Source organism: Diadema antillarum, unplaced genomic scaffold (genome assembly GCF_040938485.1).
Source record: "Diadema antillarum isolate AM-2024a unplaced genomic scaffold, OU_Dant_1.0 seq00001365_RagTag, whole genome shotgun sequence".
Classification (NCBI taxonomy): Eukaryota; Metazoa; Echinodermata; class Echinoidea; order Diadematoida; family Diadematidae; genus Diadema; species Diadema antillarum.
This window is the reverse complement of record NW_027272127.1, coordinates 748,491-812,367: the sequence shown is the minus strand read 5'-3', so window position 1 is coordinate 812,367 and position 63,877 is coordinate 748,491. Positions and strand designations below refer to the sequence as shown.

Below are 63,877 nucleotides of genomic sequence, written 5' to 3'. Positions count from 1 at the left end.
TAAACAAGTGGGACTGTCTCACGTCGATAAAACGCGCAAAAACATGCATCAAATTGCACCATTTGCAAAATCAAAATGCAAAAAGTTCTTATCGTGGGAGGGGGACACCCCCATCCACACCCTCCCCTCACACACCCTCCTCTCCCTCCTCGCTCGCTAAGCTCGCTCGGCTTCAGTCGCGTTCATGATAATTATTCAGTGAAAAGAATTAATACTAGAAGTGTATTTAAATTATACCATTTTATAGGTAATTGTTCAATAATAATCTACACTAAAATATACTGCTACCTTAAACAAGTGGGACTGTTTCACGTCGATAAAACGCGCAAAAACATGCATCAAATTGCACCATTTACAACATAAAAATGCAAAAAGTTCTTACCGTGGGAGGCGGGACACCCCCTCCCACACCCTCCCCTCCCCCCTCGCTCGCTCCACTCGCTCGGGTTCAGTCGCGTTCATGATATTCAGTGAAAAGAATTAATACAAGATGTTTATCTAAATTATACCATTTTATAGGCAATTTGTTCAATAATAATCTACATCAAAATAAACTGCTACCTTAAACAAGTGGGACTGTTTCACGTCGATAAAACGCGCAAAAATATGCATCAAATTGCACCATTTACAACATCAAAATGCAAAAAGTTCCTACGAGGAAGGGGGGGACACCCCCTCCCACCCCCCCCCCCCTCGCTCGCTCCTCTCGCTCGGGTTCAGTCGCGTTCATGATATTCAGTGGAAAGAATTAATACAAGATGTTTATCTAAATTATACCATTTTATAGGCAAATTGTTCAATAATAATCTACATCAAAATAAACTGCTACCTTAAACAAGTGGGACTGTTTCACGTCGATAAAACGCGCAAAAACATGCATCAAATTGCATCCCCCTCCCACACCCTCCCCTCCCCCCTCGCTCGCTCCAATCGCTCGGGTTCAGTCGCGTTCATGATATTCAGTGAAAAGAATTAAAGATGTTTATCTAAATTATGCCATTTTATAGGCACATTGTTCAATAATAGTCTACATCAAAATAAACTGCTACCTTAAACAAGTGGGACTGTTTCACGTCGATAAAACGCGCAAAAACATGCATCAAATTGCACCATTTACAACATCAAAACGCAAAAAGTTCTTACCGTGGGAGGGGGGACACCCCCCTCCCACACCCTCCCCCCCCCCCCCCCCCCCCCCTCGCTCGCTCCGCTCGCTCGGGCTCGGTCGCTTCGCTCCCTCGCAGACTAACCGCCCCCCCCCCCTAAGATGAAATCCTGGCTACGCCGCTGTAGATTACTGCAGTATGGAGGGAAGAGAGATGATGAATGGAAGTTGTGGCACGGCCATGCGTGCATGCTGAGCATGCACACCGAACCCCCCGTGCATCATCGATCATACCAAAGATGATACTGCTGCAGTGTTGCCAGATGGTGATTTCGGGAACCAAAAAGGGTGAAATTTGGTGATTTTTGAAGTTGTTTGGTGACAAAATTTTAGCCTGGTAACCAAATCAAAATTTGGTGATTTTTGGTAACTTTTTGGTGATTTTTAGACCCATGAAAAATAATCACACTAATTGAAAAGGAAAATGCATTTTGCCCAAAGTTTTCCCCTCATTTCCTGCAGAAACATAACATGTGCCCCCCCCCCCTTTTTTTTTTTTTTTGGTCACAGCGACACACACAAACACTCATAGTCAAATATCCATACACATCGTACACATTTTGCACTTAGTGCGTGTGACTACGGTGCGCCGAAAATTGCACCGAGACTGGCGCAGTGTTTGATAAAGGTTTATTGATATAATTTTGTCTTGAAATTGAAGCTTTACCTACGCTTTTCCAAATTTGGTGATTTTTGATGGCTTTTGGTGATTTTTTACAAGCCTTTTGGTGATTTTGCTCTGTTGGGACCTGGCAACGCTGTACTGCTGTGGTTGAGCTTGATGGTGCTATGGCGACACGACAGACGTCTGCTCTTTTGACCGTAGAGTCTTGTGCGAATTTGAAGGTACACAGAAAACGGTAGGTTCACAAATATTATGAAATATGAATTAGCAACACATTTAGCTATATGTGATATTATACTGAGATATTGTTGTCGCTTTATTCGGTAAATGAAAAACAATTCTCTTGCTAGTTTCGAGAGTCGTTCGAATACGAGAGTGATGATAGAAATCGTTCATTGCTCAGTCCCAGGTATTAAAACATGTGATGTGTTTTATTCAACGTAAATTTACACTCACTTCTTTCTAGACTTTTTGCTCTTTACTAGTCTTAGTGCCTTTCGGGGGCAATTCTGGGTTTCAGGGTTGCCCAGGATTGTCTTCTTTCGATTATTCAGAGGAAACGGAGGTAGCTTTAAGTATATAGCTATAAATTTAGATTGCTTGTGACGAAGTTACTTAACGTAAATTTTCAACATTTAAAATTTATTACAAGAATACTAAAGTGTACAACCATTAATGTTATTTCATCAACTTCACACAATGATCACATCATCAATAGGGCGGTGGCGCCAAGCGCTTAATCAAAGGGGATTACACCAATTAATACCACAAAATTAATAAATTGACATAACACTACTATCTACTACATTGATTACTACTAATACTAGTATCAGTAGTACCGGTAACAGATATTTGTAAGTTCTGCATCAAAGAATGTTCTACAGAAAACTACATGGGTTCAGATTGCATTGCTGAAGTGTGCAGGCTCAGGGAAATCAAAGAATTTGCCTCCCTCTCATCACTTGTGCCCCAAGCTGGGAAAAGATATTCACATGCAGTGGCCTCTAAAGTTATGTAATGTGATGAATGTGGTGGAAAGGTCAAAGGCCTAAAGGTTGAGGATGTATTGCGTTTGGATCTGTACTGGTACTGTAGAATCAATCACTCGATCAGGGCATGCGTATATTTGGACAGCTTTCTTTGTAGTTGAAATAGGTCAGCCCTATTACCTTGATGCGGGCCCTTGAAGCAGCTTGTACATGAAGCTATACTGGGATGAACTCGAGCTGTGTGTCATTGCAGCCAGCATGATACTTTGGCTCATCTCCTGCCGACGATGCAGCAAATTTTATGGGTTATAGTGCAAGTCATGCTTTGTGAATTTTTCTAATACAAAAAAAGCTCTAGTACTTGTTCTACTCTTCTTCTCCAGATCCAGATGCCTATGAAGAATTGTTCAATGCATGTCAGCTGTCCTCATGAATCTTTGAAGACACCTCACCATTTAAAATGAAGCCAGTAGCAGACAGCCCGTGTGTCTTCTCAGTAAAGCTGGGTCGTGCTTCTTTCAGTGTCCCTGGGGAAATATACCTCACACTGAGCATCTCAAGTTTGTTGAATAGGAGTTTGTTGAATGAAGTCATCGTCCAGTCAGGAGACTCAGAGGAAGAAGTGAAGAACCACACATTCACCACAGAAACTGTCAGTGTATCTCCCTCAAGAGTGGAAGAAGTCTACCATTTCAGAGATGCCGTAATTACATTTTATCTTCCTAAAGGTATGTGTGAAGCATTGTAATTAATAGAATCTGTATGCTGCAATTTAAAAAAAGCTAACGAGTACAACTGCATTTGATGTAAAAAAAAAAAAAAAAAAAAAAAAAAATCTGGTTTGTGTGCACAGAGGGTATTGCATAAAAATCAATGATTATGAACAATACCTTCCTATCTGCATATAATATGTAAATAGATGCCTCTGGTAATGCACACAAAAAAATACATATACAGTATATATTTAGTGCATTCATCATTATGTTAGCTTTATGTTCCAGATGACTTTAAAGTTATGGTGTATGTTGTTATAACATTGCTACTGACTTGTCATATTCTCCTTTCTTTGTATTTCTTCTATCATTTGATGACACACACAAAATTTAGTTTCTTTGTATGAGATGCATGTAATGATCATCATTATTATCAGTAGTACTACTATTGCTTTTACTTCAACTACTATTATCATTATCATTTTTGTCATCATCACTGTCTTTACATCATCGTCATTGCAATAATTTGTTGCAGGTTTATGCCAGGAGGAAAAGGGAAAGGAAGTTACTCTCAATGTGAAGGCCCATGACAAGTCAAAGAGTGCTGTGATAGGAGAGTCCACCTTCCTGGTGTATCCCAGAACATCGGGGGACTCCAGCCTTCCTGCTCCCAGCGATGAAGTGTATTCACAGTTGGGTGAACTTCTTCTTGTGAAGCAGCTGACGGAAGAATCCATAGCACTGCTTGTTGGGAAGGTCAAGTATGAGGTAAGCTTGAGGGAAAACATATCTTCTCATTTTGGCCATTGATGGAGCTACCCTCTCACTGCATAACAGTGATGATGATGATAATATATCCTTTTATAAACTGCAGACGTAATACTGTATACGGCATATATTTAGCAAGTCTAATTTTTCGCAAATCTGGACTTCCCAACGATTTCGCGAGGGGTTAAATCTGCAATCATGGAGTACAGTACTGGATAGAGATATGTATGCATGCACGTCACATTCATGTCGAGATAAGAGTCTATATTTTTGTGTGTCTTAAAATTCGTGAAAATAAAAACCTTGCGAAACATTCGCAATACAGTATTCGTCTACACATCAAGAGCTTCTAATAAGCTTAAACAATGATTAACAGTCAAATGGAAACCATACTTCTGTCTCATGATTGAAATGGAATTACAAATTAGAATGTTTTTCATATTTTTATAATATACTTGTCCAAAGCATTTAACACCATTTGCTGACTAAAGGCTTGTCAGAGTGCTCAGAGGTTTGACATTCATTCTTTCACTTTCACTGTTTTCCTGTACAGCTTCTTTGGAGGAAGTTGTAGTGAATGTGTACGACCGCAGATTTCTTGCTATCAATCTGATCCAAAGTTGATGTTTTCAAAGCATGTCAGTGATTTACCTCTTCTGCTATTTCAGGCAAGTCTTCGGCAGCAGAATGTCCCTTCTCCAGATCCATCCACCCCTACTCCAGTACCCTCACCAAACATTGTTCCCACACCCTCTCCCGAGCCACAACCAGAGCCCGAGGTGGAGCCTCAACCTGACCTGGAGCCGGAACCGGAGCCAGAGCCAGAGCCAAAGCCCAAAGAACCCACCCCACCCCCTCCACCACCTCCACCGGTGGTAAGTATTGTTCATTCATATCATGATTTCATTTGCCCAGATTCAAGTGTAGTTCTTGTCTCTCCAACTAACAGGCTGCTGAACCATGACTTTGGATTATGAAGGGTGATTATCTGGACTGATGTAACTTTGAATGCATGCTTCTGTCACAGTAACTAGTGTCAAAATTTTCTGCAGACACCATCCAAATTTCATACTCTACAATGATGAGTTTCATCATACATTCTTAAGTAATTTTGTAGGCTTTGGTGAAATAAGAAACTCAACTTTAAAATATTTATTCGTTTCTCTTAACTCAGTCAAAGAAAAAAGTGGAGGAATACTGGAAATATCTAAGCCAATAAGTGTTCATTTTCTATCATCTTATTTCTACCTTCTGGTTTGACAATTTAAGTTTCGAGTATACATTTCCCTTTCCATATTTTCATTTTCTCTGTACTTCAATTGGTTTTCCAATTTCCCCATTAATAAAACATTTTTAATGTCACTTACTCAATTACCCTGAACCCTCTCACATTACATCATCACAATGCTGTGGTTGCAGGTGGAGGTGCCCAAGAAGAGAGAACGGAGTGGTCCCTCTGGACTGGTAGCCCGTCCCAAGCAAGAAGAGATAGAAGTCATTGTCCATGCTGCCAGTGGACTCGCCCCTCTCCCCAACCACTCAGCACCAAGGCCTTACGTTCTAGGGTAAGTAGTATGAGGCACTCGGAGGATGAGAAGAAATGTATACCCTGCACAGCTGTTCAGAGGCATTTCTGATCGTGAGTGCATTGTTGTAAGAAGGCACCTTGCAACAGTTCGCCAAGTTCTATGTCACATGTTGTACGGAAAGGAAGAAAATAGGATTCCACCTGAGGTGATTTAAGACTGAAAGGTTCATCTTATAAGAGTTGCTGCAAATGCTATCTGCATAAACAAAAGCACTTCCAGCCTTGCATCCTTTCACCTCAGAGCCTAAATCACAACTTGTCCCCATCCAGTAAAGATAGAAACCGTATCAGGGCAATTACCCCCTGAAGGCAATTACTCTCTGGCTAAATACTGGTTAGTGATAAGGTTAGAATAAAGATTAGGTTTAGGGTTAGAGTTTGGGTTAGGGTTAGGTTTAGGTTCATGATTTAGGGTTAGGGTCAGGGGAAGGGTCTGGGGTAATTGCCTAATGGGTAATTGCCCTGGACCCATAGAAACTTGACTAAAGACCTTCAAATCATCATGTCAATGCAGGGTCAGTGAACACCTTTACTTGCTCCCACTTGCACAAATTAATCACATGCATATGCTGTGACCATCATTATGTTTACAATTTATTATGATAATATGCTTGAGCAGTGGACACTTTCATGTGAATGATTTAGTTAGTGCTTGGCCAATGTCAGTAAAATTGATTTGTTTACGATAATTTGAAAGTATTTCTGAACATTTAATGATATTCCTACAAAAGTTTTGCATGTTTGTTGCTTCTGTGATAGCTCAGTCTACGGCAAAATTATTACAATTGTTCAGCACCCATATTCCATGTTTACACTACTCATGGTCTTGTTGGTAGTTTTTGTGCTTGTATTTGATCCATGTGATGCATCAATTCACACAACATTTACCGATTTGTAATTTTTGAATGATAACTGTAGGTGAATTGAGTTTCAGTTTCAACTCCTTCTGTTTTGTTTGTATTATTTTGTCAAATGTTTGTTCTTAGTACAACATAATACTAGCTGGAATATGGTAATGCGCTTTGTGATGACTTTCCTTCGAATGGAATAAGAGCTTTCTTTTGTTCTGTGCCTAACTTATAAATGGGAATTGTATGTCATCCTTTCATTGTTCCTGACCTTTGACCTGACAGAAAGATACACGTGCCAGGGAAGCAGAAGGCGACCCCATCCAACAAGGAAGCATGGCAGAGCACTCATTCCACATTGAACTTCACCACAAGTCCTCTGTGGGAGGATGTCATCTACCCTAGAATGGGACCAGTGACCGGTGACAAGCCGGAGAAGGATGCTGGTAGGTTCTCCAGAGAACTCTGGTCTTTCTTAGCTCATTCTGGATTGGGTCATTTCATGTATACTGTTTATGCCTCCGCCATGATCGAAGTATTCCCAGACGCATTATGTTTGTTTGTTTTTTCTTAATTTTTCTTTGTTGAGGTAAAAAAAAAAGAAGTAATGAAACTGAGGTAGGGTAGAGATAAATATGAATCCATTTGTGTATTCGTATAGGGGAAAAAAATAGATATTTGTGTGTATGTTTGTATGTTTGTGTGCATGTATGTATGTTTGTATGTTTGTGTGCATGTATGTATGTGAGGGTGCATATGTGAACGTACACACAACTTAGTAATACACATACTTACATTGTAAACACACACAAGTATGCTGTCACTAGCACCAATGTATGGCCTTTTTTTTTCCTCCCACCCAGTGCTTCAACTGAAGATTGTTGACAAGCCATCAAAGTTTGAAATGTGTAACTTTGACCTTCCAGTCTCCATCCTGCAGCCTTTCCACCAGTACCATCTTGACCTGGTGCAGGTAGGCAACAACAACAACAAAATGAGAGTGTTACACAATGCAGTAAATGGTTGTGATTTTTTTTTTCCATAGAGCATCTGTAACCATTCTTCTAAGCTTTCATCCCTTCCTTTGTCATATGCCCCATTGTTGTATGCCATTTGCCATAAAATGATGATCCACGCATTGTTTTGTTTGCTCCTCCTGGTTTATCCTGCTGGCATAATCACATCATGTAACTTTTTGTTTGTCATGAGGGGATGTTAATTGTATTCCATGTATGTGTACTTGAACAAAGATTACTGGTAATTGATTTGGTTTTAGGTCAAAAGGCCAAAAGTTAAGGTCACTAAGCCAAGGTTAAAGGCCAGAAGTTCGCTTTTTGGCAATGATTCAAGAAGTAGGCACCTATGTGCAAGCAAACTTGCTGCGAGAAGGAAATAATAAGGACATTTACCCTATTTTAACTGGGCTATTTGAGACCAAGTTTTTACTGGGGGGGGGGTCAACTTCAGATCTCGGCCGCCGATGGCGTGATCGCCGCAAAATTTTGCCTGAAGATAGAGCCGGATGTCAACTACAAGATTACATGGTGATACAATAGAAAAATATTGGCTTTCTATTTTTAGTAAATTAATTATGCAAATTTACGCATGAAATCATATTTTCACCTATAACTCCATTAAAGTGACTGAAGGATCGCTAAATTTTTGTGTCAGAGTTCCTCAAGACACATCAAACAATTTTCTTGTAAAAAAATAGCAAAATCAAAATCAGTTTCTTTTGTTTTTTACTGTTTTGTTAATTTCTTATGTATTTTACTGTTTTTTCGGCCTTTTGTTTTTTATTGTTTTTTGCCAAAATTTGTTGCAGGCACTTTTTCAAGCTTAACTACATTAGAATTGATCAATTTCAATGGTTAAAAGTTGAAATAATCTAATTTATATCAATTTAACAAAAAAACACAATTTGCATTGGATTTGCACACGATATCATGAATTTGAGCTGTTTTCGGGTTGACATGCATATGCAAAACATTCCGTAATTTCAGAACAGTGTACCTGGACGTCGCAAATTTGGTCTCAAAATATGCGAGAGACTTCAATGAAAAAAGTCTTGAAACGACGCGGCAAAATCTTTGCGCATTGCGGAATCGTGGCGCGAAATGTCGAGGAGGGGGGTCAATTTGACCCCCCCAGTTGGAATAGGTTTAAAGATATATCACATTTCATGCGGCAAAGTCTATTGGTTGTTAGAGTTGCAACCGGGAGTTCTTAAGAATAGTGTCTGCCTATGTAGATGAAAGCAGATTATAAATAAGTGTTTTATGCTTTCTTATTTTTGATCTGCATCTTTCAATTTTCCTCCTTTCTCTGATTGCATGAAGACAACTCAGTCATCGCCAAATGGACTTCATCTCTTTGCATCTGTGTACCGCAAACTAAGCTCTCTGCCGGATCATGGCGATTTCTCTTTTTCTGGCCTGGAGGTCAGACTAGTGTCCCTGGACAAGCCATTGGCTAGCCACATTGGCTCAGTCATGGCCGTTGCCAAGATTGTACCAGACTACCAGAACTACAGGTGAGCCTTGACTTCAAACTCTTCCAGTCACTTCGTAAAGTTCTTTGGTAAATGAATTTTAGAGAGCTCTTTAACCTGGTGAGGATGGACTGATTTTGCTACAACATGCATTTCCCATAGACACTTGCCCAAGTATACTCGGGACTCGTCCTCAAAGGGTAATCACTACAAGGCTGATTAAATATGAGTGCAGTCATTTCTACACCTGGACTACTAGGTATTTGTTATTTTCATGTGTATGCTGCAATATGCTGTACAAACAAGGATATTTGCTGAATTCATAGCACTCTAAATTTGATTTCACAATATCTCCAAAGAAGACAGATTATTTTACTGGAGACAAAGTCAATATCATGGAAATGAAAAACAACAACCAGAAACCTTTTTCTTTCTTTTTTTCTGTGATATTGAATTTGCATACATTTGCTACAAACACTGAACCTGTAAAGATACATAGTTGGAATATAATCATATCATATGACTTCAAGTCTATTACAAAGTATCAATGATGATTTAGAAATGTGCATTCGTCATTCGCCACATTTCAAAAGTAGGTGCTGTATGATATCAACCATGGACAGAATTGTCCGTGGTTTCCATAGACCCTTGAAAAAAAATTGACCTTTGACCTTTCCATCTGGGCGTGGCCCTCTTTTTTCTTAGGGATGCGTTCAGAGACCACACTGAGATGCTCAGTCTCCAGCCCTTAGCCGTGGAGTGCCCCGTTCCCCATATCTCTTCCTTCCTGACGTCCAGAAGGGGAAAACATCAGGGCTATGCACAGGTGAGAGAACAAGATATATCTTTAAAGTAGGCCCGCATAAAGAATCGCCCTCTCTCGGACAACTCAGGGCAGGCACCAGACACGGAGCGAGTCGATCTGGAAAAGGCTATGAATGTGACGTCACCGTATCGAGCCTGCACGCGCACGCTGCAGCTAGCTAGCTGCATGCATGTGATATGCATTGCTAGACTGTAGATCTATGTTTTTCTGCTCGCGATCGCCTCATCGTCAGGAAACTCGGAAGTTTAGTAAAATCAAATCTGTCACTGTAAAGTTCTGATTTAAAACTACGGGATTTTCAAAGTAATATAACATTTCCGTGGAAATTCAAGCTTTTTGATATCAGTAAGTCATTATTTTACCGGTGTACAATCGTCAGCGATATTTCGTTTGTGGGAACATTATACCTATTCACCTGGATGATGTTTTCTGTTTATATGAAATGCAATCAATAAAGATCACAAGAAAATGAATCTTTGATATTTCTTTTGTGTGATTTTATTTCATTTCTGTGTAAGCCTTTGCTTACACACGGCCATCTCTATTCCGCTATTCAAATATTGTTATCGGCCCTTTTGCACCAACAGAAAATATGTGCTAACTTTAGCAAAACGAACTAGAAAGGTTCTACACATGTCAATTTACTGATGAAATCTCACACGAAGTACTGCAAAAACTGTTATTTAGTAAGATTGCAATATGGAGCTGAAATAAACATGTTAAACAATATTTATTAATTTTTAAAAGGAATCTCTTCAAAAGCTTTTTATTTAGATCAAATTTGTGGGGAATATTCCAGATATGCAAAATGAAATTGGCATCATTGTCCGAACATGCTGCCCATAGAAAACTGTGTGTAAAAAAAGTAACGTTGCACTAACTATGCATTGATGATGAGCGATAGTTAATGGTTCGACATCACAGTTCAAACTATCTAACGAAGATGAGGACTGAGTGATTCTTAAAATATAAATCCAAAAAATAGTCAACGGCAATCACGGTTTACGCCTAGTTAGAAGAAAACGGCACTCAGTACATATAGACTCTAGACTAGAACTAGGACTAGGACTAGTGAGCAGTCAAGGACCGAGAAGATTCTACTCGCCGCTCCGTCGACAGCTGTACGTGCACAGCGCTAATAATAGGCACAGCGTAAACGTTTCGTATGCAATACATACCCCGAATGGCCCTAGCCCTGCTGCCAGAACTTGAAGAAAGTCCAGACGAAAGTCCAGACTCCAAGGTCTAGCGTTGCCGCTAGAGGCCCTTGTGCTGCAGGCCCTGTTGTTTCTGTGCTGAATTTTGCAGGTAAGGTATCTGCTTTATGGATTTTCAATGTTTTTGTGGTCGAGATAAATCTCATGGTGGTCGTATTAACACCAAGGTCGTTTTAACATTCAAACAAATAGTTACAGGGAAAAAATCAGTATCATTAATATGTCTCATGCATTTTTGTGTGAATTTCTTACATATTTCCTTGTACGTTTTGACCTTTTGTTTACTATATTTTTTTTTTTTTGGGGGGGGTGGGGTATTATTGGTTTAAATTTCTTACAATACTGTACTATTTCTTTTGGCTATGCAATTAAGGCCTGTATGCGTACGTTAAAAAATCAAGGGGTATTAATTGGTAAATCCAAATCAAAAATGCATTTTGAGGCCAGATATCTTGATTCAACAACAAAACTACCTTTGCTAATTTCCCCATTTTGGCATAGTCTAAAAAGTTAGGCCCTAGCTCAGACAAAGTCATGCTAATTTAATTGCTAACAGTTAGGCCCTTGCTCTCATTCCAAACTCAAAATCTCACAATCGAACTTCTTGAATCTTGTTCTAGTTCTATTGAACTGAAACTGAAAGGTCTCTATACTCTGATACTTTCCCAAATTCATGTTGATGGCCTGTGGCTGGGCTAATACATACTCACATTTCACATTATTCAATTTGATATGAAATCTGCCACAAATGGTGCTAAAACTTACCAATTTTGAACATTAGCTGGGTCAAGTCTACTGCGGAGATCGATTTCACCCGCGCCTTCGTCGCCATCTCTCTCACGCTCCACTACCCGGCCAGCCACGGCGGGATTGCGAGGAAGAGGCTCATTTTGATACGGTACAGGCTGGCGTTCAACTGCACCTGCACTGCCTGATGATCCTTCGACGTCACTTTCATCTTCGTCGTACTCGCCTTTTCTCCCCATGGTCGTTATCTTAAGAGTCCGAATCATCAAACGAATCCTCTGAATCTGGATCACATTCCAAAATGAGGTCCTCGATATCCAAGTCAGAGGTACCTTCTGCCATTTTCAACAAGAAAGTCTAGTCGGCTTCGCATCCTACACGTATTAGCTTGGCTTTGTATACAGCTAGCTATACGCTAGCTAGCGCTAGCTCGCTCTCGCTCTCTCGCATAAGATCGAGGCCTCATCACGGTGACGTCATCTCCCCGCTGAGAGTACAAACGAGCTGTTCTCTGGCTTTATTAAAACTAGTTATTCGTTTTATTAAGAAGGGCCTATCATTGGTAAGCGTTTCTAGGTGAATTCGAAACATGGTTAGGTGGAATCTATGGTACTTCCTCGTTATAATGAGGTATATATGACCCTGGTTTATGCATAATTTAGATTTCTGTGCGGGCCTACTTTAAACATGAAATGCATTTTGTCTATGACATATAGTATTTTTTTTTTGTGTGTGTGTGTAGTTTAATAGTCATATCTTTGATGACTCTAGGCAAGATCTTGTTTGAACATCATAAGTCGATACAGATGGACCAAGTTTTACATGTAGTTGATCGTGCAATAGATACTGACATGCAAGGTATCTGGAGTATTTCCCAGAGGATCCGTTGAGCCTACAGTGTTTTGCATGAGCATACAATTTCCTCTACCAAGAGGCAAGCACACTGTCTCTTGGGTTACGTAGATTTGATGCATTGGTAGAGTCAGGACCCAAGTCATTGAGGGTCTCTGCTTCACTTTACACAAGGACCTGGGAGAAAACTCAATGAAATAGGCAGCTAAGTACAAACCTGAAATGGACAACAAATTTTGACCCCCTTGTGGTTCACCTTTAAAACCCGATGGATGTAAGCAGATAGTATCAAACAGTCCAACATGATGTCATTAGAGGGAGAGGGAACATGCTTAGGTGTGATTTTTTTTTTATACTCCCGCCAAACGAAGTTTGAAGGGGGTATATAGGAATCAGCGGACGGTCGGGCGGTCGGTCGGGCGGTCGGTCGGGCGGTCGGTCCGTTGCAAATCTTGCGTCGCGAACTACTTCCTCAGTTTTCAACCGATTCCCATAAAACTCGGCACAGATGTGTGCCTTGGGTTGTAGATGTGCAAGATGTATTTTTTGACAGTACCCAAAAGTACGTTGCCATGGTAACCGCATATTATGGGCAAAAATGGGTACAAATCTTGCGTCGCGCACTCCTCCCACAGTTTTTGATCAATTTTTATGAAATTAGGTACAGATGTTCATCTGAATATGTTAATGTGCAAGACACATATTTCCGCAGTGGCAAAAAGTGCGTTGCCATGGTAACGGCATGTTATTGGTAAAATATAGGGCAAAATGCTTCATGGCAAAACTGCTTCATCAGTGTTCTTCCAATTCTCATGGAATTCATATTGAATGTTTGTCCTAGGATATAGGTCAGCATGACACATTTCTTGACAGTGACAAAAAGTATGTTGCCATGGTAACAGCTCACATATTATGAGCCAAAATGATGGAAAATTTTGTGTTGCAAACTACTTCCTCAGTTTTTGCCCAATTTCCATGAAACTTGGTACAGATGTATGCCTTTGGTTGTAGATGTGCAAGACGCATTTTTTGACAGTACCTGAAAGTACGTTGCCATGGTAACGGCATATTAATGGCAGAAGATCAAGGAAAGATCTTGCGGATTTAACCACTTCCTCAGTTTTTTTACCAAAGCTTATGAAATGTGGCACACACCTTGATCTTGGTGGGAAGATGTTGAAGACATATTTTTCGGACGTGTCGGAAGCTGCGTTGCCATGGTAACGGCATATAAATGGCAGAAGATCAAGGAAAGATCTTGCGGATTGAACTACTTCCTCTGTATTCGACTGAAGCTCATGAAATGTGGCACACACATTGGTCTTGGTGGGAAGATGTGCAAGACATATTTTTTGGACGTGTCGGAAGCTGCGTTGCCATGGTAACGGCATATTAATGGCGGAAGATCAAGGAAAGATCTTGTGGATTGAACTACTTCCTCAGTTTTTGACAAAAGCTTATGAAATGTGGCACACACAATAGTCTTGGTGGGAAGATGTGCAAGACATATTTTTCGGACGTGTCGGAAGCTGCGTTGCCATGGTAACGGCATTTAAATGGCAGAAGATCAAGGAAAGATCATTCCTTGGGTAAGACTGTCGTCACGGGGCGGGGGTATTAATCACCTTCAGTGATATTTCTAGTTTTATGAGATTATGAAACATCATTCATGGCGAGCATGCAGAAATCCTCTCATAATTGATCTCAAGTAAAAGGAAGATATGAATATTAGAATGAGCAACTAGATTCATGGGTAGATACAACTTCCCTCTTAGGAAATAATGATCAGAAAGGATTTAGGCACCCTGATGTTTTGATGAGATTTGTCAAATCTTTGAGAACCAGAGATTTGCATCATGTGACCATCTTCCACTAAACACCTTCCACAGCTCTGGCTGTCAGATGCTTCAAACAGCATCCATCCGTTGTGGAATCATTCATTTGTCTTCAGCGACACGAGGGAGGTGGCGTCCATGTTTGTCAGCACCGCTGCAGTTGTCATTGAACTCTATGACACAAATTCTGGTGAGTGGACAGACAGACAGACAGACAGACAGAGAGATGTGTGTGTGGGGGAGGGGGTGAAGGGTGGAAGGATATAGAGTGAATGATGTTGATTTGGGGAAAAGATAGGACAGAAGATGTTTAGAGTATTATTGGAATGAATAATATTTGGTAATGGAACATAAAAGATGTAGATAATGGATAGGGATGTATGGGAATTGATGATATTTAAATCATGTGCGGTGAAAATATGTGGAAGTAGATTGCAAACTTGTGCAGAGACGGCTGGATAATTATTATTCAGTATAAACAAGTGTCCACTTTTGTCCATGGTGTAGTTTAAAGGAGAGGAATAACTGGCAAAGAAATGTAAAGATTGTATTAAAAATTTGAATTTGAAAAATGACCAATATCATTCTCTTTTAATTATTCTTTAAAAATGTGCATTAAATGATATATATCTTCTTTTATAGAAATGAAATATGATGGCATAACCAGTGCAAATTTTGTTTCTTTTGATATGTTACCATATATTTCTTTTTTCATTGTAGACCTAAATTATTGCTTTGTCACCAAACTTGTATTCATTCATAGGCAAATTGTTCTGAAACAATATTTTTTTTTTTTTCACATTCTACTACAGTACACTCTACCTATGCCAATAAAGCCAGTTTTCATGTCCATCATATGTGTATTTCATAATTGAGGTTTATTCTTATCTCCCTATCTCTACCATGTAGCCTTTGATGGTAAAGCCTGGTCCCCACACCACCCACTCGGCTTCGCTGTGGTGTTGCTGGACAACAGAGTGTACAACGCCCTGACGGATGAGAGGGGCAGAAATGGTGTGAGGGTCATCCACTTACCCATACAGGTGAGAGAATGAAGACCATTTGTGTGTGGGTCAGGACTTGTAAACATTTTTGGTTCATTTAGGTCATCTTGTGATCTTAAAGGTCCTATTTACCTTTGGGAGCAGTGATTTAAAAAATGTTCAAGATATCACATTTAATGCACATGTGTAGGTCTGTTGTATCACAAAACATCCTACCATAAAAAATTTTTGCAGTACAGCCCAAAATATAAGGAGATATCAGTATTTTTCTCAATCACCATAACTGTAGACGGTTTAGTCTGGAAACATTTTGATTATAGCTATTGTTCACATTTTGTGTATTTAACAATACTTAATATCGATTATATGGATTTAAATTTTTACAGTGGTTGTTTCTATCCCTAAAGAACTATTCTAAAGCACTAATGTTTGGGGGGGGGGGGTTCATCTGCAAATGGTAAATTATGCCTTTAAGATAGAGTGGAGGTAATACATACCAGAAAGTATTTTTGCAAAGATTTGCTCTGGTAAAGAATATTGATTTTTTTTTTTTTTTTTTTTTTTTTTGGGGGGGGGGGGGGGGGGGGAGGGGGAGAAATGATAAGACATTGGATGAAATAAGTACAAGCAAGATTTAACAAGATTTTTCTTTGCAGTCTCATTCATTGATATTTTCCTTGACTGATAATGAAAATTGGTTTCTCTTAATGGACTGAGAATTAACCTTAATATGATGTAGTTTGTGCAATCAACAATTCAAAATGAGCATTTAATACTATTGTGTAAAATACTATTAGTGGAGCAAATCTACATTGTGGCTGTACAGAAGATTGCAGTTCAGTATTGTACGAAAAGAAAATGTGATGACAATACCTTTGGCAACATTAACATATCATACTGGACAATTATATGACATAAATGCTGACATGCACATACAATGTAATATGCAAGACAGTCCTCAAGTCATGTTTAGTTGCAGAATAGTGGCAATGGAATTCTTGACAGATGAGTTCTATTGTCTATTGGATTTTGCAATGTTTCATAATGCTGAACTGATTTTCTTGAATATGAAGTATTGCTATGTTCTCTACTGCCCCCCTTTCACAGGCCTCTAGGTTCCCGTGTCATTCCAAACAGACTCCAACTCTCTCGCTGGTGCTCAGGCTCCTGACAGCTAAGGTAAGCCATGAAGCAACAAGTATATGAGAGCAAATAGCACACACACTCACACTCACTTAATACACACAGCCACCTAGACACAGACAACAAATACACACATAGCATACTTACTGTATAAGCTGTGTTTAGGGTTTTTTTTTTCACGAACAGATATTTTTGCGAATGAGGATGTCATGGACATTTTTGTGAGATATTGTTTTTGCAAATTAACATCAAGGATATAGTAAATGCTCTATTACTCTAGTGCATGGGGCAATTTTTGCGGGTTGTTAAATTTGCAGTCCAATATCAATTCATACAATTCACAAAAATTTAACCCTTGCGAAAATAACAGCGTATACAGTACATGATATATGGTATCTAGAAAAAAATTCTGCTATATGCAGTATATGCAGTAGGGGATTGAATAATGATGAAACATTTGAATGAATGAAGAAATATTCAGAGGTAGGGAAATGTGAAAATGAAAAGCTGAAAAGTTGCGCGTGATTAAATTAGCATGTGCTTTGCTACGTTAATTTACAGTATAGTGTAATCCTCTCTATTGCACATGAGGTCCTCTTCATGTTTTTGATAGTTTTTAAGATATCAATAAGTTTTACGTGTACATATCATCAGCTTTGTGACTATGTTACAATATAAAATGCTGTCAAACATTTTCTTGGTCTCCAAACTGTCAGGTTCCCGACTCTCAGGCGACAGTGTCCCACCTGGAGAACCTGCCTACTCTGGATGGGTTTGTGTCACCGGAACCAGAGTTTCCGGCCCTACCCCCAGTGGTGCCCACTGAGGAGGGTTTGAAGCGAGGACCTTCCCCTACAACACCACCAACCACTCCACCACCTATACCTCTCTATGCTCCAGTCATTCCTACTGCAAGGAGAATACAGGTAAGTGATGTGATTCTTTTATTGATGTGTCAAAGTGATATTTTTTTTTTCTCTTTGATCACATATTGATAATCTGCATATTTTAAAGGAGCCACCCTGCCTCAGTGGATAAGACCATGAGCTCTCAATTGAAAGGTTCCCGGATCATGTCCACAGGGAGCAGTGTGTGTTCCTCTCGGCAGGGCACTTTATCCTTGTTCTGTATTCCTTTAGAGGGGACTTAAAGCTGTTGGTCGTATGGTAGTTATAAGAATTTAAATGCTTCCTTACCAACCATGTAAGATAAATCCAAACACACATTGGAAGTTTATTTTAGACCCGAAAATTGGCTTTTTAACTCAAAGAATACTTGAAAATGTGTTTTCCCTTACTAACCTTTACTACCTTGCAATCAAGTATTAATCGTTCAATGAATTTTTTTTTAAATATGAAAGCTCTCATGGAATTGCTCTCACTCTGTTAGTGTCCACTATAGTGCATATATCTACAAGGGTGCCTGTAGAATCATGGTGATGTTATCACTTGTGTGTGTAGAGATTTGTATTCCAGAATTTGGTGTATGAAAGTGTGTCTCCTACAGTTTGTTGATGTTTTAGAATCTAGCTTTTCCACAATGTAAATCCCATTTACCTGTTTGAGTATTGAATTGAGACATTGCGGTGCTATCGATTGCGATGTAGCTCACTTGGTGGAGTGTCTGCCTTGCAATCAGGTTGTTTGTATGTTTGAATCTCAATGACTCTATCTGAGCAATGCTACTATATGTATGTAATTATACCGTCCTGATCACTACTAAAAAGCAAAACGCTCTGCCCCTCGTGTAGGACATGAATCAGAGGTCCTATATTTGTGAGAATTTCGAACTCATGTTTGTAAAAGCTCCCGCTTTACAAAGAAAAAGATGAAAACCCAGGGAAGTAGCCCACCCCTCACATGACCCACACCAGAAAATGAGGGTATAATGTGCACCCTTTTGGTTTGCCCCACATAAAAAGTGATTGTCGGTAAACAGTATCAACCTAGTACATTGTACCATTGGAGAAGGAAGGACTATTTGTCATCATTTGTTTGTTTGTTTGTTTGTTTTTTGTTACTATTCACACCATCTGATTGACAGGTCTATGACATAATAAATCCACAAGTCTTTTGTGAAGGTTGTTTTTTTTTCAAATGGTTGTATCAAGTGATTGCATAAGCACCACTTATTAAAATATCACCCTGAAAAAAAAAAATGAATGAATGAAGTGGTAATGTATTTTGCATTCTGTTTGTTGGTTTTGGGGTGTTTTGTTTTGTGGAATGATGTGAAAAGCATTCAATTGTAATTTTTCTTCAGATATATCATTACATCAATTTGAAATTATCGTTTTCCTCGAGCTCAAGTTCTCAAATGCCCAAATGTTCAAGTGCTCAAATGTACTGAGCTCTGCTTTTATAAGAGTAGCCAGTAGCCAGAACAGTAGCCAGACAAAGAGTCAAATTGCAGTGCTGAATACAGCAGCATTAAGGGAGATGTAACAAGCAATACTTGTTAGCTAGCTCTGGTCACTACCTAATTTTGATCAGTGGAAACTTTAGCACAAGTAATATTTTTTTTCACTCCGCAGTGTAAGATGAATTTTGTGTGTTTTCAATTTACTGGCAGAATCAAAATATGAAATAACATAACATGTAACAAGCAAGAAATGTCCATGCCTTTATTTTCCTGCTTTTCTGTGTTGTGTGAAATGTGCAAAAATTTACACATGAGGAAAAATTCTGCTTTAAAAGTAATACATCCCCTTTTAAATAAGTAACTTCAAAGAGGAGTATCCAGAATGGGATGTTAAAAAGCTTTGCTTTTTTTCCAGACCTGTTTTTAGAATGTTTGTTTTCTGCTGTTGAGCATGGTGTCTTTGCTGTTATCTTATTTTTTAATATTTTTGATAACCTTAATATTTGTATTGTATTTTTTTTTTTGGTGGTAATTCAAATAAGTGTTTATGACATAATGAATAGTAAAACTGTACAGAATGTTTATTAAAAAAAAAAATGAAGAAAGCTCATACCTCAAAGTAGATACCTCTTTGAAAAAGGCTTCTTTTATGTTTTTTGTCTCTTTCACTGAATTGAAAACAAGGAAAATGTAATGTACCACACATGTAATTATTTGATACCGTTACAAATTGAGCATACATTGACAGTTGTACACATTGTTTTGATTTTTTTCATGGTGATATGATCAGAAACCTGAAAGCACAGGATGGTATCTTTCTTAAATCATTTGAAAGATAGAGAATGGACTCAAAACTGACTTTATCTACCAGCTACACTGAAACTTTCTCTACGTATATGATTGGAAAGTATTCTTTATTGCACTGTCATGACTTCCATCTCAATCTTTATTTTTCAGTAGAGTAGTGTATAATCACTGCCATAGAAATGTAGAGTAAACTATGTTTAACCCTTTGTTTATCACTTTTATTTCCTGCCCATTCGTACATGTGTGGAATTTGTGTACATTTATCCTCATTTGCTCAGAAAGAGTTAATCAAATGAACAGAACACATAATTACGCATCTGCCAGCAATTGACATAGGCACTGATTGCAGGAAAGAAATAGAGAAAAGAAGAAATCAATAATTGATGAAATGTCAGCCACTGATGATGACGTATAAGCACACTCATGAAAAGATTGTAACTGTGATTTGTAAATCAGTGCAAAGGCCAGGATGTGAGGGTATGGAAATCAATACAATGGTCTTTGCCTATTCACAGAAAGCACCTGCTCCCAGATTGACGAAGATCGGGAGCTTTCATTTACTAGTAGGGGTGGCTATGTTCATCCGTTGATAACTTTTCTCCAGCCTTAGCAATCAATCAAAAAGCTTGGCTTCTAGCTCATCATTCTTTTACTGTAACAAGCAGCTTTTTGTTATTTAAAAAAAAAATTGGAATACTATTTTACTGATTTACAAGATAGGTGGTAACTTATTCACTATACATGGCACTCATGGTAGATTTGTTCCTTGGTACAATGTGAGACCACACCCCTGTAAGAATAATGGAGTAGTCCTGCTTGCTTGGTTGCCTGGGTAGTGTGTAAACAGCAGGGAGTTTATTGCTTCTGTGGTGTATCCACTGAGAGGGCAAAAGGGGCACTGATCCTTGCTCTTTCTTTCTCTCTCTCCCTCCCTGTCCCTCTCTTTCTTCCCTACTCTTTCTTTGAACCAAAGATTATCACCGCGCTGAAAACACTGTATATGGGCCAAGGGTGTTTGTCGAGTGTGTACTGAAGCTGCGCTAGATTTGTTCATGATGTTGTAGCATGGGACTATGGAAAACCATACTCTTGTACTCAACTTAATACTCACTGTCAAGCTTTAAGCTGAGAATTTGTCGGAAGCTACTATGCTGCTATTGACAAGCTTTAGATAGCATGTTTTAAACTGGCTCTGCATTTGTTTTGAGAGTATGAGCGGAGGGGCATATTACAGACCATTTACAGCAGATTTGGAAGTGAGTACTATGTGCAATTTAATATAGTAGTAATGGGAATGTATACTGTGTAGATGCCACGCTTATCTCATGCAGGCGAGCTAGTGTCTGAGCATTATTTAGTCCATGCATGTTTTGGTGTTTTCTGTGAGTAGTTTAATGGGAGTTGTTAATTTTTATTCTGAAGATGGACTCTGCCAATTGATTGTGTGTCTAATGGTAATGGTACACATGTATAGAACATGTAGTATACAATGTACATGTCATAAACTACATTTTCTGTGTTTATTATTTTCCTTTAGTCATAACAGTCTTTGTCATGTCTTTGAAGAGCCAATTAATACATTGTTATCATTTTATCAAACTAAAACTTAATTGTATGGCTAGGGTTATGTTATCAATAATCTATATCAATATGTATCCCTTCTAATACATTGTATTTCTGACAGATGTCTTCAAGCTGTTTCTTATATTTTCATGTAATAGAAACAAAAACTTCTGTTCAAGCTTTTTGTATTGTTGATCCAAGCCAAATGTGTAATTTACAGTGATGGATATATTGCACAAGATGTGTTGCATCTCTGGAAGATACTGAGTAACTGATTCCTAATTGGTATCATATGGTTGAAATTGTTTGAGGATTCATTTGGAAACTCGTCCAGACCATAAATCATAGTACATAGTATCCTGAAATGCACATTGTACAAGCAATGCTGCATATACATGTACACTGTACGTAGCAATGGCTTGATTTATGGATTTTGACATTTAGAAAGACATTTTCTTTTTGACAATTCAATTTACTGTGGATTTGGCACATGCAAAAATATATTTTTAAATGGGTTATGAAGCAGACAAGCTCAAATATAACTGTGATGTGGTCTCACCATTATTGCTCTTGTTTCATGTATATTCTATATAATGCAATATATTGTAAAGACTATAGAGAGAGTAGCATTACTGGTGGTGCAACTGTGATTGACAGTACACCCATATTTAAGCTATAGGGTAGCAGATAAATGAGATAATGATAACATTTAAAAAATGAAGCATTTTTTTCTTGAAATTTTTTAAATATATGCTATAAAGTAACATTTTATGGCAGTATGTTGATAACTGCTGAGCAGTAATCATGTGAAAGTTTCTCTGAATTTTAAGACATTATGAAAAGTAAGATGGTATCTAGCTTGTTTGTACCTGCAGTGTATGAGCATTTTATGGTTTGACAGTAATGTAGTAGAAGTGCTCACATGTTGCAAAGTTCTGCTTCATTCAGAGGATTGTAAAAGTTTGGGCCCATTTCATAAAGTGCTTTGCAACAATTGTAAAATACAAATTGCAGCTAAAAGTTTGTCAGCAACCAATTACTGTATTGTAAAATTGGAAATTCTTAAGTGTATTTCACACAAGAAACTAGCACTAAAGTAAAAGCATGCTACCCCCCTTTCTTTTTTTTTTTTTGCTTGTAATATAACCTCTGGGAATCTATATGCACCCTACAAGCAATGCCTTTGTGTAGATTCCTCATATTTCACACGTTGTCTTAAGTGCTGTATTTGACAAGTCACCCATGCAAAAAATCTGTTTTATGTTTTTATTCTGTGTAATTCATATTTATAAAGTTCCTCTTACCTAATGGAGCACAAAAATTACTCACATGAGTATTTTGCTTTTGCAGTACCTGAGAGTTGAGTTATTACATGGGCAAGGGCAGTCAATGTAACTTAAACTTTCAATGATTGCAAACCTCTTTGCGAAAGAGCCCCTGATGCAGTCTTCTTATCCATCAAATGCATGCTGCTTTGCTGCAAACTTTTTAGAAATAGACCACGCCTTACAAACAGCCGCTAGGAAAAAAAAAAAAAGAGCCGAGCATTCCTGCCCAAGTCAACGACGACCAAACTTGATGCCAATTAATAGAATCTGGACGTTGTCACCACTTACTGCAACTTCATGTATGGACATACAAATGAATAGTAAATATGTATTAGGATTTTGTGTATGTATGTACAAATGTACGTATGTATCTGTTGTTGTTGTTGTTTGTTTTTTTTTGAATGATTTTCTTTATTTGTCTGTTTGTTGTGCATGGTTTCCACCCAGCCTCTAGATGATGGCGGCCTGCCTCCCAGGGATGCCATCCAGAACTTACTGGAGTCTGACCCACGGGACAGGCTGGTGCAGCCGTCGGACAGGAGCGCCCCCTCCACCAAGGGACTGATACCGACCCGGATGCCACCTCCACCGCCTGCTGCAGCTACGCCCCCGTAAGTTGCAAATTGAACCACCCACAAAACAGACAAACAAATAAACAAACAAACAAACAAACAAATAAGCAAACAACACACAATAATAATAATTACCAAAAAATCAAACAACCATCAAAGATGAACAAACAAAGCAATGCATACATGTCCATGAATAATACAGCATAGTTGATGGAGTTCTCATCTGATCGTCTCTCCTAATAATTTCATCGACTGGTGCTCTATGACTCATCTCGTGTACCTTCATGAATGAAATTAAAATAGATGATGATATTTTTTTAGTGTGCCAAAAGCTAACCATAGCAAAATGACATACTGTATACGCTATATATTTCGCGTGGGTTTTATTTTCGCGAATTTCGCGAGGCGGGAGCTATTCGCGAAATTAACAACACACAAAAATATTATCTTCGAAAATGAATCCCTTGCCTTGATGATACAAACATTTCAGTACTAGTATACCATGTCACGGCTTACCGAACAGACCATACTGGCTAAGCTTGTTTACGCACGTCCATGTGTACTTACGAATACTGTAGAGAGCCAATCCATTATCCCAAGGGGACCACTCGTCAGAAATCTAGCGCGATGGACTAAACCACTTCAAAAATGTTTAATTCTAACTTACTAGTTCGCAGAGTTTGGTAAGTTTTTTTCATGCAGTGTATAACTAGTATCATTCTTATTTTTTTGATTGATTGATTGAGGCCAATTTAGGCCATTTATTCGGCAAAATAAAACACAATAACATGTTTTTTATTTGCTAGTAAGTTGAAAATTCACACTTTCTTTGCCACTTAATATTTTCTCTGGTCCCCCAATCGTGAATTAAACCACTCGCGAAAATGTGTGACAGTGGCAATTCGCGAAAATTTATGTACGCAAAAATTATAGCGTATACAGTATGTGACTTGAATAAGTGCCTGAATTTTCATCATAGTTTTCTTTAAGTTTTCAGGGATGGCCACCGAATACTAGATTTGTTCCATACAAGACCAAGTTTGAATAAGTTGTCAGTGAAATGTAAATTGATATAAATCACATAATTTGAACTTAAATCCAAGTTATCTAACCCAAACTAACCCCAGCCCTTTGGTCGTACAATTCCTTGTCATTTTTCCCCATTGTCCTTCAAATAGTAGTATATTTACCTCACAGTTTTCATGCTTATCTGTGCATTTGAACACACAAAACGGCAAATGCGTCTCCCTTCTGGATCGACTCTTGGGAGATGATTTGCTTACTGCAAGTATAGATCTTACCAGGGGGGTGTTTCATAAAGCTGTTCTTAAAGTAACAAACAACTTAAGAACGATCGATGATCAGTTCTGATGTGCTATATTTTTCAGAATTTCAATAATTTAGCACAAGAACTGATCCCCAGTCGTTCTTAAGTCGTTCGTAACTTTAAGAACAGCTACTGTATACGCCATATATTTCGCGAGTCTAAATTTTCGCGAATCGGGAATTCCTGATGATTTCGCGAGTGGTTAAATTCGCGATCATGGAGTGATGTAACTGAACAGAGAAATGAACACCCATACATCACATGCACATTTGGATCACAGTCAATATTTTCGCGTGTCTTTAATTTCGCGAATAGCACCGGACTCACGAAATTCGCGAAAACAAAAACCTCGCAAAATATTCGGCGTATACAGTATATGAAATGCCCCCTCCGCTCTGAATCCCTTGACCCAATCCAGAGCCAAACCGCCATCAAGCAGTGCGCCGCACAACGACCAGACACTAATGAACCTCATAGACTCACAGCAGCGGGAGATCGACAGCTACCGCCAGGCCATGAAGCGCATGGGGGAGGAGGTGGTGCAGCTGCAGGACGCCCTCGCTAGGCTCGAGGCGGACAACTCGCTGCTGCGCCAGCAGGCCAACATGTACGAGGACACGACGCGCGCCATGGTGACGGACGCCAAGCTGGAAGGGATGAGCAAGGCGGAGATGCTGGAGAAATATGGTATGAGGGATTGGGCCTTGGGGTCCTCCATTGACATATTCACATGCACAAACATACTGAATTGAAGGACATGTTTACAAAAATATATGTATGGATTTAGTGAATGCAGCAATATTAATAGAACAAATCAGTGAAAGTTTGAGGAAAATCAGACAGACCATTCAAAAGTTATGAATTTTTAAGTTTTCAGTGCTGCCATTGCTGGATGAGAAGACTACTACAGTTCGTGATGTCACATATGTAGAACAATATAAAAAAAAAAGATATTAAGATATAAATATTTTTTAAATGAAAAGTACACATTCCCACAACTTGTTATTGATATATGTGTGCAGGGTAATATTATTCCCCCTGCATTTTGAAAGAGCAAGTCAAGTGCACTTTTATAATGCTAGAAAAGTGAAAATATGTTGAATTTTCTTTATATCGTTCTTTCTGTAACACATATATTTTGTAGAACTTGCCCTTTGAATATTGTCAAAGCAGTTTTTGTGGTGCGAATGAGTTAAAGTGACATATCTTGTTGCATTTGAGCAATTTTTTAAAAATTAGGTACCCAATAGAATGGTAATATTTGACATAAATTCATTTATTTTGCCGCAAACACATTTGGTTTTACCCTCTCTGTTGACCATCTTGCGACACCTTTTATGTAGGATTGCGCTAGTGTATCAAATTCATTCACAGACATAGAATGATGTTGACTGCAAGTTATTCATGATTTTTGGAGTGTCCATCTTCTTCCACACCCAGCTGTCGAAAGCTGGAAATGAACTGCACTTTATAACAGATATTTGATTTGCCCTTTGACAGGACACACTGTTAGTAAGATATGTGAACAGCTGACAACTGTCAGACTCCACCAATGTCTTTACAACTGTATTTGTTGTTTATTTTTTTCTTTGTTTCTTATTTTACAGTGACCTTGAAAAGGGCTTTGTCAAAGCAGGTGTCAGAAGCTGCAAACTACAGGGAAAAACTTCTCCATGCACAGAATGAACTCATAAAGGTACATGCAACTTGAATTTGACTGTTTTGCCTTCTTCTAGATTCTGTTCGAGTTAATGTTCCAAATGATAATGCATGCTAGTCTTTGGAGTTTTCTGGCTGTTATTTCTTGTGTACTGTATACGCCGAATATCTCGCGAGGTTTTTATTTTCGCGAATTTCGCGAGTCAGGTGCTATTGGCGAAATTAAAGGCACGCGAAAATATTGACTCTGATCGCCGATGTGAATGTGACGTACGCGTGTACTCTTCTCCGTTCAGTACAGGACTCCACGATTGCGAATTTAACCACTCGCGAAATCGTAGGGAATTCCCGATTCGCGAAAATTTAGACTCGCGAAATATATGGCGTATGCAGTATGTTGTATGCAGTCAGTTAATGAGAGGACACCATTGAATATTGTTGATTTTTTATTTTGTATATGTGGCAGATACTTTTGTACATGTTTGTTATATAAATATTGTGTTTTTGTGTTTGATAAGGATGGTTCACATTTCAATAGTGGATATGTAAGATCCATGTCTGATAAAACAGGGGGAAAAAAATCAGTATCCAAGGTGTAGAATTTTTGTTTATTGTGACAAGTGTGCAATTCAAAAAATGCATGTTTACACACAAAAACGAATAGAACTAACCCAACAAACCAGATCAAAACTGTTACCCTGGTATGTGTAAAGTGTAAGTACGTGATGAATTCATGTCTGTCGCCATGGCAGCATAACGATCGGGAGAAGCAGTACCTGGAGCAGCAGGAGGCGACCGCCTCGCAGTCTCGGCTTCTGCAGGAGCGGCAGGACAAGGTGAAGAAACTGGAGAGGACGTGTCGGGAGCAGGAGAAGGCGCTGGAGAAGATGGAGAGAGCCCTCAAGAGCAGGCAGACCAAACAATCTGTCTCCTTCAAAGAAGGTCAGAATCTAACACAGGGAGATTCAGGAGATATAATATTATTCTCTTTTTGTGGAGTGAGGCTGGCATTAAAGCCCTGGTAACGTAAGGTTTCATGGGTGGCCCAATTCATTTGCTGACAACCGGGTTAGTTATGTTCGAAAATCATGAATACCACCAGTCCGTGAATATTGTTTGTTTGTTTTCCATCTGAAAAAATGGCTGAATAGCCCATATTCAGCTACACTACGCTGGTCTTCCATGGGGTCCAGTTGGATGTGAGGTGGGACCACTTCACTGGGTTGAACGCCCTGCTCTTTGCGATCAATGAATGAAGCGGGATCTTTTACGTGCATGAGTTGTGACTCTCTCACACACGGGACCTCCATTTTATGTCCTATCTGAGGGACAGAGTGTTTTGCCTCTTGCTAAAGGGGATGGTATGATTACACACAGCATTGCTCAGTCCAGACTCAGGTATAGACCCCGGGTTGCTTGGGTTGGAGGCAGATGCGCTACCGACTGAGCCAACTCACCGCCCATGTGCATTGAAGTGTGCAGTCATATTGTAATGGTCAATTCCAGTCAAGATTCTTTGGTTATGTGTGTAGGTACGCAGAGATCAGATATAAAACTGTACATGATTCGTTACTGGGATTCTCGAATATATCTTTGCCAAGCCAGCCTTTGTACTTCTTTGTATCCCCATTCTAGTGGATTTTTAAAGGGGGAAATTACCTCAAGTTTATATGTAGATTCAGTGAATGCAGAAATATTAGTAGAACACATCAATGAAGTTTGAGGGAATTAGACCATCTTTTCAAAAGTTGTATTTATGTACAAATTTTTAGTAAAGTCCATGCGCTATCACTGCAGGACGAGAAGACTTCATCATGATAAAGGAAAACATAATCAAGCAGTTTGACCGGATACAACAAGGTTCCATTTCTTTTACTGCTGCTTGCTCATTTTCAACGGGCGGCAAATGAAATATTGAAAACCGAATTCACACTGTCCTTGTGTGTGTACATCTTTCCTGCTCTGCAGAGTCTGTGTTCAACACATAGCGTGCATTACTGTATGTACGTAAACACATAATATGTGCATTGTAGTGTTCCCCATGCTGTCTCTCTACATAAATTACTGTATATCTGAAACGGGAAGAGGGAGCAAACATACTAGGCTTAGTCGTCCCGCCGTTATCCATCTTTATCCTCCGTTATCAGTGGCAAATAACCGAGTGTCGTTCTTTCCATGTTTTCTTATACACCATACGATAAGACACGCAAAAATCGTCCAATGTTCTTCAGTCTTTGAACATAAGTAATCATTTGATTTGTTTTGATTTTTTTTTGCGAGATACACATACTTGATATTAGCTTAAACCAATCGTAACATGGAAAAAAAATACTCATTCAAAAAAATTTTCATCCAATAAATCATATTAGTGACAGAAGTTGGAAGAATATTTTTTTAGTGTGCATGTGTGGCTCATCATATCCTTTCCATTTTAATTCCGGCTTCCAGTTGTTTTGCTGGTTAGAAAACATTGGCGTGTAGACCTACATGCACTGCTTAAAAGATTACAGCAGAAATAATTCATGAAATCATCGCAATCCCACTAGGCGCCAACAGCATAAAATGAGTTGAATAATGCATGGTACTCTACTTGTGCCGATGTTCAGAAAAAGTAATGAACACAAGAGTTTGATACAATCTTATTTTGTTCATTATCATTTTACACTGTAGTTTACAAATTAATATTTTAATTTCTTCAGAATGGTCCAATACTATGAGGAAGAGATACATGTAGGTGCAAAAAAGGATCAGGAATTCAACCCTGTCATGTACCTTTCAAGAATGCATGTACAAAATGCAAAGAGATTTTCTGGAGAAGATAAAGAACGTATTTTCAACCTCTCAGTGCAAACATGATGAGAGTTTACGGCCAAAATAATTCATGAAATCATTGCAATCCCGCTGGGTACCAACAGCGTAAAATACCCGTAAAATAGTAAAAGATTACAGCTGACATAATTCATGAAATCATCACGATCCCGCTGAGTGCCAAAAGCATGAAATAAGTTGAATAATGCATGTTGATATACTTGCCTCTCCTGGTGCAAATATGAGAGTTTACAGTCGAAATAATTCATGAAATCATCACAATCCCGCTGGGTGGCAAAAGCATAAAATAAGTTGAATAATGCATATTGATATACTTGCACCCATGTTCAGAAAAAAAGAAACATGTAATACAATCTGATTTTGTTCATTGACATTTTATATTAAATTTCACAAATGGAAATGTTCATTCTTTCAGAATGGTTCAATACATGAGGAAGAGATATAGGTATAGAGAGGATCACAAATTTGACCCTGCTGTGCACTTTTCAAGATTGCATCATATCATACCAATTTCATATCAAGATTATGTTTTGGCATCAGAAGAGCATGCATCAATTACAGCATCAGTTCAAAATGGAATGTCTTTGGTAGTGACCTGTGGAAGTGTTCTTTGAAGTTGTTTTATGTTCATTTTCTTTGATGGCTCAAGTATCTTTCAGTCAACTTTATATATCTAAAATCCACCTTCATTGATCCAGTGTGTGTTGCATCACCACCAGCTTTTGAGCGGTTGTCTTTATTTTCATTATCCCAGATTCCAGGGATGCTGAGTTGCTGGGTGTTGAAAATGCCAAATTGAAAGCAGAGATTGAACATCTCAGGGCAACCTCAGCCCAGAAGGTGGGTCAAAATTTGTGAATTTGTTGTCCTTTTCCACTTCATTGTCTTCTCTAAACATGTCTGTCCATACTTTCTTTAAAGAGATAGCATAGTATGAGTTGACTCTTTGAGGTAGGGATTTAGCTTTTAACTTTTTGCAACCCACTTCATGAAATTTTAAAAAGCATACAATTCCAAGAGGAATTGAAAGTTTATTTGACGAGAATCGGTTTTGAAATGGCTGAGATATCTAAAAACAAAGTAAAAGAAAGCAATCCTCATAAAAGGTGGATCCCACCTTCTTATTAAGATCACTTTGTTTTGGATATCTCAGCCATTTCAAATCCAAGTTTCATCAAATAAACTTTGAATTCCTCTTAGAATTATATGCTCTGTCACATTTTATAGGCATTTTCTAATTATCTAAAAAAAAAAAAAAAAAAAAAAAAATCATCATTGAAAGACATTGGAAACTTACAACCCCATCTTAATTGAAATTATACCATTCCTTTAATCTCCATTTTCATGTGATTTTCTACCTGCCCTTGCTGAATAGAATTCATCTTATGCCAAATGATGTCCTGTTCTCCCTTTGTATGGAAGAAGAAGTCACATGGCAAATTTAATATTTGCCAAATTTATTCAATTTCAAATAATATTTACCAGTCAAGCAAAGACATTTATTAGTGTAAAACTTTTGTGGGTCAGCTTAGGAGCCACTATATGTGTGTATATGAATAAGACAGAAATATGTGTGATTGGTTTTGGGTTTTTATTATATCTCGTGTTCAGAGTGATTCAGCTAATGAAGCTGAAAAGATCCGGATGCAGTTCATGTTGGAGAAAGCAGAGGGGAGAGTGTCGTCCTTGGAACAAGAGGTAAAATATGAAAGTGTATGGCTAAACTAAATTTCCCAAATCTATCCGTTGGTGCCTTTGACACCATCAACTTTGACACTTGTTCTATTCGTCAGTATACAAATGACGCACAGGTCTGAGTGCGTCAGTCGGAATTGTGTGCATAAGGTAACTATGGAATGCTTAACCCACGAGGCGAAGCCGAGTGGGTTTAGGCTAAATTCCATAGTTACCGCATGCACACTATATTCCGACTGACGCACGAAAAGACATGTGCGTCATCTGATTTATAGAATGGGTAATTTTCTTGTCAAAAACTCATTTTTCTATCGTGTTACCCGATGACAAAATTACTGGATGCATTTCCTTTTGGCTTGCCGTAAACAAGCATGCATCAGTTTTTACTGGACGCACGGCCAGCCATGCATCAGTATTTACTGGACGCATGGCCAACCTGAGTGCGCGAACGCTTGCTTAGTGCGCAAACCTTTGTTACAAGTACGCGTACTCTTGCTACAAGTGCGCGATAACATGTTTACCACACGGTGACTCAGCGTACGTAGCGTGCGGCCAGTAAAAATCAACACACAGCTCTCGACCAATCAGATCGCAGGATTCTCGCTACCCATTCTATAATTGATAATAACACATTTTTTTCTTTTATCCAAAAAAGAATATGTTTTCAGAATTGACTCTCCTAATCAAAAATATATTCTGAAATTTGAATAGATACAGTTTGCACATACACTGTATATCCATACCTGCTGTACCTCTAACAATCAGATACGCGATAAACTAGACATCCCATCGGAATAATGCCTGAAGTACTTGTAAATTTTGTGTTGGGTTATATTTCACAAATTTTGTGAGTCAACAAATATCAAAATTATCAGCACACCAAAGTATTGCTTACCCTTAACATCGGGGCACTGTGCATCATTTTCAAGGTGGGAAATTGCTAACTTGCCTCTTGACAAAAGATTGTATTTCTTCCACAGCTGTGGATCCCGATCAGTAACTCAACCGCTTGTGGATCGTGTTACAAATCTCCAATTGCGAAACACATGGCGCATCACATAATGAATTGTAAATCCCCGAGATACTCACCTTTAAACCATCAGTATCGCCATAACCGTAAACCACATTTCCCATGGGATTATATTTTGTGAGACAGAAAGAGGGTTGCTTTTTATCCATCCCCTTCCCCTTGTTTTGTTTTATGTAGTTACTTGAGAAAGCCAAGGAATGGGGGAAAGAGAAGGCAAACATCTCACTACGGACAAACGACCACCAGAGGCAACATTCATTACCGCCACTGCCTTACTACGACAGGGGAAAACAGATACAGGTGGGTTCGTTTTTTATGAATGCCTTTTTGCTTCTTTTTTTTTCCACATTAAGTGAGCTCTACAGCTTATGATTAAGAATCATTTGCATCTGTTAAAAGAAAGACATGTGAATATGGCTGCCGTTGTGTAAAGTCAAAATTTGTGATGTTTTTATGGAAGTAAAGTGAAAATTTGACAAAAAACTAATTCTCTTTGATGCTATAAATCCAAGAAAAGTCAGCTGCATTGATGCTGAACCAAAGTTCAAGTCAGTCCAAGTTGATTGAGGTGATGTCAGTTTTCATAATTCTGAATGTATACAATGACAGTCATTGTAAATCCTCCAACTCATATTTGGATTTATTGAACTCCATGTACTGCTGGTAGGTGAAGTCTAAATTCTCAAAATTCTGAATGCAGTGGTACTGGTAGTCATCTTGCCATGATGCTGACTTTAGTGAAGTAAAGTACAATATCATGAGATCACGTGTGGTATGGATAAATTCATGTAACATAATTTGAATATGATGTAATGGTTGACCTCTCCTTTGACCCTTTTCACCTCCCAGGATTTTGATGATCGCTATGGCAACAGGTCCTATGGAAGCAGAAGGCCCAGACTTGGGTACAGCACACCCACCAGGCTGAGTCCGCTCTACTGATGGCAGTCACAGCACCAAATCCTATTAAAGCTCCAGTCTTTCCTCAAGAAATTAGGGACTTTTGGGGAGTGTTCAGTTACTAGCTGTGAAATTCCGCACTGATCTGAATGAGGCTTACAGAACCTGTGTGTGTCAAAACTTTTTTGAGTCTCCCTTATGCTGAAGGGGCTCCCTAAAAACATGTGATAAATATTCATTTCCCGACAAGGGATATAGGTCCAGTCAGACTGGCAAAAGATCGAGAAGTTGAGGTCTTTGTGATCTTTTGTCGTCCAGTCATTCTGTCAGCCAAACTTCTCAATCTTTGGATCCAAGAAGTTCAGGTCATTAGTGCATATGCATGCACAAGGTAGAAGAAAGAGCGCGCCATCTGATGGCTAGTGATTGTTACGCAACAATGAGCACCCGTACAACACAAGAGCAGTGTGCTTCTGAGGCGCGGCCCGAAAGCAGGTGATGGACTGGTCACATGACAAAGATCAAAAAGTTTCAGTTTCTCGCGGTCACACTGGCAAAAGATCGAGAAGTTTGATGGGGATGAGGGAAAAATCCCTAGTCGGAGTTGGAAGTTTGCAGTCACACTGGCAAAACTTTAAGATCGCAAAGATCACAATCTTAAACTTCTTGATCTTTTTGCCAATCTAACTGCATTTTTAGATGTGGGAATTTTTTGTCTCTTGAGATAATGTGATGCATGTAACACACAAACATCCTTTTGATAGCTCTTAGAGAGCACCCTGATTATGATTTGCGACCTCTAGCTGTCCCGATGTCCATGTGTGTGTTGTCACTCTGGTAGCGTGTGACAGAATGAAGTTCCACTTGTACTGGGTGGTCAGGAGATGGAAGATTTGCACTGACCAGAGCAGAGATGGACTCTGCCTGGATGAGTGACCATTTCTATTTTTTTAAACTAGACTCAACATCTTAATAGTCCAAAGTGCATACAATAATTAATGAAAGGTGCATTCAATTCATAACAAACACAACTGCTATCGCCAACTCCTTAACTTCAGAAACTACAACTCCTTTTTTGTAGGATATGCGGGTATGGATTGATTGATACATTTCAAATATAATTCTTTGCTTGACATGAATGTGATAAATGTGGTGGGTAAAGTCCATGATTTTAAATGAAAACTACTTATGCAACATTGAAGTGTACCAGCATATCTTTTGAAGTGGCATCTGCTTCAAAGTGTTCAGGGATTGTTGTTGCCAATTCTTCTGACATTGTCAGTGATTACATGATACAAAACGTGATACAAATACATTGTACATGATATAAAGTGACAAGGTATAAGGGAATACCTGATAAAACAATCTTTTTTTCATCAGTTGCAATGGAACAAAGCCCTTTCATGTTTTCTAGTTATTTGGCTGCTAATTCTATAAGATACCGGACTGAATGAACAAAATGTCCCAGTATTGAGGACTTCTACTCCAAGTTTGTGCTTTAGTTATATTAACATTTTTGACAATGAATATGCACAAGCACACCTCTGAAGCAACTCTCGATGGCTGACTTGTGTCGTAAATGTCATGGAGCTGTGGTCCATTGTGATTTGGCAGGACCCTGATGAACCACACAATGCAGAGGTGGCATTATCTTGACAACATCTGATGACAGATCAGCTTTTCATTTGAAATATCTCTGTCACTTTTTAAGCAAGTAATTCTGATTTTTGAAGACTCACCGCAACATGTTGCGTGTCTGACAGCAACCTCGGTAGATATACATCTCAAACAATCCACTCAAGGCATTCATGTGTTGCAGCAACAACTCTTCCACAAATATGGTTTGGTGATGTGGCGTAACTACAACAGCAGTGCTTCTCAATTATTTCAGCCACTTCCTCACATTATCTTCCTGTTTAGCTGCCACCATACTCATTTTTTATTTTATTCACAAATGTGGCAATATGAATGGATCCTGTCATGTCGTTCTGTGCTCGAAAGCTTTTGATATTATTTTAAACTCAATTTCCAAACTTATTTTTGTATTCAGAACAACTCGGCAGTTAATTTTAAGTGGATGGTGTAAGTGGTTATTTGGAGACTGCAACCTAAAAATCCTCCATGACATTGAGTGTTTAACATTGACCGAGATAGTTCTTTACACCTCACAGAATCATTACCCTATGTAAACGAAAGAAACAATGCCTGTATTGTATATTGTGACTAAGTGTGCGTTTGGTGGAGAGTTAGGGAGGTTGTCAGAAATGTGCAAAATTCCAAAACTTTATCTTTCCTTCTTCCACATTCACGTGAATACAAAGAGAATGCATTATTTAACACATTTCTGTGTGAGGCATTGGACAAGGAATAGTTTTCATGCAAACAAACTGTGACAATTTTATCATTGATGCCATTTTCTGTTGGAAGTGTATGAACAAAGGCTTTTCTGCCACAAATCCATACTTGTGTTAATTTTCCCAGCAGACTTGTCTTTGAGCAAATCTTTGTTGATGACTGTGTGAAATTTTGTCTAGTCTATATGATCAAGAAAACAAAGATGAATTTGTGTGATCAACTATTTTGAACAATGTCTAGTTGTACATCACAAATGCCTTTCGGACATAACTGTTAAAAGGGCATTGTACCGGTTTTTTATTTTTTTATATGTTGTTCTTTTAATTCTAAAAGACCCAGCGGTGCGAACAGAATCAAAATTTCATAACGATTTAGTCCGTAATTTCATGTTGAAAATGGAAATTTTTTGGCGAGAATTATGCTAATGAGCTGACGAGCCCGGATGTCGTGATGTCACAGGTGCCAAATGTTTCACTGATTACAAGCCCTCGCATACGCGTGAGTTAAATCGTGCCGAGTAGCAGACGACGCTTAGGCCCAATTTAGCTAGCAGGCGGCACTTGTGTACTGTCCTATCCATGCAGCTATCTCAAATTTCGCTGAACCAAATCGCACCAAAATTACAGGATATACTTCTAAGCATATTTCAAAATACCGTATTATATTTGAACGAAATCGGTAATTGAGAAGTATCAATATTGACGCCGAATTTCAAGTTGTCACTAAAAAAAACTCATACTTCGCAAGAGATCCTGGTAAACGCGATATGCACAATCTAGAACTGAAGTTAGCCGACTAGTGCTGTGCGAACGGGGAATTTACGCGGGAACTAAATTTAAAAATGTCATGATTTTAGCGATTTGTGTGATTTACGAACTTTATTTTTCATTCAACTTAGCTCAAATAATTTATAAATTGATTTCTTGCTCCCGATTACTTGAAAGATTTGTCTCATGATATTAGATGGCTAACTTCAGTCTGTGCGTGCGCAGGCAAGTAGGGCTACTATGCCGCGGTCACTCTTGTTTAGTCGTACAGAGCAGATTATTTTCAGCGACGACAGGAAAGTCGACAACTTCACTTACGCTTCTCAACTTGTGATTTGGTTCCAATTAGCGTGAGCAAGTGGACATGAGTCATAAAATACTTCTTATGATTTTGGTGCAATTTGGTTGGGTGAATTTTGAGATATCTACATGGATACGGAAGTACTCTAGCACTATGCCTACACCAGCGCCTGGATTGCGAAGCGGTGGCACTGTTTGTATCTACGTGGTCGGGCCACTCTTCCGAGGTATGGGTCCTACTAAAACTAGATCTAAGTTAGTCCTTGGTGTTAATACAACCACCATGAGATTTATCTCGACCACAAAAACATTGAAAATCCATAAAGCAGATACCTTACCTGCAAAATTCAGCACAGAAACAACAGGGCCTGCAGCACAAGGGCCTCTAGCGGCAACGCTAGACCTTGGAGTCTGGACTTTCGTCTGGACTTTCTTCAAGTTCTGGCAGCAGGGCCATTCGGGGTATGTATTGCATACGAGACGTTTACGCTGTGCCTATTATTAGCGCTGTGCACGTACAGCTGTCGACGGAGCGGTGAGTAGAATCTTCTCGGTCCTTGACTGCTCACTAGTCCTAGTCCTAGTTCTAGTCTAGAGTCTATATGTACTGAGTGCCGTTTTCTTCTAACTAGGCGTAAACCGTGATTGCCGTTGACTATTTTTTGGATTTAGATTTTAAGAATCACTCAGTCCTCATCTTCGTTAGATAGTTTGAACTGTGATGTCGAACCATTATCGCTCATCATCAATGCATAGTTAGTGCAACGTTACTTTTTTTACACATAGTTTTCTATGGGCAGCACGTTCGGACAATGATGCCAATTTCATTTTGCATATATCTGGAATATTCCCCACAAATTTGATCTAAATAAAAAGCTTTTGAAGAGATTCCTTTTAAAACTTAACAAATATTGTTTAACATGTTTATTTCAGCTCCATATTGCAATTTTACTAAATAACAGTTTTTGCAGTACTTCGTGTGAGATTTCATCAGTAAATTGACATGTGCAGAACCTTTCTAGTTCGTTTTGCTAAATTCGGAGGTTGGCACCTGTGACGTATGCCAAATTGTGTGGATCGTTCCTTGGCTTGCTCGTTTTCATTATTTTCAAAAAATCATTACAGGCTTATCCTGGGTTTTAGAATCCTCTCTTTCCAGTTGTAGGCATCAAAAAATGTAGATTAGAATTATCAGACAAGTAGAAAATGTCAGTACAGGTTTCTTTTAAAGCACAATTTCAACCATCACAGTTGCACATACTGTATTCTATGTAAATTGTACATACATATTATAAAGCAAAGTGAGCCATCACCCACCCCCCCCCCCCCATAAAAAGGGAAAATTGAAATTGGTGTTCTATTAGGCTTTTAGCCTTTTACTCAGGTAGACTTTGTGTGATAATATATGATGTTTAGCCATGAATGCTCTGCATTCCAGGAAGAGACATTTCTCAAAAAAGATTTGTATAGCAGTGATTCAGTGACCAAACAAATGTTAAATTACTGAGGACTCTTCCTAATGCATCAGTAGCAAAATACACAAAAGATTGTGCTTTTACCATTTTTAGTGTGCACTCGTGCAAAAAAAAAACAATAAAAAGAGTGAATGTTCTATTTTATGTACAATGTAATTCATTTTGTTCATGGCTCTACTTGACTAGTTATTCACAATATGAAGCTCACTCTTGGTTTTATTTGAAAAAAAAAAAAAAATCTTGATTTTGATGCTACTTTCCAAGACACTAAAGGAGGCAATTAGTAAGGATTATGTTTTAGCAGTTCTCCAAGGCAGAATTTAGATCCATTCCGTGGTGTGCTATTTTTGTAAGCATTTGGTTTATGTTATAGAAACATAAGGTATGTTTCTTTTCATGACTGGAAGACTGTTTAGAGCTGGGATATTCTTAATGTCTTCATATATGGAGTTACCTGACATATCAATGCCTTTGTCCTTAATGAGAAAAAAAAAATAGAATGAGATGCACTTCATTAATAGTAAATCATCTAACATTTTATGGTTAATGTCTGCCACACCCAATGTGATTTAATGTGCTGTTTGTGATGTTCATGATTATATTGATGCATCTTATGCTGATTACAGTCAGCCATTGCTGTTGTGCAGGTAGTATTTTAATGTGCAAATCTATAGGACTGAAGCAAGAGACTTCAGTGCTATTGTATTTCTCTGTCGATATGCATCAGTACTTGACACCGGGTGATATTTCCAAGACTCTATTAATATTCAATCAGCATTTGGACTTGTGCTCATCAGATAATATGTGTGCAGAAGTTTGTCAAATAACGTTTCAATTTCCGTCCTTACCTGCTGTTTCTTCCAGTTTTTACATTTCAATGAAATAGATAACCAATGAAAAAAAGACATATACATGTATATTTTGTTCTTAGAAAAGATTAGGAGCAGTCTATTCATCTAGAATGGATTTGCTTTCGCATTTTAAGGGAAGTTTTCTTGCAGACACTGACGGCAATAAATCTCAGGAATTCAATTCAAGTAGTGTTAAAAAACTGTGAATAGTGATTTACGGTATTCAGGCAGTAAGAATTGTTGATTCCTGAGACTTTGTTGCATAAACCAGGTACTTTTATTTTTCTTTATCAGCAATGCTCTATTCTGCTATATAGAGTACATTTTTTGAGATACGCCAGAATGAAAACATAGCATGCAGGGGGATTAGAGTTAATTATCAGAATGGCAAAATGCATTGAACATCTGTTACTTCTTTAATACACTGTAGTCACTAAGATGTTGTTGTGTTACCTTCTTTTTCAGCCCTTCGTGACCGTGATCATGTAAAACTCCTGATCTTGCCAATTTATGTTGTAGCATTTTGAATTAAATTTGTATCAATTGTACAGAAATGTATAGGTATTTAATATATGAGCAGAAATGATAGCACAATTATGAAAATCATGAAGATATGCTAGTTGTTCTTGTTTGAAGTACTTTTACTTTCTTATGACACTAGAATATAAAGAGGTACTGTATCAATGTGTCATGTGATGTGTTCATAAAGCAAATCCTGGTGGAATACATTTTCAAAAGACTCTGCATTTAAGAAGTTGGTGTTACAGCATACATTGCTCATCCACAACCACAACAATTGTATTATCTCCGTATGTCATTTGCACATGTTTCCAATGTACCTATCCACTCATGGAAGCCTTTTATTTACCAATTACCATCATATCTCATCTACCAACTTTTTGATATCTTCACTATTCACAGTATAAATGATTATGACTAATCTTGGCTTCATCCTGATGGCCACTTCAGATTTTGGTTTATGATAGAATTTCATAAAATATTTTGGCAATAATTCCACAAACACTGTGATTTCCATGCATCAGAAAAGTTATCACAGCTGTTTGATTTCAACTCATAAGTACCAGTAATTTTATATGTAGTATGTTCTTTTGAGAATATTTCAAACATTTTTTGTGCTAATCCGTTGGAGACATTTGGCGCAATGATACCATTACATTTGAAAATTAAGTAATCTTGCTTTGTTGTTGTGATTGTTGAAAAAGTGTAAAACATCAACATTACATTACTTTCTTTCTTGTTTTTTTTTTTCTGATTTTAATGATGTTCCCGTTGGTCTGTTTGTCTACTTAAATTACTCTATCAATCAATAGGCAGCTTTGAACACAGAGCATCGCATGTTCCTCTTTATAAAGTGTCATTCTATAATACCTGTCATTGATGAGATGTCATATGACTAGTCAATATGTGAAGATAAACCTTCCACTAATTATTTTTCTTCTTTGATAATTGTAAAGTGCTTTGAAGTATGTTTGTCTTAAGCACTGTGTAAATTTTCCATATTATTATTTATTTTTTATTCCAGGAGATCCCACAAGTGAAATATAATTTGTCATAGTACAATGTATATACATTGCAGTGTTTAAACTAGTCCTTTATCGCTTATTTGATTATCAGTGTGCATGCTGTGTGTGTCTTTTATCAGGGGTGTTTAAAATGACCAAACAAAAGGAAGGGAGAGATATTGGAAGGGGAGAGGTGGAAAGAAAGGGAAGTGATAAGGTGTAGGGAGAGAAAGAGAGGGGGATAGACATAGGGAGGATTGCCTGATGTGTACCATGCACTCCCGTTGTAACGAACACGGTTACATTGAAATTCTCGTCACAATGCAGTAAAAATGAAGGCCCCAAAAAACATCATCTACGTTATCTTTATGTACTTTATACATGCAGTTCAGATGTAACGAAATTTCGATACATCACGATAGTATAACGATATTGTAACGAAAGAAAACCTCCAGTCCCAAGGACTTAGTTTTAACGAGAGTGCGCTGTGTGTGTGTGTGTGTGTGTGTGCATGTATATATATATATATATACTGATATATACATATATCATGGCTCGACACTAACTTTTTTGTTTGGTGGCCCGATGGGGCCACCAAAATCCTAAATTTCAAATTTTTGGTGGCCCGAGAGAAAGATTTGGTGTCCCGAAAAAAAAAAAAAAAAAACATTAAAAGTCCTGGTTTTTTTTAATGAGTCAAATATTTAAGTTTTACGATAGTAAGAATTATAAGTTGGACATATCTACTCATAAATTAGACTTCAACAAACTTGCAACACTCACTCTCAGGCACTCATTCAGTCCTTTTCATCCATCCATCCGGCACAAAAAGTTACGAATTTATTGACATACTTTTCAAAAAATTGTGGTGGCCCGAGGCGGGCCACCAAATTTGCCCTTTTTTGAAATTTGGTGGCCCGGCTTTCATTTTTGGTGGCCCCGGGCCACCGGGCCACCGTTAGTGTCGAGCCCTGCATATATATATATATATATATATATATATATATATATATTGATATATATATATATATATATATATATATATATATATTGATATTGATATATATATATATTGATATATATATATATATATATATATATATATATATATATATTGATATATATTGATATGTGTGTGTGCGTGGGTGCATGCGTGCGTGTGTGTATGTATCATGGCGGCAACCCGTCAAAGTGAAACAAAGTAGATTAAGATTCATTAAATTTTTCTGATAACGGCCAAACTTTTTCATAAATTCAGAACGTTCATATTTCATCGGCCAATTGAACAAAGGCTATATTGAGTCAGCTGTTTAAATTTAAGATGTTGATTATTTGTTGAAATCGGTGATTTTTGTGCTTGTCAAGAAAAAAGTGTAAAAAAAAACTATCATGCTTCTCCTCTCATGGGAATACTGTAAAAATGTGAGGAAAACGGAAGATGAATTAGAGAAGACTTAATAAAAACATGCATCAGAAAGTCAAACAACTATCACAGTGTATTGCCACTAACCTATGACACGATATTATACATTGATCAAAATGACACACCTGGTATACTTCATGTAATTGACTATGAAAAACGCGTGATTCCCTATCGCGCGATTTTCTCTTTAAATCATTTGTTTCTTATTCCACTTTGTTTGACTAGCTGTGAAGATATTGCTTTGGATAACTCGGTTACTTCGGTATAATGCAAATCCCTCCTGCGTTAATGGGATGGTATAGTTTTGGTGGAGATGAGGATTGGGCTTTTAACTTTTTGCAAGATACATATACCATGACAGTATCCTCTCATGAAATAGTACAGAGTAGGTCTACACCATTCTAAGAGGAATTAATTATTCAAAGTTTATTTGATGAAAATCGGTTTTGGATTGGCTGAGACATCCAAAAAAAAAAAAACACACACAGTAAAACAAAGGGATAGTAATAAAAAGGTGGGTATATCACCTTTTATTAGAATCTAGCTGTTTTTGGATATCTCAGTCATTTAAAACAAATTTTCATCAAATAAATGTTGGATTCCTCATGGAAATACATGCTCTTTCATATTTCACAACAGGTTGCTTATATTATATTACCAAAAATATTAGATACATGAAGTTAGGTCTCAACTAAAACTATACTATCCCTTTAAAAAGCGCAATAGTCATACAGACAGATTTGAAATATGGCGTTGTCGACGTCAAAATATAATGTTGTCTCCCTGTGTAGCGAGTGAACAAAAAAAAAAAAAAAATCGCATCCTTAGTGCGTCATTGAAATTCTGTTGGTTTTCATATGAAAAGGAAAAAGAAAATTCAACCTGTTACAATACTATACTCTGTTGACACTCTATAACGTAAATTGTTCCAAACAAAACATACTGCAACGTGCCTTCCGAATGGGCCCTACTGTATACTGACTACCAGTATACAAAATAGTTCAAATTTAAACAGTGTTAGAATTAATGCAACAAATACTGAAAGGGGTGGTATAGTTTTGGTTGAGATGAGGTTTTCAACTTTTTTTAGATAATGAGAAACCTCTAATGAAATGCAAAAGAGCATATAATTCTAAGAGGAATTCAAAGTTAATTTGATGAAAACTGGTTGTGAAATGGCTGAGATATCCAAAACAAAGCGATCCTAATAAAAGGTGGGACCCACCTTTCATTAGGATCCTTTTGTTAATGAACTTGTGAAAACAAAAAAAAAAAAGAAAATTTCCGTGATTTTATCAATAAAGATGGAATTGAAGTAAAGGACCCAACTAAAATTGCCTGTATTTCCAACAATTATTTCACCAACGTCGGTCCCGAATTAGATGCATCAACTGAGTCTAACGTTGGCTGTTTCACTGATTATATTTTTGAACAGTTTGAATCATGTTTGTTTTGTACTCCAACCAATGAAGTTGAAATTCTGAAAATTGTGCAATCTTTTAAACCCAGTAAATCTTGTTGTTAAGTGTTAATCTGCTTTCTTAAAATATTTTTACATTGTTTCTCCATTGAAACATATCTTTAATCTTTCTATTATTTCGAGAACTCTTCCAGTAATTTCTATATTCAAAAAGGATGACGCTGCTGAAGTAAAAAAAAAGTATCGCCCTATTTTGTTGCTTCCCGCATTAGCTAAAATTCTTGAAGAATTTGTTTATGATCGTTTGTATAAATTCGTTACTGATAACAATCTTCTTAATCCAAATCAATTTGGTTTTAGGAAATATAGTTTAAAGGGGATGGCTAGTAACTGATCAGTGGGAATCAGTGGGAATGCTGAGGGATCATTGTTCCAATCCTTGTGGGATTCATTTAAGAGTACATTATATATCTATTCTTGTGTGAAAATTATTTGCTTCAGAATGGTCTCATATTCAAGTAATGTGCAGTTTAATGCTTCCAGGTAAGCGTCCCTGGTCAGTGACGGGGCATTAATCTGCACATTACTTGAATATGAGACCGTTCTGAAGCAAATAATCTTCACACAACAGTAGATATATATAATGTACTCTTAAATTAATCCCACAAGGATTGGAACAATCATCCCTCAGCATTCCCACTGATTCCCACTGATCGGTTACTAGCCATCCCCTTTAAATACAATCATGTGATGGAAATATTATTAACACTTCGTCTACCAAAGAACACATAATCGGAGTTTTGGGGGGATTTAAGTAAAGCTTTTGGTACAATTATTGATCATTAAATTTTGATTTACAAGTTATCTAAATTAGGTATAAGAGGTGTAATTCCTTCCTGGTTTTAAAGTTATCTTTATAATCGCGAACAGTTTGTTTCGTTTCAGTGAATAACCTCTTCTTATTTCGATGTTAACTGCGGTGTACCCCGGGTTCAATCCTTGGACCTATTCTTTACATTATATATATATATATATATATATATATATATATATACATATTTATTTATCATATCATTAATTCTTCACATCTTCTGCAGACAACACAGACATAGTTTATTCAAGTAAAATGTTTAAATACTTTTATTAACAGTCTGAATACTGCATTGTCAAAGGTATCCTTGTGGTTCAAGTGCAATAAAGTTTTCTTTGAACGTTGATAGGACCTGTCTTATGCACTTTAAGAGCCCTCAATCCCGTAACAATCATAAAATAGATATTGTTATTGATAGTGTACATATTAGTGAAAAGAAATCTACCAAGTTTTTAGGTGTCATTCTGGATTCAACTTTGACTTGGAATGAACACGTTCAAAAATATGTACTTCGATTTCGAAAGCGATTGGTATACTTGATATAGGTTGAAACCAATTTTGACAAAGAACGTTCTTTTCATTTTGTACAATTCCTTTGTTGTACCACATATCAATTACTGTAATGTTGTATGGGGCAACTGTAACAAATCCAAAATTGACATGTTATTTCATTCGCAGAAAAAAAGCCATCCGTATTTGTACACATATTGAGCTTATTTAGCCCATACCGATCCTCTATTTAAATAACTGAAAATATCAAAATTAAATGATTCTCATACTTATCAATCCGCCATTTTTATGTTCAAGTACATAAACAATTTATTACCGTTCTTTCCATGATACTTTCATCTCAAATAGTAAAATACACTCTTATCCCACTCGTCATTGCAATGACATTCATCTAAATAACCCGAAGTTACTTGTTGTCGCCCATCTTTAATCCGACACCACGGACAGGATAGAAAGAATAATTCTCTGATCTCCCCGAACGAATTAAATCATGCAAACATGAAAAACCATATCATGTTAATTATGGAGATTAGCCAATATCTGATTATTCTAACTATATTTTTTTTTACTTCAATGTTTTGATACCCCCCCCCCCCCGTCTTTTTACATCAAGATATTTAACAAATATATTTAAGTTTTATTATCCTAAAGGGCATCTCGTACCGCGCGCCTGCTGGACACACTCACATGCACCAGCACTCGCCTCACTCTCCTTACTCTTTAGTACATTGTATCTATTCAATTTTTGTAGCTCCAGTGTGATGCCAGAATGACACTCTGTCACTATGTCACTGGTGCCCTGCCTACTGCGCAGACTACACAAATGCTGAACACTGCTGAAGGAGTGCGGCTCCTGGCCATGCATCCACGAACAATGTATGTGCCCCTGTCTATTAAAACACCATCCCAAATGGTGCTCTGAATCTGATGGGAGTGGCGGGTTTCTTTCGTTCAGTCGAGTTAGCACATGGTGTGCTCTTGACGAAATCTAAATGATATCTGCCACGAGAAATCCAAAAGTCTACATCAAACTATACACACTTTAAGACGCTCCTTTCCCGAAGCATCCCAGGCATTTTGTTAAAGAGAAAAAGACGTGAAACAACATCTAAAGGGCACTCCCGGATCCGGAGCTACTTTTCTTACAAAAACTTATTTATAAGTGTCTCCTTACACATACCTATTAATTTATATGCAAAACAGTAACCTGTTCAGGTCTCAGTCATCGATGGTACGTATAAAATGCACATAACATTGTCACACGGAAAAGAGTGTTCCATGTAAATGACATAAGGGAAATGACGGTTGACGACATCCTATAAGAAATGGGAGCTGGGTGGTTGAAATTTGCCACCATCAGCCACGCGCGTTTACCGCCATCCTCCTGAACTTTTGAGCATCATGCTTAAGGTTCCTGGTCATCCATTCTCTACGTCAACTCGCCTTGACCTGTATAGTGTTTGAACACCATTACGATCAATAGTAGTGACAAGAACAATGATGAAACCGACGCCGAGCATTTCGAAGACGACTGCAAAGGAGTGTGTGACGTCGACGATGTGTCCTGCCGATATGAGTAGAAGAAAACGGTAATTGGCACTTTATACTCTTTCATAATACCAACGCATTGAACCAGTATCGCAGGAAGCAGAGTACAGGTCATTAAACAAGAAAATTTTAGGTCATATGACCAAACTTATTGGTCTTACGTATCTCAGAGTATATAAAGAAATTAAAGGCTAGCATTTTCTTCACCGAATCATTTTTCACCAGTGCCATCCCAGGAATAACTCTGATATACTTAATATTGTACTCCTGGTATCTCTTCTTAGTCCCACGTTTGGTGTGGCTGGGCTTTGATCCTTCACAAGCGGTGTACCTCACCAGTCTTGCTGGCCAACTCTTGGTCGAAAAGTGAAACGCTGCCGCTTGATTTTTGAAAGTGTGCGCCAACTATAACGCTGAGCGGGTACTGTTTCCTGGTGAGCTGTATACTTTCCCGATATACAATTTGTGTGAGACCAAGACAGGTTAAGACCCGGTACCTCAGGGATTACACAAGAAAGAAGGAATTTCCTGTAAAGAATCATGAGTAAATCTAAGAATTGGTGCAGTGCATTAAACTGCACCAATAGCTATACCAAACCATCAACAGGTTTATCATTATTTCGATTTCCAAAGACCAGGAAAGTAAGAAATGTGTTTCATCATTTACGTTAGATGTATGAGATTTTAGATCAAACCTAAGGATATGACGTTAGGGTGCACGGACACGTAACAAAAATGAATCCGCCCTTTTTTTCTTGTCTTTAGATTTAACAAAAAAATATGCATGCATTGTGCTAACCGTCATCAATATGTATTATTTTCTATGCTATTGTCTAACATTAACTGTGCCAAAAATGAAGAGATTTTACATGTTAAAAACGTGATGAGTGTTTTTTTTTTTGGCGTCAAATGGTGGCTTAACATTGTTTAATTTCTTATGTTTAACCTGTCCGGACACCCAACAGCTGGGCAATAATGTGTCAACTAGAGAGGGGGTTGTATTTCGATCACTGTAATATTCTAGACTTTAACGTGTTTGCCGTCTGATTCTATACTCAACTTCATGGACCTATATGCATCGAATTCCACTAAAATCATCAAAGTTTGTCTTTCATACATTTTAAGACTTAATTGTGTGAAAAGAGAGTGTGAAAATGTTAATGTAAATCGTGAATTTTAGTTACAAAGTTGCGCATTCTGAATTCTTCTTTTCTTCTTTTTCTTCTTCTCCTTCTTCTTCTTTTTCTCCTTCTTCTAAATTGTTAAGTCTGCCTCCTTCAATAAGCTGAAGATTGGATGTTGCAGACAGAATTAGGACCCGTTCGGAATTTCAACATCTTGGTTATGATCTAACGTTGGACCTGGCATGTTGTGAATTTGTTCTTATATCTCGACTATGATTGTAACAAGTTGGATTCTCAGACAGCAATAGCCGTACATGATTTTGCTGTTTGCCCATCTGATATTCATCTAAATCACCTTTTTTTTAAAGGGTGTGTACAGTTCTGGTTGAGGTGAGGATTTAGCTTTTAACGTTTTGCGAGATATTCAGAAATCACTCTATGAGGTGTTAAAGAGCATGCAATTCTAAGGGGTATCAAAAGTTTATTTGATGAAAATCGGTTTTGAAATGGCTGAGATATCCAAAAACAAGGTGAAACAAATAAAAGGCGTGGTCTGTCGCCTTTATCATTATCACTTTTTGTTGATATCTCAGCAATTTGAAAAACAATTTTCATCAAATAAATGTTGAATCCATCTTGAATTCATATGCTCTTTCATATTTCGTAAGAGGTTTCTCATTATCTCACGTAGGAATGTTCAAAACATGAATCCCCACCTCAACCATGCAGTACTACTGTACAGTACTTTTAAAGTGTTGTGTGGAATAGACAATGTATAACAAGGGGCCGAGGTAGAAATGTGGAAAAGTAGGACATACCTGAGGTTTGCCTAGGACTATAAGTCGAAACTAGTTAGGTTTTACCTAGACCTATATATAACTTAATTATTAGTTATAACTGCTTCCATTGTCTATAGACTATCACGCAAAAGTTTCATATTTTTATAGTCACTTGAGTGTGTTTTTCAGAGAAAATGTTCTTTGTCAACTAAGAATGTGCACAATTTCTATTTCCATTAATTCTGCAACTTTTGGCATTAGTAAGTTAAAAAAAAAAATTAAATGTATGTTCCAAAGCTTCTCGGGGTGTTGGTGTAATGCATAAGCTAAAATTTATTGTTCCTAAAAGTGTCTTGACTACACTGTATAATAGCATCATAATGCCTCACTTGATGTATTGTAATGTTGCCTGGGGTAATACTAGCCATCTTCATAAATTGTTTATTGTACAAAAAAGAGCTATCAGGCTAATAACAAGCTCACACTTTACTAGGCCAAGTGCCCCCCAGTTCTTACAGCTGTGTTGTTTACCTCTAAACGAGTTAGTGTCTTTTAACTCATTGGCATTCATGTACAAGCTTCACATGTCCAGTTCTCCCTCCTTATTTCTGGATTTGTTCGTCAAAAACTCAGTTGTTCATTCCCATAATACACGTCAGAAAAACCTTCTGCATCTACCTCGTGTAGCTATCAGTATTGCCCTAAATTCTTTTTATGTGTCTTGCATAAAAGAATGGAACATGTTACCCTCAGATGTTAAAGATAGTACCACTTTTTCCAGATTTAAAGTGTTGGCTCGGAAGTATTTGCTTCATCGATATTCTCAGTCTCATTGATGCTGCTCCTTTTAAATTCTACATACATGACTTCATCTCATCGCTTTCCATTTGAGTAACATATGCCAATTATGTTTTGCTTTAAAATTCCATAGGTAGTGTGTGTGTGTGTGTGTGTGAGGGATTGAGGAATTCCACTATTATTCTATGGCTTTAATGTTTGTATATAGTAGTGAGTTGTTATATTACATGTCTTAACTTGCCTTTCCAGGGGTTCTTATTATACAAGCTTGCTTTTCTAAGACCCCTCCACTTTACATCTATATGCATCTACATGCATTGTCAATTTATATTCAATTCTGCAAATTGTTTTAATCGCATATATTCAACAATGTATTCCTTGTTACATATTATTGTTCTTATGTAATTTTTGTATTGTGGAAACTTTGAATAAACTTGAAACTTGAATGTTTTATTTTCAAAGTGCATTGAAGATACATAATTACGTTATTGATTGTTTTCCCTCAGTGTTAATATATCTAGAGTCTTTAGAGTCTTTTTGTTTCTTTTATTTCCTTCGTAATTGTCGGACGACCGATCATTTCATAAATTTGATTTTTGGAGGTTTATGATGTTTAAGAACACACGTACTGTATATATACATAATCTACCTGCAGTCCACTTCAAATCCTCAAAACCAGAACAAACAAAAAAACAAAAAAAAACAACAGTTTTAGCAAACAAGTGAAGTTGACCGAAATTTCTTGCCATTTTATACCTCGCATTTTCAGTGCAATATGATATGAAAAAATGATTTTGTGATCTAATTGTTTTCAATCTTCACATTAAGAAGTATTATTCTGAAAATAAGAGCGCTGAATATAATATTTTAGAAATTGTAGAATCTACAGGATCTTTGATGTCATAAGTTATAGAATTATCATCTGCCAGCGCATTTACGTACCGATCGTTCGATCGGATCGGTTTTTGTTGGATCGATCTCGACCATCGATGAAAATGGCGACCGCTGCAGCAGCGCTACTCGACGAGTTGATGGGCAAAAATCGTAATGCCCTGCCAGATGAAAAGTTTTCGGGAATAAAATGGAATGATGCTGAGGTAAGCAATCTTTGTAGCACGTATTGATATATTTCTTACTGACCATTTTTGCAGAGTTGGAGCTAGGTGCGCCAACTTGTTCTGCTTTTCGCCTTTGGCTTTGAGCTGCCCTCCCTCCGCCTCCGGCCCGTGGAACGTGTGTAGGCCCTACTCACACAGTCATAAACATGACTTGCTGAGCACGGAGCAACGATTGCCGCATGGCGCGGCGTGGAAAGATTTCGTTGCTCCAACCTACACTACGCTGCCGCTCGCGGCTACACTACGACTACCGCGACTACGTAGAATTCATTCATTTAAAATCATGATTGTAGCACGGAAGTTTACCGTTGCGTTCCGTTGTGTGCCAAGGCACAGCATCTTGATATTGGCATATGTTAAGGGTAGCAATTATTCCCTCTGCTTTCTGAAAGCAGTTGGTCCATTGCTCTTTCATAGACATAATTCTAGAAAAGTGCATTTTTGTTGAATTTACTTTATATTTTCTTAGTATTGTTGTCCACTCTATTAGTCTCCTCATCCAGCGGCTCCAACACCAAAACTTTAAAAATTCATAACTTTGGCATCGATTGTCCGATTTTCCTCAAACTTTCACTGATGTGTTCTACTAATGTTGCTGCTTTCACTCAATCCACATTGTTCTTTGGGTTTACCTTCCCTTTAAGTAGTCATCAGTACTAAATAGTGCAGACTCCAACCCCAAGCACCTTCTGATCGGGAGATTCTCCCGCCTGAAACCCCAGGGCCCTAGCAAACGGGAGACTCCAATTTGATCATGTGCGCGAAGTTCCTTGCGGCCGGGGTCCAGGGCCCGCTCAAGGACCCTGGAAGCTCTTGGGTTCTAGATGCTCTCTCGTGCTATCTAAGGCTTATTTTTCAACATACAATGATATTAAGTAAGAAATCATTTCAAGCGGGAGAACGGGAGATTTTGCAAAAATGGGTTTTCGGCGGGAAATCTCCCATCGAAAACAGGAGAGTTGGAGTCTCTGATAGTGTGCCATTGCGTGACGGGGCGTAAGTGAAACGCCTGCGACATGCAGTTGACAGGTTGATGCAGGTCTGTTCACGAGTGTTGACTTGAATTCTATTAAAGTTGTGAATTTAAACATTTTAGAGTTCTATTTGGAATAAATAGACATGTACTTTCGCACCTTCTCGTTAATTGATCTCCAAACGTGCACAAACTCACTCTAACATTAAATATCCAACAACCACGACTAGTAGTTGAGTAAAAACCACAGTTTTTGGCCGGCCTCCAGATCAGAATTCGGACACTTGACTTATCACTTATCACAAGCCAGCAAATTCTACTGTCACAACACATGCACTTCACATAGTTTCACATATGGGCACACTCGTTCACCACAGAAAAGTGCCTGTGTCACCTTCAAAAATCCATCTAACATCCCATATTTCGCCATCAAAAACGCAGAATCGGCGCAACTTTTCCAAAGAGCACGCGAATTTGTAGGTCCCATGTCAAGAATCAGCGTTGCCAAAAAGTGTTAAAAATTAAAAAATTACGCTGTTCTGTTGCGAGATTTTTCACTTATCTCAAGCTCAGAGTGTGATGGTGTCTTCAAAAACACAAAAGAAAAACAAAATTTTTGTACGTGCCGATGCAGAATAAATGTACAGGGGCTGAATGCAAGTGCTGACTCACCAGAATTCGGACACAAAGGGGCGCCGCAACATCTGGGATGCAATCTTCCGCCAACAAGGTATGGCGCACGCTCATTTTCAGCGGCCTTGCATACGTATTGACATTGAATGTGCACAGCGTTGTCCGAATTTTGGAGCTGCTGTCCGAATTGTGAGGACTTTATCAAGATGATAAAATTTGGGGATTTTGTGAAATTTTATGATGTATTTAACAAAATCAATATTGGGAAAAAGTAGTTTGATATATTTAACATACATTGTTATAGATATAATTTTGTATGTATTATTTGAGTGGAACAAATATTGCAGAAAAGCTTAAGTGTCAGAAAACTGGTAGTTTTACGCAAAACCACCAGTAGACTTTTGCATCGATTGTTTGCATGCTAACCTGTTTCCAGGTTAGCATGACTGTACATATTACAGTGTCGGGGCGATCGTTAACGGCCCGACACTGTACAGTCATGCTAACCTGGAAACACTGAACTGCACATTACTTGAATATGAGACCATTCTGAAGCAAATAATTTTCACACAACAATAGATATATAGTGTACTCTTAAATGAATCCCACAAGGATTGGAACAATCATCTCCCCAGCATTCCCACTGATTCCCACTGATCAGTTACTAGCCACCCCGTCTAAGCATGTCCTTCTGCATAATTTGGGAAGAAAATATTAAAGCACTCTCAAGTTATAGCAAAATTTGTGAACAAAGGTATATAAAAACACATTTTGAGAAAATGGCCATTGAAAATGAAGATGTCATTTTCAAACAGTAAAATACATGAAAAAGTTGCATTCGCCATACTTCAACACACATTTGACCTCAAAGTACAGGCAGATGTCATTTCTAGCAGTATATAGACATAGATATCCCTTCAAAATGTATAATTTACTTAATGTACTTTTACAAACATATTTTGTCAAGAAATTAATATGATTTGAACCCACAAAAAGACAGTATAATGATTATATTCAGTGTTTATCACACTGTAGTCCCACCTATGGAGTTTTGAAAATGTGTTCCTCCATTGCAAAGATGTGCCTTCAATAGGATATCAGAAAAAAGGAATTTTAACCACTTTTACTGTATATTTTTAGTGTAGAAGCTACTGAATATTGAAGGTAAGAACCTAAAATATCACTTAAAAGTAAAAACAGAGAATTGGAAAATTTTTCAATTTTTGGTGTAGTGCCCCCTTAAAATGATGATCGATGGTCATCCGACGTGAACACAGATTCGTAGGTTCCCTGTACTTGTAATTATGTACATACCTGTATATCTCCATTCTAGTACATTCAGGCTTTTGAATATGTGCAGCTTTTGAAGTATGAACTAAGAAACCAAGGAAGTACATGTTATACATATTTGGGCATCATTTTCAAAGACATTGATTCTGAGCAATGGTTTATTTTCTTTCAGGTGTGCAAGCACTACTTGGTGGATTTCTGTCCCAATGAATTATTTGTAAATACTCGGTCAGATTTAGGTAAGTGTGGCATCTTTTAACCCTGCTATGATCACCATCTTAAAATACTGTGACATTTAAAACGAACTTTTAATCAATGGTAAAAACAGAGTCAACCTTATCATGAGAATATATTTTAGAAGCTATCATTATTGTGACATGATGCCTGCTACAGCACTCCTCAAACTAGCTTTGTGTGAGGACATCAACCATCTCTTATATATATGTAATTGTAAATAGCTAGAATAACCTATTGTAGCTTCACAAGAGCTATAATGATTTTGAACTGTGCAGAAGTTGTGTTTACTAACATTCTTTCCTTGGTGACTTGGTCTTCATTGCGTTTGATATAATTCTTGCTTTCGGGACAGATACATGTACATGCAGAAAGTGACAAACACCATGCTGCAACAGTTTGAACTGTCTGTGGTACCACTCAATAAACTGCAAGATGCTGCTTTGTTGAAATTAAAAACTAAACAGGAAGTCAAGAATAATTATTTATCAATGCTGAATAAATCAATTTTGTACTTACTTTAAATGTGTTTGTGACTCCAGGCATACTACACAGCAATCATGATTATGATAAGTTTGTGTGTGCTTTGCTGTATCTGTAGACTGTAGTTGACAACCTTAATTATCTCAATTGAATGAGAATAACAATATCAATGCTTTTTCTTAATTTTCAGGTCAATGTGAAAAGATCCATGATGATCATCTCAAGAAAGAGTAAGATAAACACAATACCCTTAGAAATAAAAGAAAATAGATAGAAAGAAAGATATGAATGAAATCCAGTTTGTCTTTATTTGGATTCTGAATCTACGAGACCTACTAGATTTTAAAGCCATTGATGTTATGTGCGAGAAAAAAATGAAAGTTATGAGAAAATGCCCTTCTGAGTTATGCTTTGAATTTATGTGGTGCAATGCATTTGAATAAAACTTACTACCCACATCTGTAGAAAGCTGATAAACTTTCTATGTATAGACTGAAGCTCATTTGAAGAGTACATGAAGAGAAAACATGGTCAGCTTAACATTCTTTGACATAAACACAAAAGTACTTGCAAGCATTTGAACGACTTTGTATGACAATGCACTGAAATTAATCATTCTCATTGCTCATACAAAGGTTAATATCCATTGTGGTGCATTATACCTCTCCTTTTTGTAATTTTCCCAGTCTGAATGGTCTCAAAAACCAGTTTTGTCACCAATTGTTTCAGTACCAAACCTGTATTATAGTTACTTGAAAAGGCTAACTGTATTGTGCCAATGAAATTACTTCTTTGTTTGGAAAGCATTGTTAAATCTCAGTCATATTTCTTTTCTTCTTGATTTAGGTACAAAGAGAGCAGTCGGTTCCAGAGAATGGGCTATGAAGAGGGCTTCATGCAGTACTTGCAGCAGATCATGAATGATGTCGAGAAACGTATCAAGAGAGGTCACTCCAGACTGGCTCTCAACAGCAACAGACCCAACGTATGCATGTTTTTAAAATAATAATAATAATAATAATATGTGTGAATGTGACTGTGTGTCAGTTTGTGTGTCAGTGAAGTGTATTCCCAAGTTATGTTTGCCACATCAGTTTGCTGAACAGCATTACCGAGACAGGACAGTTGTTTATATCACCATTCACTCTTTGACAATTTCCGGAAAGTTATTACCTCTGCCAAGGAGGTTATATTTTTTTACCCATGTTGGTTGGCTTGTTTGCTTGTTTGTTTGTCTGTCTGTTTACAAAGTAATTCCAAAAGTTGTGAATGGATTTGAATGAAACTTACAGGTAATGATTAAAGTGACACAAGAAATGGATGATTTAATTTTGGTAGTGATCTTTGAAGTTTAATGAATTTTTGAAGGACTATTTTTTTTTTTCTTTTGGCATATAGGTTCAATAAACTTGGGAGTTCAAGCTGCGCAGTCTATGTGAGGTTTGCGTATTATGTGCACTAGAGCGCATGCCCTGCTCTAGGCACTGCGCAGCGGGAAGCTGATGAGTTAAACACAAGACTTCTTTATCATTGGAAATATTGGGCAATTTTCAGCATGCTGTATATGGGTGAAAATGAGCTGCTAGGCAGAGGTCTGGGCTCTCCGAGTGCTTTTTATGCCTCCGCCACGAAGTGTCGCCGGAGGCAGTATGTTTTTGGGTTGTCCGTCCGTCCGTCCGTCCTTCCGTCTGTAATAAATTTTGTGGACAGCGTATTAAACTAAAAAACTGTTTGAGGTATCCTAATGAAATTTGGCATGTATATGTATGAGTGGGCGAAGTTGTGCCTATTAGATCAACTTTTTGGTGCACATGCTCAAGGTCAAAAGTCAAAAGATCAAAGTCAAATGCTCAAAATTTTACAATTTCCCCCATATCTATGCAAAACCTGAAGGTATTTTCTTGAAACGTAGTGCATACATGAACTACCAACCAAAGATTCTCCAGAGAGAGTTTCGGGTTGTGAGATCAAAGGTCAAAGGTCAAGTGAAAATGTTAAAATTTCACATTTTTCTCCATATCTCACAAATGGCTCAATGTATCTTCATGGAACTTAGTACATATGCATGTACTGACTGTCAGTGATTATCTAGGTAATTTAGGGGCCATGGGTCAAAGGTCAGGGTTCAAAGTTCAAGGTCAACTCCTCAAAATTTCACTATTTCCCTCTTATCTATGCAATGCCTTCAGGATTTTTCTGGAAACTTAGTATATGCATGTATTACCCAATAGAGATTCTCTTAGAAGTTTTTTGCCGAAAGGTCTAAGGTCAAAAGGTCAAAGGTCAAGTGAAAGTGCTTAATTTCACTTCTTCCTTAGAGTTATAAAAGGGTCAAAAGTCGAGTAAAAATCCCCAAATCCCCAAATACCTACACTCTTAGACAATATAGCCATTCATCCAATTAAACATAGTTCAAGGGAAGTGAACATTCAACACATTTGTGACAAACATGTCATTTTAGTATTTTGTCAATGATGTGAAACTCATCACACATTGTCAAGACATTGTACTATAGACCCATTAGGAGAACCATGCATTATGGTGGAGGCATACCAGTCGCCATAGCGACATTTTTAGTCTAGTTTAGCATTATTACCATCATCATCACGGTCATGCTATTAAAGATTCTTTGCTCTTTCCAACCCCCAGCTCACTGCACCGAGCCGAGGCGGAGAGGAGGAACAGATCCGCATCCTGACGGAGAGAATCAAGAGCCTGCTGGAACAAGTGGAAGAATTGGGCTGCGAGGGGCGGGTGGAGGAGGCCGAGAACATGATGAAGATGTGCGACAAACTCACCCAGGAGAGGGCTGAATTGCAGGCTGTGAGTGCACACTAGATGAGGATGCTATTCCATGTACGAGTTGACCCAAATGAATGAGATAGCATCAGATGTGTCTTACATTGAATATTCCATTGCACTGGACATTTTAAAAAGGGAAGTTATATATTTATGGACTAAATCACAATAATCACAATAATGTGATATGAGAGATAAGATTGTATAATATGTAATTCAGATTGCAAAGCAATAATCAGTTTTATGGTATTCACTATCAATCCGAATAACTTGTCATTCTTGATCAAATGCAAGTTTTTGATACAAAGTTGAGGTGTTAGTGTTGTGTTTGGATCTGTTTAGTTTACAGAGGTACGTTCAATGAAGTATTGTGGCACACAGTTGAATATATTTTGGTGAGCACTTTATTTGAGAGGTGTCTTACAGCATGACCCCTCTCTTCGAGCGTCAAATTCTGAGTCTTCTTGCATGTTACAATTCTCTTCATACATTGAATTATTCACATTGGCTACAACATACTATGAATGGGTGAATGGGTGAATGGGGGTTAAGTCTTCATGTTAACGAAGGGTTTTCAATTAGGCAAAACTTTGGTTGTTATAGGAACCAGGCAGGACTAGTTTTAGGAAGGAGGTAGTGTTCTTGGATTTTGACTTGACAACAATTCTCATCAATCAATCAATGGGGGAAGGGCAGGATATTTGGGCTGGACTCGGCCTGGTGGTAAATTAGATGGAGCTTAAACAACATTCACCGTTCTGTTAGAATACTTGAGAGATGATGAAGGTCGGTGACTTACTGGATGAGGTGGAGAGAACTGTATACGCCGAATATTTCGCGAGGTTTTTATTTTCGCGAATTTTGCGAGTCAGCTGCTATTTGCGAAATTAAAAACACGCGAAAATATTGACTCTGATCCTGATATGAATGTGACGGACGCGTACACATTTCTCCGTTCAGTACAGGACTCCACAATTGTGAATTTAACCACTCGCGAAATATATGGCGTATACAGTATTGGTAGGGGTCATTGACTGGCCAGAGGTGAACAGATATATCCTGTCACCATAGTGGAATGGGGAGCAGGCAGTGACAGCTTTGTGTATCATTTCACAACATTAGTTCATTGTTAGCGATTGATGGTGTAACAAACATCCTCAGTTTATCCAAATCTGCACAGGTTGAGCCAGAACATGAAAAAGTTTTGCCTGCCAGTTGTCCTATTAGGATTTAGAATAGGAAGGAACTAACTGTGTGGTTGACATTGTATCTGCAGGCATCTGAGGAGGCGTTAGATACAATCCTGTCTCAGGAAAAGCAGATGGAGGTTTGTGAAGTCTGCGGTGCCTTTCTCATCGTTGGTGACTCCCAGACCAGGGTGGACGACCATCTGATGGGCAAACAGCACATGGGATTTGCCAAGATCAAGTCAACTATAGAGGAGATCAAGGTAAGACCTTGTTTTACCTTTACTCAAGTCATATTTGTTTGTGCTACAGTACACTGTTTTCTGTTAAAGGTATTGCTTACCATAGCAGTGATTGTATAGCAGTGGGAGCAGTGATTTAAAAAATGTTTGAGTTATCACATTTGATGCTTATGTGTGAGTCAGTTGTATCACAAAACATCCTACCATACAAAAATTTCCCCAAAAAAAAAAGCCTTACAGGGTGTGTACAGTTCTGGTTGAGGATTTAGCTTTTAAAGTTTTTGCGGGATATTCAGAAACCACTCTATGAGATGTCAAAGAGCATGCAATTCTAAGGGGTATCAAAAGTTTATTTGATGCAAATCGGATTTGAAATGGCTGAGATATCCAAAAACAAGGTGAAACAAAGAGATCCCAATAAAATGCGTGGCCTGTCGCCTTTTGTTATTATCACTTTTTGGGATATCTCAGCCATTTGAAAACCAATTTTCATCAAATAAATGTTGAATCTTTCTTAAAATTACATGCTCTTTCATATTTCATAAGAGGTTTCTCATTATCTCACTTAGGAATGTTCAAAACATGAATCCCAACCTGAACCAGTACTGTACAGTCCCTTTAAATATAAGGAAATATCACTATATTTCTCAATAAACCATTACTGTAGATGATATATTCTAGAAACAGTTTGTTCATATTTTGTATATTTAACACTACTTAACATTGAATATACTGATAAACATTTTTACATTGGTTGGTTCTACCCCTAACTCACATTTTAGGACAATTTTTAAGCCCTAAAGCTAGGTTTTTGTATCATCTGCAAATGGTAAATGATGCCTTTAATGCTGTTGTTTTTAGATCAAATAATTTCACAATAATAAATAGTGATACTCTCATGCTAATGAAACATGATTTTATCTGAACATTTGATGCAAGAAATACATGCAGTCATGAATCCTCCAGACAAGTTGTGCAAGAAGGGTATTTCCTGAACATCATATGGCATTTTATATGTGAGAATCTGGTTTGTGATTCATGCAGTTTGAAAAACAAAGAGTTGCACGATAGACCCTATACTCTTGTGTACCTCATTTGTTGCAGTTAAGAGCACCTTTATATATCTATATTTCATTTTTCTGAATTTCCTATTCTTTTGATTTTGTCTTCATTTAACTCAGAACAAGAAAAACAAGGAAATCTTGGACCGGGAAGAGAAAATCAGAAAAGAAAGGGAAGACAGGGAGAAAGAAAGGGAAAAGGAAAGAGAAGAAAAAAGACGTCGGGAAAGAGAGAAAGAAAAAGAAAGGGAAAGAGAGAGGGAAGAGAGACGAAAGGAAAGGGACCGACAGAGAGAAAAGGAGAGGTCTCGAAGGAGGTCTCGTTCCAGATCTAGGGATCGTAGAAGAAGTCGTTCTCGTGATCGTCGTCGCAGCAGGTCCCGGGAACGCCGTCGTAGCAGGTCTCGGGATCGCAAGCGCAGCCGCTCACGGGATCGCAGGCGCAGCCGGTCACGGGATCGCAGGCGGAGCAGGTCTCGTGACCGCAGGAGGAGCCGGTCCCGCGACAGGAGGCACAGCCGCGACCGCGACGACCGCCGAAGAGACAGGAGTCGCTCCAGAGATCGCAAGCATGACCGCAAGAAGGAGAGCTCTCACGACAAGCACAGATCCAGTGAATCAAAGGAGAAGAGCGAGAGAAGGTCAAGGGAGCGGTCACGTGGCCGGTCACGTGAACGATCACGTGACAAGAATCATGATGATGAGAGGGACAGGTAAGATAGTCAAATTTTTTAAAAAATATATTCTGTATGATAGTAATGAAGCATGACATGGAATAGAATGTGGTGTGGAAATATAAACATGAAAACAGACAAAAGAATTTTTTCATTATCTTATGCTGTTCACACAATATCATGTTACAAGTAACTGATATGTGGACAAGAGGCAAAATGAAGAACATGCAGAATTTCTCTGACTTGACTAAATGCACAAACTTAGTCACATGAAAATTTACCCTTTTACATCCTTTCGCATCTCTAAAAATGATAACACGAGATTTAAAAAGCTGTCTGAAGCAAATCTATTAAGAATCTAATCAATTTGAGCATGTAACTCTGCGTATTATTATACATCACAAGAAATGTGTGCCACTTTGTTAGAATAACAAGTTATTCATTCTCTCACTGCATGTCTTTGTTTCATGCCTTTTACATTATCCCCCCCCCCCCCCATTTCAAATAGAAGACGCAGTCATAGCAAGGAGAAGTCTGATCGGGGGAAAAGGAGTACCAGTGAGAAGGCCAGGTCAAGATCAAGGTCAAGATCGAGGTCAAGGTCAAAGTCTCAGTCCCGGGATAAGTCAGAGCATAATCATAGAGATGATGACGCAGTCACCGGCGATGAGAAGCCTGTGCATCAGGATGAAGAGGGTAAGATTTTAATGTAGGAACCTCTGTGTAGAACCATGAACTGATGGAGTGATTATTGCTCGAGATTCATATGTTGAATGCATAGTTTCACTTTTGTAAGTGTGATTGATTGAATCATTGCAGTCTATTTTTTTTTTTGTCTTTCTTTTTTTGCTGTTGCTAGAAAGATTTTGCAAGGAAACAGAACTTTACACTTCAGTGACAGGAAAGTTTGGCTAGAGAAAGATCCGTTGTGTGTGTAACAGAAGATGAGAGTATTTGCATAATGCCCTTTCAGATTTTCAGGAAAAATATATGATGTGACCTTGCTGTGCAAGGCGAGGAGTTGAAATACACCAGTCATGAATAAGTCTTTACTTTATTTCCTTAAATCAGCAGATATTTGACTTGTTCTGATATCATCCCGTGACTGTAATTTCAACGTTCTGGACAGACTGGAAAGTTAAGTTGGCTTCTTGGAAATGGGGTATTGAGAATGAGGGAAATTTCCAACTCAGTTTGAGTAACAGCGTTTGGAAATACCAGTAGGGCTTTCCTTGTGTGGTGGCCTTTGCTTGGGTGTGTATGCTGATAATTTTGAAAAGACAGTCTTAATGTTTACTTTGTGTATTGAGAAGTTACTCTCATCCACTGCATGACTTTGCTATTGGTGGAAATAAGGGAGTTCCTTGAATTACAGGTTATCCTCCAAGGCATCTGTGTTGAATGTACCAGGTGCTGATTTGTATTCCAATTAAAGGACAAGTTCACCTTTATAAACATAAGGATTGAGAGAATGTAGCAATATTAGTAGAACACATCATTGAAAGTTTGAGGAAAATCAGACAATCCGTTCAAAAGTTATGAATTTTTAAAATTTTTGTGCAGCAACCGCTGGATGAGAAGACTACTGCAGTGTATGAATAACTTGCGTACAACAATATAAGGAAAATATAAAGAGAATTTCACAAAATTCCATCTTTTGAAAAAAGTACACATTCCCCTGACTCGTTACCGACAAATATTATGGGCAATATTATTCCCCCTGCCTTTAGAAAGAGGCAAGTCAAGAGCTCTTTTATTATGCGAAAAAAGTGAAAATATGTTGAATTTTCTTATACATTTTCTTTATACTGTTGTACGCATATGACTCACAAGCTGTAGTAGTCTCCTCATCCAGCGGTTCCAACACAAAAATTTTAAAAATTCATAACTTTTGCATCGATTGTCCAATTTTCCTCAAACTTTCACTGATGTGTTCTACCAATATTGTTGCATTCTCTCAATCCTTATGTTTATGAAGGTGAACTTGTCCTTTAAAAGAAAAATTAGTTGTATACATTCATTTCTTCATTCATTAATTCATTGACTTATGTTTGCAGAGACCAAGATGGATACTGACGTTCCAAGCCAGCCCAATGAAGACAAAGATGTGGATCATGATGCTCGAGATAGCCTAGAGAATGAAGATCCAGCCGACGGTATGAAGGAGGAGGAAGAGGAGGCAGAGGCCAAGGAAGAAGTGCCGGCGTTTTAAACCCCTCAAGGTGACTCTTGTTACCGCAACAGGTGAGTGACCCCTCCTCCTCTCCAGTGGTCCCAGAACATCATTCCATCAACATTTCTTCAGACCATGAAAAAGCCATACATTGCTGTCATTCAAAACATCCAACTTTTGTCTGGAGAGCTTACCCCTGATCATTTATAGTTTGTCAAAGAGAAGCCCTGAAAAAAAAAGGAAGAAATACCCCCTCTCCCTCATGGAAATAAAAGAAAAACAAACAAGGTAGCATATTATCAACCAGTGCATTATCTCATGTCCTGTTATGTACTAATCAACCCAAACTTGACACTTGTCGTTTGATGAGAATGTTGTGTCTTGATATGAGTAATGTTTCTCCAGGTACAGTATGCCCCATTACTGTAGCGCCGCCTCTGACTTGCTCAGAATACAACAATCGTTCTTGGATCCTCACACACTTCCCTCCAGCGTAGATCAGAGGTATGTGGAAGTGAGGAGCGTGTTGATCGGTGCCCATAATGTGATGGGCACGTTCATGCGAGATTTGACGAAACTGCCTTGTCATCCAGCTTGCTTTCTGATTTGACGCATTGGGTACTAGTATGATGACAATGCTTTGTTTTGTTTGAGCAACACAGCATCTTCTGGTGTGTCCTACCAGGGAGAGGAGATCAGGATTTATGAAAATTTCTGAAATCTGACTAAAAGACCTTTTTCTGATCTATGATTTGGTACAAGCTGACAGTAGCTGTAAGGTTATAGACATTACAACCAAAAGCAAAAACAAAAACAATAACAAAAATAATGACAACAACCCATAATGACAGGCTGTCAAATACAAATTCATTTATCATAAAAAAAGTAAAGAAGTATCTTTGTGCTTAGAACTTAAAGACTCTTGAATGTCATGAAGTGAATATTCACAATCTCAAACACAGATTTTCACACCAGTCATACCCCATGCCATTTCAGGAAGCAAGATCTCATGTGATAAGCGTTTTTAGACGATAATGTATTCTAATCCAACTGAAGCTCCCCATCACATGCCTATACCCTCGTAGTGCTTGTAGTAATAATTCATTACAGCCATTAAGATACTCAAATCATGTGAGAGGATATCCAATTGTACTGATGTATTGCTGTTGTAGAAAAGCATGTCTTCACTTAGCATTCATGTAGTTATTGTTGTCTCAGAGGACATGAAGTCAGCTAGTGGAAATTCAGTACAAATAAAGGAAAATTAGATATGGAGCAGAAAAAAGGTTCAATGAGTTATATTGTTACCCCAGCAAAATACAATTTTTGGTATGGATTTTCCATTTTTTTGCACATATATTGTAATGATGCACTTATCCTCTGGGTTATGTAGACATTCATGTATTTCAAAGTGCAGATAGTAACATGTGGAATCGATTGTTGAAGTGATTTGGCAATACCTGAATTTGCCGTATTGTATTGAACTGTACATTTTTATGAAACTGCATATTTTTGTGACTTGATACAATTTTGCAAGAATGTGTCGATAAGAGGGAGATCGAAGGGATAGTGCATGATGACAGTTTAATCTTACGTGCAGAGGGATGGTGCAGCATATTTTGGTGGTTGTAAATCAAAGCTTATTGAATCTTCTTTGCCCCTTGATGGGAATTTAATTTTTTTTTTTTAAATCCCATCAGTTTTGATCACTGCATTTGTCTAATTTGCCAGGGGATACTCTCAGCATTTAAGAATGCGAGGACATAATAGTAGCTTCTTTAAATTGCCAGAGCTCATATTGTTCTTATTCTGTTTAGTTCTAAAGAGGAAAACGTGATCAGATGAAATAAAAATCAGTTTTGTCACAGAAAAAAAACAAAATATGCTCCACCATCCTTAAATAACTAACATATGCTTCTTAAAAAAAACACAACAACAACAAATGGGGAAAATAAGAAAATCCCCACATCATTGCCATTCCTTTTCATTTGTCTAGTAGTAATGCATGTGATTTTCTAGAACTGGATACACAGTACTCCCTTCATAAGAGTTTGACCTCAGAGAGAAATGAGAAAAACACTCCTCTTTTTTCATTCTTGGTTGTTTTAAATGCAAATTATCCTGACAATATCAGGCCTAATGTGACTCCTGCCCATGAAGTTCCCCCAACCTCATGTTTTGAAACAGACTGCAAGGGAGTACTGTTTGTATGTAGATAAAAGATGTTAAATATTCCATTGCTTACCCTAGTGCTGAGGTATGGCACGAACGGTAATGCCCAAGTACTGTGTAAGCGCTTATTAATGCGAGCCAAGCGCCTGGCTGTAGCGGCGAAGGATTTACCAAGGAGAGTAAACAGTCAGAGACATCTCAAAGCCGCACTG

At 38.0% G+C, this 63,877-nt stretch overlaps 2 protein-coding genes across 2 annotated transcripts; both read left to right on the top strand.

Moving 5' to 3' along the window:
* Nucleotides 1–3,239: 3,239 nt before the first annotated feature.
* LOC139708654 (coiled-coil domain-containing protein 33-like) lies at nt 3,240–34,088 on the top strand. The gene is made up of 20 exons (XM_071620590.1): nt 3,240–3,507; nt 4,028–4,260; nt 4,929–5,135; nt 5,680–5,825; nt 6,982–7,142; nt 7,560–7,669; nt 9,036–9,229; nt 9,893–10,013; nt 14,719–14,854; nt 15,574–15,707; nt 16,776–16,847; nt 17,528–17,737; nt 23,318–23,481; nt 25,209–25,456; nt 26,377–26,465; nt 27,181–27,370; nt 30,012–30,097; nt 30,869–30,955; nt 32,160–32,282; nt 32,832–34,088. The coding sequence occupies exons 1-20, from the start codon at nt 3,240–3,242 to the stop codon at nt 32,922–32,924; spliced, it is 3,072 nt and encodes a 1,023-aa protein (XP_071476691.1). The 3' UTR covers nt 32,925–34,088.
* Nucleotides 34,089–49,621: 15,533 nt separating this feature from the next.
* Nucleotides 49,622–60,235, top strand: LOC139708662 (uncharacterized). The gene is made up of 9 exons (XM_071620597.1): nt 49,622–49,723; nt 52,813–52,879; nt 53,548–53,587; nt 54,204–54,342; nt 56,007–56,180; nt 57,433–57,606; nt 58,767–59,359; nt 59,829–60,016; nt 60,180–60,235. The coding sequence occupies exons 1-9, from the start codon at nt 49,622–49,624 to the stop codon at nt 60,233–60,235; spliced, it is 1,533 nt and encodes a 510-aa protein (XP_071476698.1).
* Nucleotides 60,236–63,877: the final 3,642 nt, after the last annotated feature.

Bases quoted from the DNA above. Each gene is read 5' to 3' on its own strand.
- LOC139708654 (XM_071620590.1), top strand. From the start codon at position 3,240: ATGAAGCCAGTAGCAGACAGCCCGTGTGTCTTCTCAGTAAAGCTGGGT. The intron at 4,261-4,928 runs GTAAGCTTGAGG...CTGCTATTTCAG, and splicing joins TTGGGAAGGTCAAGTATGAG to GCAAGTCTTCGGCAGCAGAA. The intron at 17,738-23,317 runs GTAAGTGATGTG...GTTTCCACCCAG, and splicing joins CTACTGCAAGGAGAATACAG to CCTCTAGATGATGGCGGCCT.
- LOC139708662 (XM_071620597.1), top strand. From the start codon at position 49,622: ATGGCGACCGCTGCAGCAGCGCTACTCGACGAGTTGATGGGCAAAAAT. The intron at 49,724-52,812 runs GTAAGCAATCTT...ATTTTCTTTCAG, and splicing joins TAAAATGGAATGATGCTGAG to GTGTGCAAGCACTACTTGGT. The intron at 54,343-56,006 runs GTATGCATGTTT...TCCAACCCCCAG, and splicing joins TCAACAGCAACAGACCCAAC to CTCACTGCACCGAGCCGAGG.